General features: G+C 47.1%; 1 protein-coding gene across 1 annotated transcript; it reads left to right on the top strand.

Moving 5' to 3' along the window:
- The first annotated feature begins 2,112 nt into the window (after positions 1 to 2,112).
- On the top strand, positions 2,113 to 56,066 carry VWA5B1 (von Willebrand factor A domain containing 5B1). The gene is made up of 21 exons (XM_042780266.1): positions 2,113 to 2,251; positions 4,429 to 4,581; positions 5,881 to 6,151; positions 9,082 to 9,227; positions 10,359 to 10,490; positions 11,082 to 11,206; positions 16,434 to 16,610; positions 22,935 to 23,045; positions 24,873 to 25,075; positions 25,552 to 25,666; positions 27,289 to 27,474; positions 29,708 to 29,888; positions 30,952 to 31,142; positions 37,270 to 37,462; positions 37,926 to 38,240; positions 41,240 to 41,377; positions 44,468 to 44,599; positions 52,458 to 52,532; positions 53,141 to 53,210; positions 53,917 to 54,034; positions 55,560 to 56,066. The coding sequence occupies exons 1-21, from the start codon at positions 2,113 to 2,115 to the stop codon at positions 56,064 to 56,066; spliced, it is 3,678 nt and encodes a 1,225-aa protein (XP_042636200.1).
- Positions 56,067 to 71,843: the final 15,777 nt, after the last annotated feature.

A 71,843-nucleotide genomic window follows, 5' to 3' on the forward strand; every position in this document is an offset into this window, starting at 1 on the left:
CCAAATATTTTTTCCCAATCTGTAGGTTCTCTTTTGACACTTTTGGAGAAGTCTTTGGAAGCACATAAAAATTTAATCTTTAGAAGGTCCCAATCATCTGGTTTCTCTTCTGCTGTTTGTGCATTTTGAATTATACTTGGTAGTCTATTTATGGCAACTGGCTTTTTAAAAAAAAAAAAAATTTATTGTGCTTTGGGTGAAAGTTTGCAGAGTAATTTCATTTTCCCTACACCAGTTCATACATATTTTGTCTCATGACATTGACTGCAGTTCCCCACAATGCAGCTGCTCCCCTCCCACTTCCTCCCCATAGTTACCTTTTCCCTGTGTCCTTCCCTCCCATGCCCTCCTGCCCCCTAAGTTGTCACCCTGTGCATACACAGCCCTTTTATTCTCCCATGATTGATCTCTCCAAGGAGTGTATCTATCCAATGTAAATGTTTATATACCTGTCTTTTGTTTGGCTGGAAGCCATAGGAGTGGGTTCAATTCCAGACCTGAAGGGCAGCTAGGGGCCGTAATCTCAGGGGTTTCACCAGACTCTATCAGACAAGCAAGCCCGGTATGTATATATATAAATTTTTTAGTTTTCTTCCACATTGTTCTCCCTCTCTATCCAGCATCTCCTACATAGATCCCCCTCTGAGTGGTTGAAAGTAGTAGCCAGGCACCATCTAGTTCTTCTGGTGTCATGCTCATATAGGCTGAGGATGGCATGGTCTACCAGTCCCTTGGACTGATTGTTTCCATGCAACTTTGGTTTTCTTCATTCTTCTTTGCTCTGGATGAGGAGAGACCCATCGTTTCAATAGCAACTGGCTTTATGTTCACTCTGACAATTGGGTGGAAATTGGATCCCTTGAAAAAAAGAGTATATTCAAAAGGTCAGTTGGGAGCTGTAGTTCAGGTAGAAATGGTGGTGGCTTCAACAAGGATGCTAGTGGTGGAGAAGGAAAGTAGTGGATGAATGCAAGGGCTTTTCCAGAAACAAAACCACAGGACTTGGTGATGGATTGGGGATGAGGGGTGGTGAGAGAGAGGCACTAGAACCAACTCCCAGGTTTGGAACCTGTACACATGGAAGGCTGGGAGCTCCTTTACTCCAGGTCTTCTGGGGTGCTCCTCTGAAGTCAGAGAAAGAGGGACTTGGAGAGCTAGTCCAGTCCCCTCATACTACAAAGGACACATCTGAGGCTCAGGGAATTACACAACTCACAAAGGGATGGGGACAGAGCCTAAGTCTCTCAACTCCCATCTAGAGTTAAGATAACAGGGGCTGCTGGAGACCAGTGCTCTAATCCACTGAGGGAGTTAGGGCAGGTCACCTCTCTCCAGGTCTCGGGGTTTCTCTACTTGTGAAATGGAAATATAAGGCACATGACTGCTAAACAGAAGGCTGGAAGTTCAAACTCACCAGCCACTCCTTGGAAAGTATGTTGGGCAATCTACTTCCACAGTGATATTGCCTTGGAAATCCAAGGAGGGGTCACTATGAGTCAGGTCCAACTCGGTGGCAAATAACAACAACCCCACTTCTCAGGGATGATTGACAGTCATCATGGGATCACTAACTGGAAAATCCTTGGAGAAAGTGATTCTCCGACTACCTGTGGGATCTCAGGTCAGAAAACTATTTTGGGGAACAGTGGGAGGTACATGAATTTTCTAGTGCTGCTGTACTAGAAATACCACAAGTGGTGGCTTTAGGGAACAGAAATGACTCTGTCGTGGTTCAGGAGGCTAGAAGTCTGAATTCAGAGTGCTGGCTCTCGGGGAAGGCTGTCTCTGTCAGGATGGGGGAAAATCATCATCTCTTTTAGCTTCTCTTCCTCGATTCCTTGGAGATCTCCACTTGGCATGAATCTTTCCCCACCAGTGCTTCTGTGCTTAATCTCAAAAGCGATTGGCTTAAAACACACGCCATATTAATATGGTCTCATTAACATAAGAAAGAAAGCCTTATTCACAAACCAACATCACATCCACAGGTGTAGGGGTTAGATTTACAACACACCTCTTGGGGGGACATAATTCAATCCATAACAGAAGGTCTTTCCTCACTTGCTGCCCTTTTTGTTTCTTGCAGGCTCTGAGGGCTGAGTAGCCAGCAGAATGCCCGGCCTGTTGAACCAGGCCACAGGGGCAGCCCTGCCCCTCACCGCATCTGATATCACCTCTTTTGTCAGTGGTTATGCCCTGGGTCTGACCGCCTCCCTCACCTATGGTAACCTGGAAGCTCAACCCTTCCAGGGTAAGAATCCCTGCTGGAGCATCTCCAGGGCCACCCCATCCTCCAGGTTAAATCCCTGTCCTGCCATTTACTGGCTGATTGACACTGTAATCTCTCTGAGTCTCAGTTTCCTTATCTATAAAATGGGAATAGCATTTCTGCCCTGTGGGCTTCAAAGTTAATAATAAGTAAGGTCAGGGTTTGGACCCAAGCTTGGGTTCAGCCCTAGTCCCTCATTCCAGCCAACTGTCCCAGCACTTTACACCTCTTACAAGGCATGCGCCTGTGTCAAATAGCCAGTTCACACCATCTCTAGGGAGTAGGAGAGGTATCAAGATTTGGGCAAAGCCAGATGTCCCCAGTTCTAGGTATGCCTCTGTCCCTAACCTTGGGAAAGCCACTGCTCCTCTCAAAATCAGGATGCTCCTCTCTGCCTGTCCCGCTTGGGGCTGTGGTGAGAGATGAGGTAATGCATAAGGAAGGGCAGTGTGCACTGGAAAACAGTCTGCGAACATGAATCATCAGTATGGGGTGCTTAGGAAGGTGGATAGGTGTTTGCCTGCAGAGTGGTGTGTAAATCAAATTTCTCTTCATATTCGGGAAGGGAGTTACAGAAAGGCTCTTGAGGAGGTTGCTTCATGTAAACCCTTTGTCAGAAAGGTTATTGTGGGTAGGATGCCCTTCTCACTACAGTGACTGAGCTCCTAACCCGGATATTTCATGCCTTTGGGACGACCCTCCAGCTCACCCCAATGTTCTAAAAGCATTTCAATGCCCTGGGAGCCAACATTACCCGAAAAGAACCTGCAGAGAAACTTTGTCCCCCTCAGAAATCTTCTGGGCAGGGTGAATGGCCCTGCTGCTCTGTTTAAGGAACCCAAGGGAGAGAAGCATGGTGAATCAGTGGCAGAATTCTCACCTTCCATGAGAGAACCCCGGGTTCGATTCCTGTTCAGTACACCTCACGCACAGCTACCACTTTTCTGGCAGTGGAGACCTGGGTGTTGCTAGGATGCTGAACAGGCTTCTGCAGAGCTTCCAGACTCAGATCACCCAGGAAGAAAGGCCTGGTGATCTACTTCCAAAATAATCCCAGTGAAAGGCCTATGGATCCCAACAGTCTGCAGCAGGCCGTGCTTCATTCCATTGTCCATGGGGTCACCTCTAGTTGGGACCTGGCTCAATGGCAGCTAACAACAGGGAGGGTGGCTTAAAATAGGACCCACCTGCACGTCCAGGGGATTAAATAACTGAACAACTTTGGGACAGTCCTTCCTTGACTTTCCACATGCAGAAACAACCAGTCTTCTCATTGTATAAGTAGGGAAACTGAGGCTCAGAGGAAGAGGAAGCTAGGGTTCGTGAAGGACTCACCCTGGGCCTGGCATTGTGCTGTCCCAGTGCCATTGGGCAGATTAAATGAGATAGATAACAGCTTGCTACTCCAAGTGTGGCCTCCAAGTCATTGGCATCACTCAAAAATTGATCAGAAATGCAGAGTCTCAGGTCCTGCCCCAGACGTACTAAATCAGAATCTTCAGGTGACTCACATGCACATTAAAGTTTGGAAAGCACTGAGAGAGAAAATTGTTTGGCACATAATATGGGCTACAGAGCTTACTAAATGGTGCCTATTGCTCATTTCTCACAACTGCCCTATGCATTTGACTGTATTATCCCCATTCTACAGGTACACTTAGAGGTTTAGAGAAGCTAGATGCCTTATCCAAAGTCCCCCAGCTAGTAAATGAGGCAGGGCCCAGATTAGAACCCCAATCTTCCTCCTCCAAAGCCCTAGATCCTTAATACCTCAGGCGGCAAACTGGTGGCCATGGACCAAATCCACTGTGCGGATGTTTTTTATTAGGTTTGCATAAGAGGTTACATAAAATCCAAGTTTCTAATTGCTCTTGAAAAATCAGAAGCTGTGGCCACACTGGGCTCACACACCCACAAAATAAGTTTGCTAGAACTGGAGAGAAGCTGTCGATTCTCCATTTCCCCCACTGCCTACACAGTAACTGCTGCTGCAGCTACCCAACTGGCCCCACTGGAGGTCCCAGCCCGGCTTTTCTGCAGAGCCCTCTCTGGTAGTGTGAGCCAGTCACCTGACAGGATAAAGGCTCAGGCTCCTACCCAAGGGTGGGGTATGTTGGGTGGTGCTGGGACACCTCACGATGCCAGCCCTGCTCCGGCAGGCCTCTTTGTGTACCCCCTAGATGAGTATACCACAGTGATCGGCTTTGAGGCAGTCATTGCCAACCGTGTTGTGACAGTACAGATCAAAGACAAAGCCAAGCTAGAGAGCAGCCGTGTTGATGCCACCCATGTCCGATCGTCAGCAGTCACAGGTAAGAAGGCCAGAAAGGGCCACAGCAGGGCCTAGTCTGACTGGAGGCTGCCTAGGCTGAAGTGTCAGGCAAGGTCAGCCAGGGAATAGCATAGAGAGCACTGGACTAGGAATCAGGAATCCTGAGATAGAATCCTATCTGTCCTTGGGCCAATAATTAACTTCTCTGAACCTCACTTTCATTGCCTGTATAATAGAAGTAGTCATTCTTGTTCTCACCTCAAAAGTGTGATGAGGATCAGAGGAGGTTCCAAAAGAGTTTTTCAGATATCCCTACAGAGAAGAATAGGGTATCATTTACTCTCAGAGGCTGTGGAATTAGTCACACCAGGGTTTAACTCCCTAACCTGTTGCTTACAAGGGATATAAGCTTAGATAGAAATTAGATCCCGTTGGTAAAATGGAACTAATAATTATACCTATCTGATGATCAATGGAAAGTATTTATGCAGAGTACTCATCATAGTCTCTGGCAAAGATTAAGTATGCAAATCATGACTGCTGGTACCTGCTATTGAGGCTTGGAAAGGGTGAGTGCCAAGGTCATACAGCATGCCAACAGCAGAGCCAGAACTTGAACCCAGAACAAGTATTATATGATATATGATTCTTACTTTTGGATCTATGATCAAGGTCAAGTTTATTCACCTGATTATTATGACATTCAAGAATCTGAATGAGAATTTTCCATTTCCAATGTCAAAGTTGCCCTTGAGTTGCTACAATTCCATACATCCTGAAAGAATAGTTAGGACATACCTAGGAGTAACTATGATAGGAATTAGAATGTGGCTGTGCCAGGAAAGGACTAAATAGTGTTAGAGCACGTAAGAGAGGGGCCCAGAGGGGACCAGCAAGGTTTTCGTGGAGAAATTGGATGGATGGGTAAGACTGGCTAAGGAGGAATCTTTCAGATAAGAGAAAGCGCATGAGCAAAACGTGGATCTCCAAGGGTGGGGGATGATTGAATTTGGTTCTTGGGGGGATGTAGAATCAGCAAGATAGAGATGTGACTCCCTGTTAGGTGGTTTGTTTTGTTTTGTTTTGTTTTTGTGAGCCCATGTCTCCTATCCCCAGCAAGGTATAGCAGAAAGTACACAGGCCTGGATCAGGTCCCTGTGGGTTCAGATCCTGGTTCAATGACTTAGTTATTCAATGAATAACTTGGGCAAGTCACACCTCCATACTGAGCCTGTTTTCCCATCAGCAAAAGGGGGCTTCTCAAACCTACCACACAATAATCTCAGCAGGGACTGGGGATAATATCTGCATAGGCCCTGACTTCAGGCCCGGCTCCTAGGAAATATTTTGCAAGAGGGGGCTCCCATTGCCCTTCATTCCTGCACACCAGGAAAGGTTACTTTGGATGAGGATTTGGAACGGATCTTGTTCGTGGTCAACCTGGGGACCATTGGTCCCATGGAGAATGTGACCATCTTCGTGAGCACCTCCTCCGAGCTCCCAACACTGCCCAGCGGGGCTGTGAGGGTGCTGCTGCCTGCTGTCTGCACCCCAACAGTGCCGCAGTTCTGCACAGAGTGTGCTGGCCATGCCACTCAACAGCCCCAAAGGTAAGGAGCCCTGCCCAGATGAAAGTCAGTCAAGTCAGTTGGGTAAAGCTAGGGGTGTGCAGGGTTAGGGAGATAGAAGGGTGGAAAGTGAGGCTCAGCTTATAGTTGTCACCATCTAGATGAACAGAGCTCCTCACCTGCTCACTTTTTTAGAGCATTTGGCAATTTCCTTGGCACACCCCTATATTGGTGTAGGCCAGAAGTTCTGGGATTTGGACAGCTTGGGATCAGAATATCCAGGACTTATTGTTTAGTTAGGAGCTCTGGTGGCATAGTGCCTAAGGTACTTGATTGCTAACCAGAAGGCTGGCGGTTCAAACTCACCAGCCACTCCTCGGAAGGAAGGTTGGACAATCTACTTCTGTAGTGATACTGCCTTGGAAACCCAAGGAGGGGTCGCTATGTGTCGTGTCCGGCTCAACACCACATAACAGCAACAACAATAATTGTTTAGTTCACCCAAGAGGTGTTTTCTGAGCACCTACTCTGTCTTAGACACTGGGCTGGGTGTTAGGAATACAGAGAGAATAAAATCATGGCCCCTGCCCTTTTGGAACTTGGTGGGAGAGATCACTATACAACTAATAGCTCAACTATATGCAACTAATTGTTTACATTCTTGCATGCATAATTAATTATGAGAAAAGTTCAATGAAGAAGAAGTTCATTGGACTAAGAGTATTAAAAGGGTCCAGGGACAGGCAGGGCTTCTCTGAGGATGTGATGTTTCAGCTGAGATCTCACCAATGAGGACACAGGCATGGAAAGGATCATTTCCATAGGTGAGAACAGCAGGGGCAAAGGTCTGAAGGCAGCAAGGATCAGAGCGGCCCGAAGCATGGGCAGTATGAGATGAGGCTGCAGGATTCTCAGCAGGATGGACTATTATGGGGATGAGGTCACAGGAGAGGAGCTAATTAAACAGCCAATTAAAACCCAAGCTGAGCTATAGGATGGGAGGAGCCAGTCAGTACAGAGATCAAGACAAAGTCAGTACCAGGACAGATTTTTTTGTACTGCCTAGTGGAGATAGCTGGTAGCATAGTGCCTAAGGCACTTGATTGCTAACCAGAAGGCAGGTGGTTCAAACCTACCAGCCACTCCTCAGAAGGAAGATGGGGCAATCTACTTCCATAGTGATACCGCCTCCGAAACCCAAGGAAGCTTGGTGTGTTTAAGGAACAGCAGGAAGGCTAGTCTGGCAGAGTGAATGAGAGACAGGAGGAGAGAGGTTACAGAGGTGGTGGGATGGAGGAACAGATCGTGTACGACCTTGAAAGGTGGGGTGAGGACATTTGTAAGCACAGCAGAGAAGTTGGTGGCACTAACCGGTCTCAGACCAGGGAATACCAACCTGTTAGTCATCTTTGTAAGTGCAACATTGGTACCAAGCCTTGTGCATTTGAGAGGCAAGGCCTAGCAGAGCTGGGGACATTCAGGACCTCAGTAGATCAGGGAACAAGACACTCGGCAGGCCCTGACCCTGGGCTGGCTCTGATAAGCTCATTTGCAACCATTCCAGCAGACAGAGTTAATGATGATGCTCTCCATCAAATTCCTATGAACCTCAAGTTTGCTCAGATAGAGAAACACAAGAAAAATAAATAGATAGATAGCAACAAATGTTAGTGAAGAAAGACATGGAGAGAAGGAAACTTTCTCACTGTTGGTTGAAGTCAAACCTGAGACAGGCAACTGGAAAGCAATCTGGTAGTACCTACTGTGTGCCTTTGACCCAGGGATCCCAGAGCACTTCTTCCTGAAGTCCAAAGAAGGATATTTATGGTGTTGTTTTTTAGGGATACAAAGAGGTGAAGGTGACCTAGCTGTCCATTACCAAAGGAGCAGATAGGTACATTGTTATGAATACCCCTAAACAACACCATGTTAGCAATAAGGGATTTGGTTTACAGGCAGCCACATGGGCAGAGCCTAAAAACAGTGCTAGATGAAAAAAGTATGAAATTGAAGGAGATTCATAATAAATGCAATCTTGTTCATTTTAAGGCACCATCACACCTAGAGATCACCATGTATTACAAGAATATGTGGAGTCCCTGGGTAGCACAGTTAAGCACTGACTACTAGCTGAAAAGTTGGTGGTCCAAACCCACCCAGAGGCACCTTGGAAGACAGTCCTGGCAGTCTGCTTCTGAAAGGTCATAGCCTTGAAAACCCTACGGAGCACAGCTTGACTCTGCACACATGGGTCACTATGAGTCAGAATCGACTCAATGGCAATGAACAACAGCAACGAACATATTGAAGGACATCTAGCAAACACATTAGAAGGGGTGCCTATGTAGGGGAGGGAGAGGGAACAGGATCAGAAACGGAGGCGGCATAACAAAGAAAGGGAGCTAAGAAACTCAAGCATTCAGCATGTGACAGACACAAGTTCATGTCATGCTCAAGTCAATTACCTAAGTATTATCCCCATTTAATGGATGAGAAAACCAAGACACAGAGGGGAAGTGAAGTGACTTATCCAAGGGCTCACAGCTCACAGAAGCAGTGTGATGTAGTGGAGCCAGAGAGACAAGGATTCCAGTTCTGCCAAGTCCCAGTTGTGTAATCTTGGCCTAGTCACCGTACCTCACTGTGCTTCTTCTATTTCCCCATTTGGAAAATGGGTCCATGATGCCTTCCTCTGAGAGTCATCGTGAGAAGGATGTGAGCTAATGTATGTGGAGCACTGTGCATGGTGCCAGACCATCATGGGTGCTCCACAGAGGTACCTGGGCTTTACCCTGGAGGTAGGTGGGAAAGTAATGGTCTGGGGGTGGGAGGAAGTCCTCAGCCCTCTTGGTAGGTTAGGCTGCAGGATTGCCAGGCCTGTCCAGGACCCACCATCCCCTCCTATCTTCCCCCTCTGGCCTCCTGCCTGAGCCCTGGCCATCTGCTTACTCCTCCTGTCTGGCCCTTCCCAGCAAAGACAGGCATTGCTTCAGGGCCCAAGCCCTAAACTCCTGGAACAAGCTGAGCCTGGAGAATCTTCTGGACACTGAGGTCTCCAACCCCATGGAATACGAGTTCACCTTCCAGCTGGAGATACGTGGGCCTTGCCTGCTGGCAGGTGAGAAGGAGCTGCCCAGACCAGGGCAGGTGCTGGGAAGAAGACTTGAGGTCCCTGGGGGGGGGGGGGAGAACTTCAGGCTGAAAGCTACCAGGGGAGAGAGGAAGGGGAAGGCGAGGGGAGCCAACTGGCCCAGACAGAGGACAATCTGAAGCAGAGAGCACTTCAGGATCCCCACACTACTTCCCCAACAGCAGCCCAAAGATGAATCCTCAGAGGCACAGCTTTCAAGGCCCACAGTGGTTTCCTAGGGAAATTTCTATTGAGAAATAGTGTGCTCTTGGACCTCTCCTGGAGACAACAGCCCTAAGGTTACTTCCTGGTTCTCCCCTTGTTTAAATATCAGAAGCACCTGGGGAGTTTTCAAAACACTGACACCCAGACCTCTCTCCACAAGACTCTGATGCAATGCTCTGGGGTGTGACCTGGGCATTGGAATATTGAAAAGCTTCCCAAGTGATTCTAATGTGCAGGGTTGAGGACCGTAGCTCTGATGGTTCTCCTCCCCAACCCACTTGGATTTTCAGAGGGCACTAGGACTGTGGTTTCTTGCTAGTGAGTGTTCTCCTAGAGAGGTGTTACATTCCAGTGCAAGACACCACCAAAAACACAACCCCAATGAGCACTGAGCTCTTTCTATTTGCCTGGCAGCTTGCAGGGTACTTTATGTGCCCTATGAGAAAGCAACTCCTCTGACCCCTACTGGATCCTGAGGCCAGGACAGGAAGAGTCATTAGACACCATCTATCTAAGCCCATGAGCCCTGGTGGCACAGTGGTTGGGCACTCAGTTACTAACGGAAAGGTTGGTGATTTCAACTCACCAGCTACTTGATGGGATTTACAGCCTTGGAGATCCTATGGGCAGTTCTATTCCATCCTGTAGGATCACTGTGAGTTGGAATCAATTCAATGACAGTGGGCTTGATTTTAGAACCTAAGTCCACATTTTGCAAATGGGGAAATAGAGGCCCAGAGAGAAGGAGACCCATCCATGGTCTCACAGCAGGTTAGGAGTCCCTGATGGGGCTGGAGTGCCAGTTGTCTCTGGCCTGGGTATCCAATGTCCCCTACCAAGCCCCCATCTCTCCTGGGGATCCTGAGTCTATCCTTCACTTTCTGTGCCACTCAGGGGTGGAGAGTCCCACCCATGAGATTCGTGCTGATGCTGCCCCATCTGCCCGCTCAGCCAAGAGCATCATCATCACCTTGGCCAGCAAGCACACCTTTGACCGACCCGTGGAGATTCTCATCCACCCCAGCGGTAGGGGGCACTGTGTGGGGCCCCTGGGGTACTTGGGGGAGGGAAGAGGTGCTGACCCCATGGGGAAGACAACATGTGATCCCTTGCCCAGCAGCTAGCCAAAGGACTACTGGAAAGGAGGAGGCCAGCTATCTGCCTTCTGGGAAACTTGGCTCTAGCTGATGGAATTGAGTGTCTCTTGCTCTGATTCTAGCTCCAAATGTCCCAAGGTCTTGTCCACCCACTGAGGCACTTGTCTCCCGGGGTAGCTGAGCAGAGCATCTTCAAAACCCCAAGTGCAATGAGACCCTGTACCCTCAGTGAGCAGCTCTTTTCTAAGAATTCACAGAACATCAGGACCTAGAAAGATCATTTTAGTCCAGGCCCTCTCCCATTGTACAGATGGGTAAAGTGAGGCCCAGAGAGGAGCAGCTAAGGAGTCTTCCCATGGCCCCAGATTGCTTCACAGCAGACAGGCTCCAGGCAGGCAGTGATGACACTCCCTCTTTCAGCTGGGCATCCCACGGCCTGAGAAGATCCTTCCCTGAACCAAGGCCCCTGCATTCCTTTACACCATGACAGTGCTGAGTGTTGGTCTCCTCATCTCTGCAGAGCCCCACATGCCACATGTCCTGATGGAGAAAGGAGACATGACCCTGGGAGAGTTTGACCAACACTTGAAGGGAAGAACAGATTTCATTAGAGGAACAAAGAAGGACAACAGTGCAGAGCGAAAGGTGAGAGTGACAAAAGCAGGGAGTCAATGATAGCAGGGCTGGGGTGGCACTGGGGACTTAGTCTTCACTGAACCCGAAGACTGAGACTGGGGGTGGGGGGAGACTTGCCCTGGGTCATACGCAAGCTGGTGGCAGATCCTGGATGAGAAGTGTCTCTTGCCTACATATCTCTTCAGTGGGCTGGGGTACTACAGGTTATAAGGAAAATGGACTTCGCAAAGCAGCAGTCCTTGGGCTCTGTCCTCCTGCCTCCTTCCAGGTCACCTTGCCTCTAGTCCCACCTTCAACTCCCTCTAAAGTACCTATTGTTAGATGCTGTCAAGTTGGCCTCTTAATCATGGTGGCCCCATGCACAACAGAACAAAGCACTCTCTGGTCCTGTACCATCCCTTTAATCCATTGGCGATCAGACCATTTCAATCCATAAGGTTTTCATTGGATGATTTTTGGAAATAGATGACCAGGCCTTTCTTCCTACTCTTATCCTGGAAGCTCTGCTGAGACCTGTTAAACATGACAGCAACACAAAAAACACCACTAACAGGTGGTGGCTGCACCTGAGGCCCATGGCAGGGATTCAACACTCAGCACTGTCATGGTGTAAAGGAATGCAGGGCCTTGGTTTAGGGAAGGCAAGAATTCTACCATTAAACCACCAATGTCCCCTCCAGATTGCCTACTATTGTTGTTGTTGTTATTTGCCGTCGAGTCAGCCCCGACTCATAGCGACCCCTCCTTGGGTTTCCGAGGCAGTATCACTACGGAAGTAGGATTGCCCAACCTTCCTTCCGAGGAGTGCTGGTGGGTTTGAACCACCAGCCTTCTGGTTAGCAGTCAAGTGCCTACTAAACCAGTCAAAATTCAAGGCTAGTGGCAGAAGCAACTTTGGCCTTCTCCAGGCTAGTCTCTAGACCCAAAGACTCTATAGCTAGCTGGGTGCCCTCTCAGATTCATCTTTACCTCCTGGGCCTCCCTTTCCCCACCTTCTAAGTGAGTCCTTTGCTCTTCCTCTGTGACACTTGCTTGTTATTGTGTAAAGAATAAAGGCAGAGCAGGGAATGGCTGAGAAAGATCCTTTTCCTCTGCACTCCCTCCTCATCCCGTGAAGCTGAGGGGCAAGAAGGCCCTGGCAGTGGGGGAGGGGCTGCACTCCCTCCTCATCCCGTGAAGCTGAGGGGCAAGAAGGCCCTGGCAGTGGGGGAGGGGATGGAGAGGGGGAGCCACAAGGTGCACCCAGCAACCCCCTTCTACTCATGGCCTTGTACACCATGCCAGGTCCTGAGTGCCAAGATGAGTTTAAGAATGATGATACTTTTATCTTTATTGGCCCCCTTTTTAGATGAGAACATTGAGGTCCGACATCCAAAAATAACTAATGAGATGGAGGAAGGGGAGGATTGTTATCTTGTAGGTTGGATTTGGTGACAATGAGGCTAATGAATGAAAATAGGCCACGTGGTGGTAGTTCAGCTGGGTTTACAGCCCCTCCTATTCCCTGCTGACCCAGCTGGTAGAAGAAAGTGAGGGGAGAAGTGGACAGGAAATAATAGATGGCTGACTGTTCATGTCACTCCCATATTAGAGACACAGTGGAAATACCTGCCCTCCCAAAGGTGGCCCCTCATCCAGATGAGTCTTCTGGGAGAAGAGGCTGGAGCCAGGTTCTCAGAGTGGGGAGTGGCAATGCCAGGGTACCACCAAGCTTTGAATACTGTGCTGTGTGGGCAAGAGGGGAGCAGAACAATGGGCCTCCCAGGTGGGGGGCGGGCTGTCCTGCCTGCCAAGCCTTAAATCAATTAGCTCTGGATCCGCTGAAGCAAATGAGAATTAATTTGCCACCTTGGGTTACTTATGCAAATGGCCTGTTATTCTCACGAGCTCCAGGGATGACAGCGATCAAGATCAACCCGCAGCTGCAGAGAAGTGATGAGTTTATTGTAATTGGATAATGGCAGCTCAAGAGGAGCCATTAGAGGAGCCAGGGCAGGGCACTCACTCCACCCCTCTGAGAGGCAGAAATCACATTCCCGGAGGTGGCTTCTCTCCTTGGCAGATGGGGCTGCTGCTGTTCTAGTTCTCTATCAAAAGAGCCAGGTCAGGTAGGGCAGCCTGGGGCAAAGGGGCTCCATGCAGGAGGAAGGCAGGGGTGGGTTGGGGACATTCAGAGGGCAAACATCAATCAAGAGGAGTGGGTGAGGCAAGCTGTCAAAAACCACGATTCAGCAAAGGCAGGGCCAGTGACACAGGGGAAAACACCATGTACAAGAAGCAGAGATGCAGAGACAAGGAGATAGCAAGACTGAAAAAAAATTAAAAAGATGCACACACAGGGTCATTGACCAATAAAAAGACCCACCCAGATTCATTTCCATTTATCCATTCATCAACCACCAAGAGCCTACGCAGGCTCTGTTCTAGGCACTGGATTACAACATGGAAAATGACACATTTCTTGTCCTCATGGAGCTTTCAGTCTAGAATGGGGAGACAGACAAGAAGTAAACAAATGAATAAGAGCAATTCAGAGAGGGGTGATGACCATGAAAAAGTAAAAGAGGGTAATAGGGTAATGAGTGTAGCCAGGTGTTCAGAGAATGTCTGAGAAGGAGACTTGGCAGGTAGCAAAGAACCCACCATACAAGGAGCAAGCAGCAAGCACACTATGTGCAAAGACAGAAAAGCAGAGTTGTTGTTATGTGTTGTCGAGTCGGCCCCGACTCATAGTGACCCCTCCTTGGGTTGCTGAGGTGGTATCACTACGGAAGTAGATTGCCCAACCTTCATTCCGAGGAGTGGCTGGTGGGTTTGAACTGCCAGCCTTCTGGTTAGTAGTCAAGTGCCTTAGGCACTATGCTACCAGAGCTCCTGAAAAGCAGAGTAATGGTGACCTATTAGAGAAACAGAAAGAAGGCCTCCATGGCTGAGACATAGGGAACAGGTGGGCAGAGACGAGGTGGACAGGTAGGCAGACAGCAAGTCTTGTAGGGTTTTGTAAACCATGGCGCAGAGCATGAGTGGAAGCTTAAGGAAGAAAATGACAAGAAAGATTACTCTGGCTATTCTATGTAAACTGGACAGCAGGAAGATAAAAGTGGAAGGAAGAGGTCAGTAAGAGGCTACCACAAGGGTCCAGGCAAGAGATGACACTGTCTTGAACTTGGGGTGATGGCAGTGTGGACAGAGATGATGACAAGTTCAAGAGCTGTTTGGGTGTAGAACTGACAATCCTTTGCTAAAAATTTAGATGGGGGTGGGGGAAAAGATTCAAGTGCAACTCCTAGATTTTTGGTTTGAACAGCTGGGTGGGTGGTGATGTCATCTATTGAGATAAGGACGAGACCCAAATAGACAGAAACTGAGAAACAGGCACAAAGAAACACATGTACACACAGAGACAGAGAGATGAAGATGTAGAGGCACAGTGAGGATGGTGGAAATGAGATTTAATATGGAGAAGGCAGGTCAAAAGGAGCTCTGGTGGTGCTGTGGTTAAAGCATTGGGATGCTAACCAAAAGGTCAGTCGTTCAAATCTACCAGCTACTCCATGGGAAAAAGATGAGGCAGTCTGCTTTCATAAAGATTTATACAGCCTTGGGAACTCTATGGGGTAGTTCCACTTTGTTCTATAGAGTCCCTATGAATTGGAATAAACTCCATGGCAGTGGATGGAGGAGGGTCAAGTTCATCATCAGTGTGTCAGGGCTAGCCATAAGGCCACACAAAAAGATAAAGAACTATGGTACTCTCTTTCTTTAAAATTCACTGTATAAGGCTCTATGTTAAACCAACACCAAACCAAACCCATTGCCACTGAGTCAATTTGAACTCACAGTGACCCTATAGGACAGAGTAGAACTGCCCCCATAGAATTTCTTAGGCTGTAAATCTTTATGGAAGCAGACTACCACATCTTTCTCCTGCAGAGCCACTGGTAGGTCCAAACTACAGACCTCTCTGTTAGCATCTGAGTGCTTAACCACTGTGCTACAGGGTCCTTGGCCCTGTGTTAAGTTCTGGAAATGCAAGAGATGAGGCATGGCTTGTTTCAAGTAGCTCACAAGTGACAGAGGAGGGAGAAATATGAGCAAAACACTGCCAGGGAGTGTAAGAAATGTGGAGCCCCAGAACAAGTAACATTAATGACGATGGAAGCAATGATAGCTACTGTTTCTAAACTAAACCCACTGCCATCGAGTCGGATCTGACTCATAGCGACCCCTCCTTGGGTTTCCGAGGTGGTATCACTACGGAAGTAGATCATCCAACCTTCCTTTCGAGGAGCAGCTGGTGGGTTTGAACCGCCAGCCTTCTGGTTAGCAGTCAAATGCCTTAGGCACTATGCTACCAGAGCTCCTAGCTACTGTTTAGAGACAGTTATTCTCTGCCCAGCAGTGGGCTTCATAAGCATTGCATTTAATCCACACAACTCTATGAGGTCTATATCCTTATCCTCCTTTCACAGATGAGGAAATGAAGTAATTAAGTCCACCCGGAACATTGAGGCAGGCTTTCCAAACAGGTATAAGTTGAAGAATGAGTAGGAATTTATCAGTGGAAGAGAATCAGTAAACCAGGGAAACAAAGCTCACAGCCATGATGAACTCTAGTGGTTTACACATTGAGTGTGAAGTGAAGGAGTCCCTCGGTGGTGCCAACAGTTAATGCACTTGGCTGCTAACCAAAAGGCTGATGTTCAAGTTCACCTAGTGGTGCCCTGGAAGAAAGTCCTGAAGATCTTAATTCCAAAAAATTAGCTACTGAAAACACTTTGGATCATGGTTCTACTCTGACACACATAGGGTCCCCATGAGTAGGAATCAACCCAATGGCAGTAGTGCTAACTGGTAAAAGCCAAGAGATCACTACTTAACTGAGGTCCTGCAGGTGTGCCAGGGGCTTCCTTTCTATGTGCTCAGTTCATTCTCACAACCACCCTGAGAAATGAATGGAAAAAGACCAAGAGACAGGACTTGCCCAAGATCACACAGCTGAATGGCTAGGATTCAAACCCAGATCATTCTGCTTTCAATCCCATGTTTATCATTGCACTCTGTGAACATCTAGCAAACATGGGAGTCACGTACAGTCAAGCAGAATTCTCTTCATGCAGAGTATGAGTGGATCTTGATAATACTTGATGAAGTCATGGGTTCCAGCATGTGGCCTCTGGATGTATCTCTGGACTCCTTGATTGCCCAAGTGAGAGAGTGTACCTTTCTCCTCCAGACAGAAATCATCCGGAAACGTCTCCACAAGGACATTCCCCACCACTCTGTCATCATGCTCAATTTCTGTCCTGACCTCCAGTCATCCCAGCCAAACCTGAGAAAGACCCACGGGGAGTTCATCTTCCTCATCGACAGAAGTGGCAGCATGAGTGGGACCAACATCCTCTGTGTCAAGGTACCAGCTAAGAGGGCCCTGTGGTAGTTTCCTATTGTTGTTAGTTGCTGTTGGGTCAACTCTGATTCATGGCAAACTTAAGTACAACAAAATAAAGCATTGTCTGGTCCTGCATCAGCCTCATGGTTGCAGCATGTTCAAGTCTATCTTTGCGACTTTTCACAAATCCAGTAGTATCCTATGGCTGCCATAATAAAGTACCACAAAGTAGGTAGCTTTAAATGGCAGAAATGTATTATCTCACAGTTCTGGAGGCTGTTGTTGTTGTTGTTATGTGCCGTCGAGTCGGCCCCAACTCATAGCGACCCCTCCTTGGGTTGCCGAGGCAGTATCACCATGGAAGTAGACTGCCCAACCTTCCTTCCAAGGAGTGGCTGGTGGGTTTGACCTCCAGCCTTCTGGTTGGCAGTCAAGTGCCTTAGGCATTACACTACCAGAGCTCCTGTTCTGGAGGCTAGTAGTACAAATTCAGAGTGCTGGCAGGGCCATGTTCTCTCTGAATTCTCTAGAGAAAGAGCCCTTCTTCTCTATTCCAGCTTCTAGTAGCCCAAGTGTTCCTTGGCTTGCAGCTATAGCATAACTGTTGTATGACCATTTTCCCTCCGTCTCTCTCTGTCTTCTCTCCTCCTTTTGAAAGACATCGCTCAGATTGAATTAGAACTCACCCTATTCCATTATGATCTCATGTAAACTGAATAGCATCTTCAAAGGCCTGATTTCCAAACAAGGTCACATTCACAGGTACCAAGGATTAGGACTTTAGCTCTCTTTTTTGGAGACACAGTTCAATCCATAACAGACTCCCTCCCCTGAGGTCCAGGGTTGCTGAGTAAATCAGCTGTGCTTCCCCAACTTGGCTTCCTCAGCACTTTCTGTTCCAAGCAGCCTTCTTCCACACCTGATCCTCTTTCCTTAATAACTATCCATGGGTAAAAGTGAAGCAGTGAAAACATTTGTTATCAGTTCAAACAGACACCTAAACTCAAGTCACTCCCAAAATAAAACCCTGAAGCAGTGTGAGCAGAGGCAGAACTGTTGTCCATTTTCACAGAATGAAGTCTTCAATGGCTGTCCGTTGTATTCTACAAATTTTGGTTGAGTGCCTGTTCTAGCAAAAATGCCTCACTGTGGACCTAGTGGAGAGGGATGGATAGAAGAGGAGGCAACTAACATTTGCTGAGGGCCTACTATATGTCAGATACTGTAATAGCCATTTAATGCACAACTTAGTATTTAATTCAGACAACAGTCCTATGAGGTTGGTCCTATTGGCGCCATTTTCCAAATGGGAAAACTGATACTGAGAGTGTCAGTAATCTATCCAAAGTCACATAGCTAACATGATCTAAGATTAAACATGTGTCTGTCTTACAGTTCCCACCACTAAACATTAGATATTAATGTGGCCCCATTATCAAGAAATGTGTAATCCAGTAATAAATATTAGGGTCATCATTTTTTTAATGTCCAATGTCAAGCCAACATCTGAAGTCACCAAGAATGACACAGTTTACCAATACCAAGTTGTGAATTAAATAAGCACTGGGTGGAATAACTCTTTACTCACATAGAGACAAAGCAAGGTCAGCTCGAACAGTGGGAGTCAGTCCCCCATGGTGAGTGGGTCACTCCCCATAGCAGCCAAAGCAGAGATGATGGTCTTCATGCACCCATCTTGTGCTATAGAAGAGAGACCTCATTCCCTCCCCACTGGGAATAGTTATAGAAGTAGGCTTGGCCAAGTGCTATGTAGCACACACACTTAGCTAAGCAGTTTCTAGGAATGTTGACATGTGCTCAGGCCAAGATGAGAAGAATGTGCTGGTAGCCCACCAGCTGCTATGGGATGTGTTTTGGGTCAAGGTACCCCAGAAGAAGGGGATTAGCCCACACACTCATCCCATCCACAAAGCCTGGTTGTCACATCTGGTCCTAAACACAAGGTCCATTTGTGGGTCATAGGGAAAGACAGCAGGATATAAGCAGTTCCTGCTCTCAAGGAGTTTGCAGTTGAATGAGAAAAACATTCCAGCTAACCAATCAGAATACTTGGGAGCATGATCTCCGTGCTAAGAAGAGCTCTGCAGGAATGCAGAGAAGAGTGATTACCCCCACCACACACACACACACACATACACACACACACACCCAGGAGAATTTCATTGCCCTCAGGAGATTTTTTGCCTTGATTATGGCATTATCCCACTCTTCCTTGTAGTGTTAGTTGTGCGGATGTCTGCTCACTCCTCTGGAGTTATGAACTCATTATTAAAGAGAAAGCCAGATCTTCCTCACTCATCTCTCCCTGCAGGACCTACCTTTGTGTTTATGCATAGAAAGCCCATAGTTGCTATTTATTGAGATGGGTCAAGGATCATAATTCAGGAAAACGAGGGATAAGGGAAGAAGAAGGGAAAGAGATTCTGCTGTCACTTAGAATTTCATCCCTTCCTCTAGTTTGTCCCTGGAGCAAAAGCTTCTTTCCAGGGCAAAAGGATCAGCAAGGAGAGGAGTTAGATGGGGCCTGCAAGGCCAGCTATCTCCTCAGGCTTGTAATGACTGGGTTTTGTTTTCAAGTACAGAAGAATCATATGAGATCCTAGACTGCTTGACACTGGAGTGCAGGACTTGTTGATACCTTCTCCCACCTCAGGCCCCCACCCCCAATCACAGGCAAAGCTTGGACAGCTCTGTCCACAGTTCCAGAGTGCTGAACCACACTTGACCTCTGTGTCCCATCTAACTGCCGTCAAGTCAACTTCAACTCATATCCCCATAGGATAGAGTAACTGCCCCCAGAGGGTTTCCAAGGTTGTAATCTTTATAAAGATTACATCTTTCTCCTGTGGAACAGCTGATGGGTTTGAATTGCTGACTTCAATTAGCAGCCAAATGCTTAACCATTTTGCAACCAGGGCTCCTTCAGCTCTGTGTAGCCACCTATATTCCTTTCTGCAGCCTTACCAACTTGTGATGGGATCATAAGCCCAAAACATTCCTTGTTATTAGTTGCCATCTACTTGACTCCAACACACAGGGACTCGATGCATAACAGAATGAAGCATTTCCTTCACTGAATGGGTCCTGCCCATCTTCGCTATCATTGGTATGTTTCAGTCCATTGTTGGGGCTTTTGTGTCAATGCATCTCAAGGAGGCTTTCTCTTACTTTCACTGGCCCTCTATTTTACCACTCATGATGTCCTTTTCTAGTGCTTGATCCTTCCTCATGACATGTCCAAGAAAGCAAGCCAAAGTCTAGCCAGCCTCACTTCTAAAGAGCTTTCTGGTTGCATTTCTTCTAAGACTGATTTGTTTGTTCTTCTGGCAGTCCACAGTATATTTAATATTCTTTGCCAGCACTATAGTTTGAATGCACCAATTCTTCTGTCTTCCTTTTTCATTACCCAGCTTTTGCATGCATAAGAGACAATGGAAAAGACCATGCCTTAGGTTGAGCACACCTTAGTCATCAAAGTGACATCTTAGCTTTTTAAAACTTTAAAGGGATTTTTTGAAACATATTTGCCCAATTCTATTTTCCAAGTAAGGAAATTGAGTCCCTGAAAGACTAATGCTTTTCCCAATATCACAGGACTGGTGAGGGAGCCAGAACCTTCTTGGTTCAGTGCTTTTATTTTATTATTAGTATTATTTGTATTGCTGATTGGGGATTGTACATACTCTCCCACTAAGAAAAGCTCTCCTCTCTGATGATGTTTTTCTTGCTGCATCATGGCATACTGAGGACAAAAATTCCTGGGAAATAAGCGGTCTGGATTCCAGGACCAGTTCTGCCACTAACTTGCTGTGTGACTTTGAACAGGTTGACTCTCAGCTTTAGACCTCATTTGTCCCTTCTGTAAAATGAGAAGGAAGGATTTCAAGGAGGGCGCAAACATGTCACATGTTGTTCTGCTCCCCTCTCCCAAGCCCAGGCAGACATCAATAATTGATCATGACTCTTTTTTCTTGCTGAGCATGGACTTAGCCTCCACATCTTTCCCATGTCAGTGTTTCAGGGAGTTACTGCTAGTTGAAAGGAGTTGGTTTATATGAGTGGAAACCCATTTCCTGAACTGAAGACCTTTCCAACCCTTCCATTCCAGAATTCTCTGATAATAACTTTGTTTGGGCCCCCTCTCCATCTGCTTTCTCCCTGCTTTCCCTCTCTTGCTCTTTGGCAGCTCAGCAAACTGAACCCAAGGTCACTCCTTGATAAATGATTTGGCATTGGCACAAAATCCATTCTGCTGAACATGCCCCTTTTAGATAGAAGCACAGAAATTCTCAGGCCACATACTCCTTTCCCCATTGACAATGAGGCCATTGGGGGTTGCTAGGGTTATTAATTCTGGCCCATTGGGTTCAAGTTTTAGGGAAAACTGGGCTTAGGGAGGTGGAAGTAAACAGAAATCCAAATAACCCATGCCAGAGGGCTAAGTGCAGACAATTTGATTTCCTGCAGCTGGTCTCATTCTTCAGCTGCCACTTGCTGCCAAAAACATGGCTTAAAAATTTCTAATAGGTGTGAGCAGAGGCAATCTGTATGGATCAGCAGAGTCTCCTGCTAGCAGGAATATACATTAGTGGCTGTTGAAAAAATAATCAGATATTGGCTTATGTGGACAAACAAAATGTATTGACACAAGCAATAAAAAGAGACCAAGAAAACACTTAGTTTATGTTTACAGTGGGGGATAGAGAGAGGGGCTACAGGTCTGTGGAGCACAGAAAACAAATGATGTGAGAGTGCCAGGACCCTCTTACAGCTGTTTCCTTCTGAACTCTGGAGTAAAAATTTTGTTTCCCTGAAGCCATGCTGAGATCCTTGGGGTGCCATCAATAAACTACATGGTGGGGGAGATGAAGAGCATCATTCCTGAACTCAGTACCCAGGCAAAACCAACATAAATAAAGATTCCAGAGCTAGATTTTGGAAGTCTTGGTCTTATTCTTATGTTTTGTGATCCAGCACAATTCCTTAATCCTTCTGAGTCTTTGTTTCCTTATCTGTAAAATGGGGGTAATATTGATATGCACTTCATTGGGCTGGTAATAATAACCATTTGCTGAATGTGTACTATGTGACAGGCTAAGGTTCAGAGGGGTGACAAACTAACTTAAGGTCAAGTTAGTAAAGTAGGATTTAAACCCAGATATGTTTCACTGAAGGAGCTCTGGTAGTGTAGTGCCTAAGGCACTTGACTGCTAACCAGAAGACTGGTGGTTCAAACCCACCAGCCACTCCTCGGAAGGAAGGGTGGGCAATCTACTTCCGTAGTCATACTGCCTCGGAAACCCAAGGAGGGGTCGCTATGAGTCAGGGCCAACTCGAGGGCACATAATAACAACAACAATATGTTTAACTGAAAAGCATATTTTCTTAACCACCATACTACAATGCATGTTAAAGGGATGAAATTAAATTATAAATAAAGTACTAAGCATAGTATCTGGAACACAGCAACTGCTTATTATGTATTTATCATTGCTTTATACCAACATCATCATGGTCATGATCATTTCTGTTTCTGCCACCATCTCCACCTTCCCTCCTTAGCATTCTTTTTTCCTCCAATATACCTTTGTCAAGGTTTTCTGGATGTACATAGTTATATAGGTTAAGATTTTTAATATTCACAGGCTTTAGAGATAAAGTGACATATCTTTGAGTCTTAGCTCTATCATTTACTCTCTGGATGCTCACTGACAAGTCACTACACCTCTCTGTGCCTCAATTTTCTCTTCTATAAAGTGGGGATAGCATTGTGCCTGCCTCCCAGGGCTATTGTGAAGATGACATGAGGTGATGCATGTAATGTACATCCCATGCACTCAACATATATGAGCTAAACAGACTGCCCCTAAGAGATTTGTCCCTAGATAATAATGGGTTGAATTCAATGCAAAGGCCCTGGATGAGAGCCAGAAGCCTGTTCAATCAGCTGTATGACCTGGGCCAGAAAACATTCCTGCCTTAGATGTCTATTTTGCTTTGGTAAAGAGAGCAAGTGATCCCTGCTCTCTCTGCCTCTCAAGGTCAGCAAGACGGGGGCTAGAACTGGAACACCATAATAACACAGCTTTGAGAAGTCAGACCTGCTGCACAGATGAGAAGGTTTATGACGATGGCTTTGGTCCAGTCTTTGGTCAGCAAATTTCTTGGTCTACGGGAGAGGGAAATGATGGGTGCAGACAATGGGGCAACAGCCTTTTTAGAAGCTGCTTCAGTTTTGGAATGAGAATGCTGGTATGTGATGACAGGGTGGTAAACCCTCCCCACACCATCCTGACTCCCAAAAATCCCTTTCTCACCTGCCAGGATGCTATGTTGGTGGCTCTCAAGAGCCTCTTGCCAGCCTGCCTCTTCAATGTCATTGGGTTTGGATCCACATTTAAGACTCTGTTTCCTTCCAGTCAGACTTACAACGAGGTAAGGAGGGGTTAGGAGGGCTGAGACCACAAGGGTGTGTGTGGTGGGGATCAGAAGAAAGGGAAGAGGGAAGAAGAGGTCACCATGAGGCCTGCCTCAGAAGTTACCCACTCAAACTGAACCCCTATCATTGCAAAGGGAGAGAAGTGAAGAGGCATTCTCTCTGTTTAGGCAGTTTTCTGACACCTCAGCTTTCTGATAACCACCGCTTTATTTTTAAAATAAAATAGTATGTTGGGCAAAGTAGGTGAGTGCAGAGAGATGGGGTACCAAGAGGGCAAAGAGAGAGGAAAAGCTTAGCCTTGCCATGTACCAAAGCCTCTGATTCACAAGGACTATAGGACTCACGCAAAGTTCAGCTAAGAAGGTGAATGGGAAGGAGTGGGAAGGGGATGGGTGGGTAAGTGGGTGGAAGTGGACAAAGAATCCAACTCACAAGCCTCAAGCTACAATTTGGAACAAGTAGGCAGTGGGCCCAAAAGCATGTTCCAAATTGGAGCTTCCTACCCAGGTCTAGGAGCAGATGGGAAGAAGGAAAGGAGAAGTCACCCTGGGGCCTGCCTCAGAAGCTGTCCACCCAAATCGAACCCAGATAATGTGCAAAGGCAGAGAAGAAAAGAGAAGGAAGGCAGGGAGGAGGGGAGAGAAAAGGAAGCCACTTCTCCCTTAAAAATGACTTTGTGGGTTTTTTATACAAAAATACTATATGTTGATTATCCCCAAATTTTAAAATCCAGATAAACAAAAAGAAAAAATTAAACAAATTCTCTCACGATTACATCAGTCAAGGAAATTAAAAAAAAAAAAAAAAACTGTCAATAACTTGGTACAAATCCCTCTAGACCTTTTTCTATGCATTTACACACATTTTCAAGAAAGATAGGATTAGGCCTTACATACTGTTCTGTACCTACTTTTCTGACACAATAGTCTATCTTGGACATATTTCCATGCCAGTAAACATTCATCTGCAACATAGTTTAAAGGGCTGCCTAGTTTTTGTTATGCAAGAGATAGTGATTTATTTTCCCCTACTGTTAGATACTTAGGTTGTTTTTCATTTTTTTCTATTAAGTCATCTTTGTAGGAAAAATTTTGCATACATCCTTAATTATTCCCTTGGGATAAATTCCTAGACTTGTGAGTATAAAAGGTACATGTACATCTTAAGACTTAATGTATCCCATTACTTATAAGTCCCCTCCAGTCATGGATGTTAGAGTTAGAAACAGGAGGACATTTAATGTCCAGTGATAACTTGGCCTTGCTGCAATGATGTCTATCCAGTGCCAGTAATTCCTGGCCAGCTGAGTCCCACAGGGTTGACCCAGAAAGGAGAGAATTTGAAGCTCAGATTGAAGGAGTGATTTCCTCAAAGTATTGTAGGGAGTTAGTGCTAGATTGAGGACCAGGATTTACCTTATCATTCCTAGTCTAGTGTTCTTTCTACTATCCACCTGCCTCCCTCATCAGAAAAGGAAACATTATTGGTGTCGAGGAATCACAGGTTGAATGGGAAACCTTTTCCAAGAGCGTTTATATTTTTAAAGAGAAATCCAGAAAGGACAATGGTAAATTGATATACCACTAATGGTAGAATTTCAGGCATTGGTAGGGAGGATGTCATTTGATAAGATCACACCAAATAAGTGACTACCTCCTCTTCCAGGGAATGGGGCAGTGATGAAATTGGGAACACAGGTCAACTCCACTGAGGCTGAACTAGAAGTTAGAGAAACAAAGAGCCTGTCTTCCAGGAAGCTTAGAGTCTCCCCCTGGTATGATGATCCTGGGGAATCTGCCCCTCCAGTGGTCCTTTCCCTGCAGGAGAACTTGGCCTTGGCCTGTGATAACATCCAGAGAATGAGGGCTGACATGGGTGGCACCAACATCCTCGCCCCTCTCAAGTGGATCATCCGGCAGCCAGTGCACCAGGGCCACCCACGGCTCCTCTTCCTGATCACGGATGGTGCTGTCAGCAACACCGGGAAGGTGCTGGAGCTGGTGCGCAACCATGCCTTCTCCACCAGGTTAGCCCGGGCTGAAGGCCCAGGACCCAGTCATCTTAGGCTGTCCCTGGGCTGGGAGGATACCAAAACTAGAGCGCAAAATGTGGAAAATGGAAGAAGGAGAGAAGATCCACAATTCCTATAGTGCTTTGTTTTCAGGATGGTGTGGGCTGACCTCAAAGTTTGCCTTTTCCCATGAAAAGTTCAGGAGGGATGAGTTGCCCACGCCTCTGCATACATCCCTCAAAGAACAGCCTGCATAACCTGGGGAGAGGAAGTCTTTCCTGCTGCTTTGACTCTCTGACTGGGATGGGGTGTGTATGTGTGTATATGAGTGTCCAATGATAGCCCTTCTTCCTTCTCCCTCACTCCCTGCCTGAATATATGGCCAGCTCTGAGATAACGCTGATAGATCATGCTCTGTCCCTTTCCCTATCAGGGGCAGAAGATGGCAGAGAGGATGGGAAGTACCAGCCTCTCTCCTACCCTTCCCCCAGGTGCTATAGCTTTGGCATTGGACCCAATGTCTGCCACAGACTGGTGCAAAGGCTTGCATCTCTATCCAAGGGCAGTGCTGAGTTCCTGGTAGAGGGAGAGCGGCTGCAGCCCAAGGTAGGTAGAAGGGCCTCAGTCCCTTCTGGTTCTAAAGCTTCAGGGGCCCAGACTGGTCGTATGACAGGCCAGTGAAGGAGCTTGGATTTCACCACAAAGCTGAGCTCTCCACTAGGCCACACTATACTGGAACCAGAGAGGTGCTGGTCACAAAACAGATTACCCTAGGAGCTAGTACACAACACTGGATCTCCTGGTCTCCAACCATGGGATCACAGGCTCCATCCACTGTGTCCCTGAAGGAGTCACTGCCTCTATAGATAGGGAGTTGTGTTTTGAATCATTTCTAGCCAAGTTCTTGGTGATGACAAATGGTGGCTCAGGAGAATCTATAGGGCCCAGAAATTAAGCGGCCTATAGTCTTCCTTCCATTACATGTGCAATTGGCACAAATTATTCAACCCTTAGAAAATCTCTGTTAGTCTAAGTCCTCCAGAAAACAGAGACTGAGCTGGAACTGAGAGTGCAAGAGGTTTATAGGGGGATATGTCTGTGAATGATAAAAGATGAGAAAGCAAGAAGGAAACATCTTCAATCCATGATGTGTATCCAACAACCGTTAAAAGAAAGGGAGGGAAGGAGAATTGGGCAAGGAGAACCTCAGACGGTGATGCAGACCTGACAAAGTCTCGGCCAACCTGACAGGGCACTCTGGATCAGACTGCCTCTTAGAGGAGACTGTTTCATTGGGCTGAAATGGCCAGGTACTAGTATCTCTGCTGTACTCAGTGACTGGCTGGGGGCTTCAAGGAAGAAATGTGGTCTTGGTTCAAACACTTGGGCACCTGCAGGCTTCACCTATCTGCATTCCTTGCAACATAAAGGCATGTCCTTTCTTGAAGGGAGATTTGAGCAGCATGCCTCCATGGCTACCACATTCCTAAATCACTTTCCTGCAGCTTTCCAATACATCAGAGGAAATCAACCTAGGAGATGCTAAATCACAGCTATCATTTATTGAACATTTCTCACATGGCCAAAAAAAAAAAAAAAACAACTCACTGCTATCAAGTTGATTCAGACTCACAGCAACCCCCATTGGGTTTCTGAGGCTGTAAATCTTTATGGAAATAGATTGCCCCATTTTCCTTCTGTGGAGTGGCTGGTGGGTTTGAACTGCTGACTTTCTAGTTAGCAGCCAAGTGCCTTATCTACTATGCCACCAGAGCTCTTTATCATGTGGTAGATACCTCATATCCAGTATCTCAGATAATTCTCCCAACCATACTGAGAATTAAGGATTACTAACCCACTTTAACAGAAGGGAAAGCTGAGGCCCAGAGAAGCAAATAACTTGCTCAGGATCACTAGTTGGTCTATGCTTTAACATAAACTTTATGTGAGGTCTTGAGCAAGTCACAGCCCTACTTTGAGCCTCAGTTTTCTCATTTGTAAGATGCTAAGCTTAGAGGAGATGATAACAAAGATCTGTTCCAATTCTGACATTCTGGGAGTCTAAAGCTCAGAAGCATGTTCACTACTTGGCAAGCCACCTTCAGGCTTTATCCCTTTTTCCTTGTTCACACTCCTTCAAAGTCATGGTCACAGTGTCTTCATGCTCTTCATCTGCACACACCCCTGTTCACAATATTCCCAACCTACTTTCTGACCCTGCCCAACAGATGGTCAAATCCCTGAAGAAGGCTATGGCCCCAGTCCTGAGTGATGTGACTGTGGAGTGGATCTTCCCTGAGACCACTGAAGTCTTGATCTCACCTGTCAGCACCAGCTCTCTCTTCCCTGGAGAACGGCTGGTGGGGTATGGCATTGTGTGTGATGCTTCTTTATACATCTCCAATCTCAGATCTGTAAGTATTCTAGAAATTTCAGGGGCTAATGGGGACCCAGAAACCATGCCCATAAAGCCATCTTTAGCTGGAAATACTCCACTCATGGCATCTAGGAATGAGTTGGAACTAGGTTTATAGTTGTGGAGTATAGTTGCCAGACAATGGGCATTTGATCATGGTGATACCTCTTGGGTAGATGCCACTATCTTGAAGTGTGGATCTCAGGATCTCTGCAGCAGAATAACTTGGACAATTTGTTTGAAAACAGAGTCCTAGTTCCAACCAAGTTCTACTGAATAAGAATCCCTAAGGGTAAGGTGCAGGAACCTGCATTTTACATAATCTCCTCTAAATAATACTGATGCATACTTCACATCTTCTTAAATGCTCATATGTTCTTAGATGAGTTTGTGCTTTATTTATTTATGTAAATAATTCCCTTTCATGTGGTGGCAGAAGTGGGATAAAAGTAAGGAAATTCTCAACAGGAAGAGGAATTCATGCTGAAATATAGGAGACTACCTGGGAAGCTAGTGAATCTCTACTCTCTCCTTGAAAGATTGCCTACCTTGTTTTATTTTTCAGCAGGAGCCACAAACTCAAATGCCTAGAGGGATCAGGCAGGTATGAAATCAGTATAAAAATTAAAGGTGCAGATTCCATGATGAAAGCTATTATCACTGAGCTCATAATTGGAAAGACAATAAGGAGCAGTGGGAAATATGGCAAACTGGATGGTATTTTCCCTGTCTAAATTGGGAAGGTCCTATTTGGCTCCAAAAAACTGTTGCCACGTAGGAACGTGTGCCCTGTGTTAAATATGTTTCCAATTTTTCAAGAGAAGTTGAAATTTTATGTGAAATTTCCAGAGTTTCTAATATTAAGAATCATGATCAAGATAACAATGTATGTGTTATGGAGAGTGAGGTGTTCAACTGCAGGGAGAAAATTCTAAACAAAATACTGGCCAATAGTTCAGGACTTCCTCACAGGGTCAGGAGGCAATAGATCATCAACAGACCCTACCACTTGACAGTCATCAAATCCATTTTCCTTTTCTTACCCATGAGACTGGCAAAGTTTTCTCTTGCTACTGGTAGGCATGTTAGGTAAAGGTTATACTCATTCATTGTTGGTATAAACATAACTTGTCACAGCTCTCTTAGAAAGCAAAATAAACCAAAACAAACCAAACTCACTGCCCTCAATACGGACCTAACTCATAGTGACCCCTCCTCGGGTTTCCAAGGCGGTATCACTACAGAAGTAGATTGCCCAACTTTCCTTCCAAGGAGTGGCTGGTGAGTTTGAACCACCAGCCTTCTGGCTAGCACTTTGGCTTAAGCACTATGCCACCAGAGCTGCCTTGAATTACCATATGACCCAGTAATTCCACTCCTAAGTATATATTCAAAAGAATTGAAAGCAGCAATTCAAACAGACCCACATACACCAATGTTCAATGCAGCATTACTTGCAAAATCCAAAAGGTGGTAACAATCCAAGTGTTCATCAATAGATAAATGGATAATCAGAATGTGGTATATGCATACGATGGAGCATTATGCAACCATAAAGAAAACATTATACTGAGTGAAATAGCTCAGATACAAAAAAATATTGTATTATCCCACTTATATGGAATATCTAGAATAGGTAAATCTATCGAGATAAAAAAAGTTTAGTGGTGACAGGGATCTGGGGCTGCTTAAAGCGCTCGGCTGCTAACTGATAGGTCAGTGGTTCCTCTCACTCTGCGGGAGAAAAGACCTGGCCATCTGCTCCCATAAAGATTAGAGCCTAGGGAACCCAATGGGGGCATTTCTACTCTGTCACATAGCGTCATTATGCATTGGAATCAACTCAATAGCACCCAACAACAACAGGGGCTGGAGAGGGGCAAGAATAGGGAGTTAGCAGGGGAAAAAGCCTAATTACTCTTGGGATGCTATGTATTTATTGCAAAGTCACTTCATCAAAACATACATTAATTAATTAATCTCTAAATAATTATTTAGCCCTATTGAAAAAAGAAAACAGCAACATAAGTTATATGAAAAGACAATTCCATTCATTATCTCTTGAGCAGAAGGCTGCCTGAATTCCTCAAGCAAGCAAAAACTAGCCTATTATGCCAGTTCTTTAGAGATGGAACCACCATCCCTTCCTCTCACACCCCTTGCTGTGTCCTGAAAGTCCTTCTTGACATCTAGCCTCCTTCCTAGCCCCATTTTTTTTCTCCCTCTTACAGGACAAGAGGCGACAGTACAGCATGCTGCACTCTCAGGAGTCTGGCAGCTCCGTCTTCTACCACTCACAGGACGAGGGGCCCAGCCCAGACAGCAGGGACTGCACCAAGAGCTCAAGGGCATCTTTCAGCTCACAGAGCAAAGATGCCCGACAGTCCAGCAGAGACTCCACCACCAACGCCAGTGAGTCTGTTGTTCTTTGTGCTTCCTTTCCTCTGCAGGGAGGCCACACTGATTGCTACCTTTTATTGAACACTTACTATGTGCTAAATACTTTATAAAAACAATCTCATTGAGTAATTAGCAGCTGCAGAGATGGATACCCATTTTATAGGTGAGTAAACTGAGACGTAGAGAATTTGAAACTTGGCCAAACTCATGGAGTTTTAAAGAAGTTGTTACTGTTGTTAGTTGCCATTGAGTTGGCTCAGATTTCCAGTGACCTTGTGTATAAAAGGACAAAGTGTTGCCCTTCATGATTGTTGGTCTGTTTGAGCCCATTGTTGTGGCTATTATGTCAATCCATCTCATTCAGCGTTTCTCATTTTCACTAACCTTCCATTTTACCAAACACAATGACCTTTTCTAGCAATTGGTCTTTTCCAATGACATGTCCAAATAAGTGAGCAGAAGTCTTACCATTCTCAGTTCTCTAGAGCATTCTGACCCAGACAGAGTCTAGACTGTCTGACTCCAAAGCCTCATTATGGTGTTAGTTTCCATTTGAAGGTAGTGACTGGTTATTTACTAAGGCTACGTACTGAGCACACCATAGGAAGCAAGGGTGACTCAGACATGGCGCCTGCCCTTCAGGAGCTCTCCATCTAGTGAGAGATATGATTGGCCTTGACTGTGATAGAAAGCAGAGTGACGGGGGCCCCAGAGAGGTGCATTTGGTAGAAGAAATCAACAGAGGCTTGATGAAGGGTCTGGTCCTTAGAAAAGAGGGGAGAGGAGGTCCCAGGCTGCAGACAATGTCTGGGGAGAGGTGTTGGGGTGAAGACACATACACAAATAGTTGCTCATCTAGTTTGTTCAGAGCAACTCTGAAAAAGGAGCAAAAGTGGAGTACCTGGAAAGATAGATTGACAGAGAGGGCAAGGCTTCGAATGCCAGGTGAGGCACCACACATGTTTCAAGCGGTGGGAAATTCTGGAAATTTCCAAGCAGGTAAGGGACATGCATGCCCTGCTTTCTTTTTCATACTGTCTTCCACCCCGGTGGCTTCCCTGTTACCACTCCCCAGATTTAAGCCTCTCCCAGCGACGGAGGGCATACAGCACCAACCAGATCTCCAACCCCAAGCCTTCTCCAAGGGCCACCACAACCAGCGACCCCACAGCAGCTGCCAGGAGATACCCAATATGGAAAGCCAAGCAGCAGGACCTTACCAACCACACCAGTGTGGACGCCCAGCACTGGCAGATTGATTTACAGGTACCCAAGCCTGGCAGGTGGGGGAGGGATTGGAGGAGGCCACGAGATGGGGAGAGCTGCGTCTCCTGCTCCAACCACAAGGACAAGTTTATCCACAACTTTTACTGGGAAGTGAGCCACTCCCCTATCCCATTTCTGGACCTTCATCTACCTGACCCCTAATAATAACGATACTCAACAGTCAATGAGCTCACTATTCCTTGGGCACAGATATTTTTGGGAGCTAGCTCTAAGTGGAACACTTTTCCAGGGGTTGACTAGTAAGAGATAAAGTACCTGGGGTAGCACCTGGCATACAGTAAACCAAAATACCACACCAGTTGCTGTTGAGTTGGCCTGCCTCATGGTGACCCCATCAGATCCCATGCGTAGGTGTCCTATAAACTGGCCAGTTTACTTTGGTGAGAACTCTGGGAAGGTTGGCTGCTCTTCCCAGTTAACAGAGAGCATCCCCACCTACTCACTGGATTTTACAGTACCCCTGGGAGAGGAGAGAATGTGGAGGTTGATGCAGATGTGGAAATTGAGGGCCAGAGAGGTAATGTGAGTTACCAAGGGTCACACAGAGAATGTCTCTGCCTTCAAAGCCCTCGCTTCCCCCCACATTACACTGTACTCCTGCAAATCCTAGGAGCTATACAGTCACCCAGAGCAGCACTGATTTGAGAGTCAGAGCCCCAGCAGAAATGGTCATCCACTGTCATGCTAAACCAGGGTTTCTCAGCCTCTGCACCCTGACATTTGGGGCAGAAATTTTCTTGTTCAGAATCCCCGAGTGGTGCAAACAGTTACCATGTTCAGCTGCTAACCAAACGACTGGAGGTTGAGTCCACCCCAAAGAACTCTGGGAGAGAGGCCTGGCAAACTATTTCCAAAAAATCAGCCACGGAAAATGCTATGCAGCACAGTTCTCCTCCAGCTCACAAGGGATCACTGAGTCACCATTGACTCAACAGCAACTGGTTGGGTTATTCTTTACTGTGGGGGCCATCCTATGCTTTTCCTATTTACCAGCTTCTCTGGCCTCTACCCACTAGATGCCAGTGGGACTACTACTACCACCACTACCTTCCCCCTGAGTTGTATCAACCAAAAATGTCTGCAGATGTTGCCAAATGTCACCCCTAGGTGAAGGAGGCAAAATCTCTGGTTGGGAACCACTGTCCTAAACCAAACTGCATTTGGTATTATCTTCAGACTTTACCCCATTTTCTTAGAGTGCAGCCTTCATGTGGATTCATCTTGCAGACTCCATGGCTCTATAACAGCAGCCTTTTCATTCTCCTCTCTGTGTTCCCTCCCACCGCCACCTACCGTCCCCAGCCCTTCTCCCCCAATCTTGCCACATATATACATGGTAATGAAGCTCTAAGTCCCCAAGGGCAGGGACACTGCCACCTGGTTCCGAGGGTGACTTCCCTGCTTATGCAGCGACCCCTCGATGCAAAGGGAAGACACTGGCATGGAAGTAAGGCCAACACTGCTCCTCAAATATGTTACAAAACCTCTCGGAGCCCCAACCTATACAGCCATGAAAGCGGAAGAATAGTTTGTGCAGCAATCCACGGGAGCCAACTCTCAGTGGAGCTCTGTCCCAGGGGTCGGCTGGGGAGAAAGAAGTGCTGGTGCAGCGCTGACGCACAGCCGCCAGTTGTTTCAAGTTGACTCCAATCCATGATGACGCCACGTGAGTCAGAGTAGAACTGCGTCCTATGGGGTTTTCAATGGCTGAGTTTTCAGTTAGATTGCCAGGCCTTTCCTCTGAAGTGTCTCTGGGTGGACTTGAACTTCCACCCTTTCTGTGAGCAGCTGAGAACATTCACCATCTGCACCAGCCTGGCACACGATAGGTGTCCTATAAATGGCAGCTCTACCTTGGTGAGCGTTCTGAGCAGGCTGACTTCTCTACTTCTCTCCTGATCATTCCTTGGCCAGTCTTCGCTCATCGCTTCCTCATCCCATCTGGCTTCTTCTCTCCATCTCTGATTCTCCCCAACACATTTGCATATAGGCATGCACACATACACATACACACACACACATAGACACACAGAGTCACTGGTGCCTCTGGCAAGGTAAAGGGCTGGATCTTAGGCTAATCTGTTGCCATGAAAACTGTAGCAGCTTTGGTCTCTCTCTTTTCTCATCCAATGTGGTGATGATGGTGCGGCAGGGGTGGGGAGACTCCCAGTCTCTCAATGGGGAGAGGGAGAAGAGAGAGGAGTTAAATAGCTGGGAACCAGCTCTCACTGAGGCCATCTGAGAGTGACAAGGCCTCTTCTCCCATCCCCAGATCCTCCCAAGCACGACTTGATAGGATTCAAAAAGCCCCACGGTTAACTAATACAAATCTAAATATCTGCCTAAAAATCTAGAGGAGCTGTTTTTCTCTCTGTTACCCCTACTAAGTGCCTTTGGTCCGGCACCCCCTCCTCCACCAGGAGGATGTATGTGTTCCTAGAGGCACTAAACTCATTTTTAATTAATTTAACATTCTTTATTTACAAAACCCATATATACTCAAGAGTTTAGAATAAAACCCCTCACAGAGTTCAGTGTATAAACCCACTGCGATCGAGTGGATTCTAACCCATAGCAACCATGTAGGACAAAGAAGAACTGCCCCATAGGCTTTCTAAGGCTTTATGGAAACAGACTGCTTCATCTTTCTCCCATGGAGTGGCCAGTGGGTTCAAATGCCCACCCTTTTGGTTAGTAGTTGAATGCTTTATCCACTACACTACCACAGCACCTTAGCTGAGCATAAAGTAAAATTAAGTGCTCTTCCCTCCTATGCCCAGTTTTCTTCCAGAAATACTAAATGCACACACACACACAGAGGTACATATGTGGTTTTAACAATTATACATGAATGCTGCTTTCAATTAACATTGTAAAATTTTTTTATTCTCTGTGTAAACCTTCACCCAAATCACAATAAATAAAAATAAATAAATAAATTAAAAATAAATGAGTAAGCACCTCAAAAAAAAAAATTTTATTCTTTTATTTTTACAAACGGTAAAATTACTCTATACACTGAGCAGTTTTATGAGTTTTGACACATGCATATATCCATGTAACCATCACCACAATCAAGATACAGAATGTTGCAATTTACCTTTTTTAAAACAAGTCTTATCTGAGACACCTTTCCTTACTGGCACAATGAGATCTACCTTCTCACTGTCAGCATTGCGTGATATCATAATGCGTGGCTGCAATATAATTCACCAGCCCCAACTGACGGACATGGAGTCCCTGGGTGGTGCAAACAGTTAACAAGCTTGGCTGTAACAGAAAAGTTGCAGGTTCAAATCCATGCAAAGGTGCCTCAGAATAAAGGTCTCATGACCTACTTTTGAAAAATCCGCATATGGGCAACTCGATGGAGTACAGTTCTACTGTGACACACCTGACATTTGCCATGTGTCAGAAATGACTGGCAACTGGAATTTTTCTTTTAAATTGATGGGCATTTAGATGTTGTTGTTGTTAGGTGTTATCGAGTCCGTTCCAATTCATAGCGACCCTATGTACCACAGAATAAAACACTGCTTGGTCCTGCACCATCCTCACAATCATTTCTGTGCTTGAATCTACTGTTGCAGCCACTGCCTCAATCCATCTGGTTGAGGGTCTTCCTCTTTTTCACTGACCCTCTACTTCTCCCAGCCATGATATCCTTCTGCAAGGACTGGTCCCTTCTAATAATGTGTCCAAAGTACGTGAGACGAAGTCTCAGCCGGGCTTCTAAGGAATATTCTGGCTGTCCTTCTTCCAAGACAAATTGGTTCAGTCTTCTTGCAGTCCACGGTATGTTCGATACTCTTCACCAACACCATAATTCAAAGGCGTCAATTCTTCTTCTTCCATCTTCTTTATTCATTGTGCAGTTTTCGCATGCATATGAGGCTCTTGAAAATACCGTGGCTTTGATCAGGAGCACCTTATTCCTCAAAGAGCCATCTTTGCTTTCTAACACTTTAAAAGAGAGGTCTTTGGCAGCAGATTTGTCCAGCTGATAGACAGTTTACAGATTTTCAGTTTTACAAGCAATACTGCAGCAAATACTCTTGCACATAGATCTTTGCCCAGTTGCGTGACTATTTCCACAAAATCAAATTCTAAAAGTGAAATTGCTGTGTCAAAGGGGTATGTGCATTTTTAACATAGATTGCTAAGTTACTTACTCTCCCACAAATGTGTGCCAATTTATACTCCTACCAACTGTGCATGAGAGACTTCTATCTCCCAACTGAACACACTGAATGTCATCAAAGTTTTAAATATTTGCCAGTCTCCAAGATGAACAACCAAAACAGTAACTTGTTCTAATCTACACTGATGAGGCATTCGTTGATGAGGTGGTTCAGTGGTAGAGGTCTTGTCATCCATGTAGGAGAGCTGGGTTTGAGTCCCAGCCAACGTACCTCATACACAGCTACCACCTGCCTGTCAGTGGAGGCCTGCATGCTGCTATGATGCTGAACAGGTTTCAGCAGAGATTCTAGACTCAGATGGACTAGGATGAAAGACCTGGCTACCTAGTTCCAAATATCAGCCTACGGATCACAACAGTCCCATTTGCAACTGATCATGGGGATGGCAAAGAATGTGCAGCATTTCATCCCATTGTGCACAGGACCGTCATGAGTCAGGGGCCGACTTAACAGCAGCCAACAACAAATTTTTCTTCAGAGATGGAGCACTTTTTCATGAGTTTATTGGATACACTTTTCTACAAAACGCCCGTAACTCGCTATTCTATTGAGTTTATCTTTCCCCCCACTGGTTTATAAAAGCATTTTGTTGAAACTGATCTATCACGCATGTTGCAAATACATTTCCCAGTTTATTGCTTGCCTTTTGATTCTTTTGTACCAGCATAAGACTGTTGTTGTTAGAAGCCATAGAGTCAATTCCCACTCTAGTGGCCCAGGACACATTAGAACTGCCCCACAGGGTTTCCAAGGCTGTAAGCTTTACAGGAGCAGATCATCATTCTCCAAGGAGCAACTGATGCATTCAAACCAATGACCTTTGGCTAACAGCCAAGTGTTTAACCATTGCAACGCCAGGGCTCCTTAGCACATGGCTGTTGTTGTTGTTATGTGCCATCGAGCCGCCCCGACTCATAGCGACCCCTCCTTGGGTTTCCGAGGCAGTATCACTACGGAAGTAGATTGCCCAACCTTCCTTCTGAGGAGTGGCTGCTGGGTTTGAACCTCCAGCCTTCTGGTTAGTAGTCAAGTGCCTTAGGCACTACCCTACCAGAGCTCTTCTAGCAGATTAAATCAACAAAACAGAACAGAGTCTGGAAATAAAAGCAAATGTGCCTGCAAGGTTTGTCAGGTTAGCGGGGAAACTGCAAACCCATAGAGACTCAAGGAACGGACAGTTGCACATAAATGGTATTGAGATTTGTACCATTTAGAAAATAAAGTAAAATGCTGGTTCCTATCTCCTTATACCAGGAGCTCTGGTAGCATAGTGCCTAAGGCACTTGACTGCTAACCAGAAGGCAGGTGGTTCAAACCCACCAGCCACTCCTCAGAAGGAAGATGGGGCAACCTACTTCCGTAGTGATACTGCCTCGGAAACCCAAGGAGGGGTTTCTATGAGTCAGGTCTGACTCAACAGCACATAACAACAACAACAATCTCCTTACACCAGAAATAAATTTCATATGAATCAATGATTTAAACATATAACCATACAAAAATAAGATCACAAAATTCTAGAAGAATTTTTTTTTTTTTAAGTAGGGAAGATCTTTCTAAGCATGACATATGAGAAGACATAAGGAAAAAGATTGATAATTTTAACTACACACACAAAAAAAGTCTTAAACTTCATAGCAAAAATAAACTGTGTTAGAATAATCTGTTGTGTGATATGCCATGGTTTTCTATGGTTTGGAGTTTATCCATAGTTTGGGATTATTCATGCTGATGTTTCTCATGAGTTATGACGGTAGGCCATGTGTCCCTGGGAACCGGAGGGGCAATGCCCGAGGAAGGGCTGTGGTGCCCAGGGGAGGAGCTAGGGCTAGGGGCCGGGGGTGGAGGACAGGGGGTTCCAGCCACCTGAGCTCAGATGTCTCCTCCTCCTCTTGTCCTCCTAGCCCTTGCTGAACAGTGGCCATGACCTGAGTCAGGGCCCCAAAATCCAGGGTCCAGGGGCCCGCAGGCCCTCCCTGCTGCCCCAAGGCTGCCAGCCCTTCCTGCCCTCAGACCAGAAGCCCCAAGCCTGGAGCCCCATGAATCCTGAGTCTAGCCTAAAACCTGCCTCAGACCACCGCAGCCCTGGGGACCTGGGTAAGTGCCCACAGGGTCCAGAAACTGACTGGGGACAGGGAGGAATGCTTGGCTGTGGCTCAGGTGCAGGTGACAGACGCAGAAGGCAGATGCCCATGTCATCCTCGGGAGTCTGCTGTGGTCCATCCCTTATTGACAGCCTCACCAATTCCACTCTTCCCTAATCAATAAGGTGCTTGGGCTGTATGTGAGGCTGCCAGGCATTACCCTCAGAGCTGCATTCTTGCTTCCGGGTGTCCCCACCCCACCCTGTCTGGTTCCCTCAGGTGAATGGCTTCCTTGGTTGTGGGCCTGTCCCTCTCTTGAGAACAATCTCACAACACCTCATCTGTCCTCTGTTCCCTGGGGGCGAGGGCTAGCGTTGCTTAGGAGTGTCTGCTCCATGGAGAAAGATGATGTCCCCTGGGGGATGGCCATCTGTCTCCATACTCCGTGCATGGTCCACCTGTCCCTCCGCCCACAGAGCCGTCCCATCACCCCTCCTCCACCTTGGAGACCGAGACTTCTGACTGGGAGCCCCTGACCGAACTAGAGGAGTGGGCCGGCGCTGGCAGAGCTGCCACCCTAGGCCCAGTGCTGGGCAAGGCCGTGGTCAAAGGCCTGCGCAACAGTCAACGGGTGCAGTGGGAGGTGAGTTTCGAGCTGGGCCCCCCAGGCCCGGAGCAGGATGGCGACCGCGATGCTGACCTTTGGAATGAGACCTTCCACCACCTGGCGGCCCGCGCCATCATCCGCGACTTCGAGCAGCTGGCGGAGCGCGAGAGCGAGATCGAACAAGGTGAGCGCCGCCGGCTGTCCCCTCCTCACAGCCCCTAGCAGCTCGGGCTCCCCGACCCCTCTTGGCTCTCCTCTTGCTGCCTCCGGGCTGGCCCTTCCCTACCCTACCCCACCCCACCCCACTCACTGTTGTTGTTATGTCCAGTCAAGTCGGACCCGACTCATAACGACTCCTCCTTGGGTTTCCGAGGCGGAATCACTACGGAAGTAGATTACCCCACCGTCCTTCCGAGGAGTGGCTGGTGGGTTTGAACTGCCAGCCTTCTGGTTAGCAGTTAAGTGCCTTAGGCACTACGCTAACAGAGCTTCTCCCCACTCGCCGCCAGGGCTCATTTCCCATCCCGCCCTCTCTCTTCTCCACCCTTCACCCCAGCCCAGTGCGCCACGCCCCCAGGATCAGCCCCCCTCCCTAGGCTTACAGGCTCCCCCTGCTCCCAACACTTGGAAGGCGCCAGGGCGCCTCCACTTCCACACTCACCCCACAGTTCCCCCCCCCCCATCCTCCTTCCCCTCTCCTCCGGGTCTCCCTCCTCCTCACTTTCCAGGCTTCTCCTCTGCAGTGCTTCCTGTAGGGACTCAGCGGGGAGGATCTCCAGGCGCTAGAACAGCATAAACAGCCCTCTTCACATTCCCCGCTTCCCTGGGACCACGATTCTCCACAGAGCCCTCTACCTAGTCGGTCCACTCACTCATTCACTCACTCAGCAGCACCATTACTTATTGTGGATGGTCTAGGGTCCAGGCTCACAATGGGCCCTGTACAGCGCAGTGAGCAGCGAAGGCCGAGCCCCTACCATGAGTGCTTGACCCAGACCATCAGTGAAGTAGACGTTAATCAAATAATGCTGGGAGTGGTTAAGCACTTGGCTGCTAACCGAAAGTTGGGCGGTTCAAACTCACATGCCGCTCTGCAGGGAAAAGATGTGGCAGTCCACTTGGGAAATGATTTACAGCCTTGGAATCCCTATAGGGTAGTTCTACTCTGTCTTATAGGGTCACTATGAATAGGAATTGACTGGATGGCAGTGGGATAAGTGCTATTAGCACATTCAAAAGATTACATAACCGGGTGATGGAGGGAGCTAATTTCATCCAGGAATTGGCAAATGGAGCATATGTGAGATGGAGTTCACTTGGAGAATACATAGATCTAGATCTAGACCTTGTAGGACCCTGGACGGTGCAAACCATTACGCTTGACTACTAGCTAAAATGTTGGCAGTTCAAACCCACCCAGAGGCACTTGGGAAGACTAGCCTGGTGATCTGCTTCCAAAAGGTTACAGCCTTGAAAACTGTGGGGCAGTTCAACTCTGCACATCCAGGGTCTTCATGAGTTGTAATAGACTCAGCTGCAACTAAGAACAACAATAGCAGTGTCCATTGTTCAGCTGCCTTTGCATGGACTGCAACCCCTGGAGACAATAGAATGAGGCCTTGCCCAGTCCTGGGCGGTCTTCATAACTGCCAGCATGTTCAAGCCTATTGTTGTAGCTACTGGGCCCATCCATTTCACTGAGGGTCTCCCTCACCCTCGCTAGCCCTCTGCTTCACCAAGCATCATGTCCTCCTCCAGTGCTTGGTTTCCCCGATGACATGTCCAAAGCCAACGAGTTAGACTAAGTTCTGTTGTGATTCTTAAGGTTGCTGTGATCTAATGTTTGGAAGTAGATCACCAGACCTTTCCTCCTAGTCTATCTTAGTGTGGAAACACCATTGAAACTGTCCACCATGGGTGACTGTGCTGGTATTTGAAATAGTGGCGGCATAGTTTCTAGCAATACACAAGCCACCAGAGTATGACAAACTGATAGACGTTGTTGTTGTTGTTATGTGCCGTCGAGTCGGCCCCGACTCATAGCGACCCGTCCTTGGGTTTCCGAGGCAGTATCACTACGGAAGTAGGATCGCCCAACCTTCCTTCCGAGGAGTGGCTGGTGGGTTTGAACCGCCAGCCTTCTGGTTAGCAGTCAAGTGCCTTAGACACTAGGCTACCAGAGCTCCTAACTGATAGATGGGTGGTAGAAATATATACACACAGACAGGTATGATATTTTATATTATTTATTTAAAATATTATTATTTATTTATTTATAAAAATAATACATACTTTATATAATATTTATATTTTAGTATAATATGTACATTTCTTTTTTTCCTCATGATCACCTCATCTTGCAGCTTGCCAAGCACCTGTCCATCCTTCATCTCCTTGGCTCCTCACAGCTTTCTGGGAGGCAGCAAGCCAAGGAGACAGCTTATTTGATAAATGGAAAGAGTTTGGGCTTTGTGGGCAGACAGTCCTGAGGCCTGCCCTCAAGTTCATTACTAACTTGCTGTGTGACCATGCACAAGTCATCCTCCCTCTCTGATTTTCAATCTTCTCACTGATTCAATGGACCACATTAATGATCCCTACCCATCAGTCCAAAAGGGGGAACTCTGGTGGCGTAGTGCCTAAGGCATTTGACTGCTAACCAGAAGGCTGGTGGTTCAAATCCACCAGCCACCCCTCAGAAAGAAGGTTGGGCAATCTACTTCTGTAGTTATACCATCTCAGAAAGCCAAGGAGGGGTCTCTATGAGTCAGATCTGACTCGATGGCAGTGAGCTCGGTCATCAGCCAGGGGTCAACGAAGTCCTGCAGCAAAGTTCTCCTCACGCAGCTGCAAAATGTAAAAATCAATACAGACCACACAGAGAGTTATTTTTATAGTGCAAAGCTTATTTAAGGAAAGCAGCTGTCCTTTATTCTGAGATAATGCCTTACCATTTTATATTAAAAGGTCCTTTAATGATGATGTGAAATGATGATGGAGGTTAATAATGTTGGTTCTTTTTAAAATAATAATAATAATAATGTCCTTAATTGGTCAGTTGGCAACCCCTTGATTTGAAGGACTCATTTAATCCCAAAGATGAGAACTTTTAGCCTCCAGAGCTTCTGTTTCTGCGAGGACTTTCTGAATTAGGGAGGACCCACCGGCTTCTCCTCGCTGCAGGCTCCAGCCGTCGCTACCAGGTGAATGCCGTGCACACCAGCAGGGCCTGCAATGTCATCAGCAAATATACCACTTTTGTACCTGTGGACATGAGCCAGCGTCGGTACCTGCCCACTGTGGTGGAGTACCCCAACTGTGGTAAGATATGTGGGTAGCTGTAGTACTTCTGAGGACCAAGCAGCCCCCGTGGGCTGACGGAGGGGGCTAAGATAGGAAGGAACACAGACTTGCAGGGAGGGATACAAGGAAAGGCCCAAAAGCAGAAAAGCCCACAGTGGATGATGTGGCCACTAAAGGGTGGTGGGCACATGGGCCCCATACCACTGCTCTGCAAAAGGGTGTGAAATAGCTCCACTCCATTTTCCCACCAGATGAGAGTGACTTTACTGTATATTTCCAGTTGGGACATTGACCTCATTGTAGAAAATTCCAAAATGTATGAATATGTAAAATAAATTAAAATGACTGGAAGTAGCAGACATCCAGAAATGACAGCTAGTTACCTGCTTGGTGTTGGTGTGATCGTCCTTCCAGACGTCTCCCTATGGATGTCCTCATGTAGAGATACCAAAAAACAGACAGACAGTTGTGTGTGAATTGGACCATACCAATGTGTGCTATATTTTACAAAACATGGATGTGGAAGTTGTTGCTATGAAGATGAATCTGTATCATCGTTTTAATGGCTGTAGCATATTCTCTTATAGGAGGGGTGTCATCATAATAATGGTCAATTAGATAGTATCCCAAAGCACTTTTAATAGATTAAATCATTTCATCCTCAAACAGTTCTGCAAAGTAGGTATTGTTATTACCTCCATTTTACCAATGGAGAAACAGGCTGAGATGGGTAAGGTGACTTGCCCAAGGTCACCCACCCACTGAAGGGCAGAGTCAAGCTTTGAATCTGAGTGGCCTGGGTCCAGAGTCTAGGCTTTCACCACTGCACTCCACTGCCTCTTAAGACTGATCACAACTTCTCTAACCATCCATTACTAGACCTTCAGTTTATTCCCATTTTGAGAATGAGAAAGCATCTTGCAAAGACCATCTTCATGCTCCTGTTTGGTCATCTTCTCAGGGCTAATTAAATCTTAGAATTGAAATACCAAGGGGTAGGCCCATTTAAAATCATGATGTATGTCACCAAATTTTCCCCCACCCAAAGGTTATTCCAATGTCCAAACTCACAACACTGAATATTGTTTGTCCTTCTAAACTCTGCCAGTCTGATGGGTGAGAAGAGAATTTTTCTTTGGGGAATTTGTTTGTGGGACACTTTTCATATGTTTATGAGCTATTTGTACCTCTTTGCTAAGTTATATTTTCCTGTCCTTGTGGGTCCCTTTTCTAGGGACCTGAAAGAATCCTGTTTGAAAACAAACTGGGCCCTTTCTTCATTCCTCCTGCCCCCCTCTTCATATCTGTAGTGCTATATTCCTTTCTTAGGGTTGCTGTCACAAATTACCACAAACTGGGAGGCTCTGGTGGCACAGTACCTATGGCATTTGACTGCTAGGCAGAAGGCTGGAGGTTCAAACCCACCAGCCACTCCTCGGAAAGAAGGTTGGGCCATCTACTTCTGTAGAGATACTGCCTCAGAAACCCAAAGAGGGGTCGCTATGAGTGGAATCAACTTGACAACAGGGAGTTGAGTTAGGGTGGCTTAAAACAATAGTAATTTATTCTCACAGTTCTGGAGGCTAGGAGTCAGAAATCAAGGTGTTAACCAGACCAGGCTGCCTCCAAAGCCTCCAGAGGAGGAGGTCCTTCCTTGTCTCCTCTAGCTCCTGATGGCCCCAGGTGTTCCTTGGCTTGTGGCAGCAGCACTCAATCTCAGCCTCCACACTGATATGGGCCATCTTCCCTTGGTGCCTGTTTCCTTCATCTTATATAAGAATAGCAGTCATATTGGATTAGGTGGGGCTCACTCTACACCAGTATGACTTCGTGTTAATCAATTAAATCTGAGAAGATACAATTTCCAAAAAAGATAGCATTCACAGGTGTCAAGGGTGCATATGAATCAACCCCTAACAAAACAGTCAATGACCCACGCCCCTCTCTCCCACCCTTAAGTGCTCTCCTTTCAGGCTCAGGCCAGCAGCTCTCTAGCAGGGACTGTTGCATTTTCATTGTCTCTCCTTTCCACCCATCTCTGACATGTCTGTTAGCATCTGTAGCTACAACCTGGGAGACTGAAGGACCTGGCCCATATCTTAACCAAGTCCCAAAGCTCCCCAAGATCTGGATGAGCACTTTCCAAAGTATTCCACAGAACTAGAACCCTGGTCTTGTTTCTTATTAACAATCATTCAGCACAAGCATAGGAAATACATTTAGGAAACACTCACTCACTGCCGTCAAGTCGGATCCGATTCGTAGCAACCCCTCCTTGGGTTTCCGAAACAGTATCACTATGGAAGTAGATTGCCCAACCTTCCCTCAGAGGAGTGGCTGGTGGGTTTGAACTGCCAGCCTTCTAGTTAGCAGTCAAATGCCTTAGGCACTACGCCACCAGAGCTCCTTCAGAAACAGTGGACAAAATAAAGTTTGAAAGTTTTCTTTACTGCCTGACTTCTCAGAGCCTTTAGTGCATTAATAAACAATGAGGCTCAGAGAATGGACTACAGTATACAGATTTTCCAAAACTGATTTCCCACCCAAACTCTTTGTGTTTTAAGGAGCAGTTTACAGAACTATTGCTCTCCAAGAGTAGGGTTCCCCAAAACATGTTTTGTGTGCTGTAGCTTTATCTCTCTTCTATCTGTCCCCCATTGGTGATGCCCTGGGTCTTCAGTGGCTTGCCCTGGTGGGCAGGGGATTTGAACCCAGGTCTCTGAGACAGCAAACTAGGACAGAAGGAGAATGGGGTGTCCCTGAGAATTCCAGCCTTTTAACTAACTAGAAAACACTGCTGCTTTCTGAACAATTGTCTCAACAACAGTATCGGCTAGGCAAGATAGATATTATTATCCCCATTTTCCTGCTGAAGAAACTGAGGCTCAGAGTCATTAATCGCCTCACCTACCTAGTGAGACATCGGGCTAGAATTCAAACCCAGGTCTTTCTGACTCCAAAGCTTATGGACCTAATTTTTACAATGTCTTCCTGCCTTTGGATAATTAAAAAGATCAAAGCCAAAATCATTTCTGTTGGTCTTAGGAACGATGCAAAGGACCAACACATTTGTATTCATTTGACTCCTTCTTCTTTCCCTCTATGAAGGTGCTGCAACACGGATGGCCAGCTCACGGGGCCTGACCCGACAGCTGAGAGGCATCTCTGCCAGCTTTGGACGGTCCCAGACTATGCTTGGGGGAGAAACAGCAGCAGGAGATGGCAAATTTCAAAACCTAAGTAAGAGCCATTTTGGTTGTATTCAGAAACCTGGGCCCCTGAGGTTACCACAGCTTCATGCCCAAGGCCGCAGAGGCCTCTACGCTCTGGGCCCCTGGGCAAGGTCAGGCCTCCCAGGCTCTCCAACGCCTGAGATGCAGAGAGTTTCAACATGGCCCAAGTACACGGCCATTAATACAGCCTTGCCAAGAGTGCCAGGAGCCAGAGAGGAGCACCTCTTCCCTACCCACTTGCTCATACCATCTGTCTCAGTTACCTAAGGCTGCCATAACAAAACCACCAATGGGTAGCTCTAAAGAATAGGAATTTAGTGTCTTACAGTCTGGAAATTAGGAATCAAATTCAGGACATTGTGGGCAGAGCTATGCTCTCTCTCCCTCTCTGTTAGCTCTAGGGAAAACTCCTTTCTATCAGCTTCTGTAGCCTTGGGCATTTCTTGGCATTCCTTGGCTGGCAGATGGAACTTCATGTGGTCTCATCCCCTGAGTGTGTCTCTCTGTGCTGTATTCTCTTTTTGTGAGACACCACTCAGAAAGGATTAGGTTTCAGACCCATTCTACTTCAATATGCTCTCATTGACATGACAAAAAAAAAAAAAACCTTATTTCCAGACAGGGTCATAGTCACAGGTACAGGGGTTAAAACTTCTACACATAATTTGGGGAACCCAATTCAGTCCATCACACCACCCCCCCACCTTCTCTCCTTTGAAGATCTGCTAACTCTAGTGGCTGTTCTCTGCCACCAACTTCTGAGTTCTTCTGGGCACCAAATGCCAGAGAACCTAACAAAGCAAAGAGCGAAGGGGCAATCCCATCTGTCTGAGTTCCACCATCGGTTTCTTTCAGGATTCCCAGTAGCTTGCTCTCAGTCTTCACTGGATTAATTGCCCCTACAGCTCAGGTCCATGATTTGATCCATGATTTGATCTTTTTGCAAACTAGGGCCACTGACCTTGCACGAATTGACAGAATGGCTTTACCCCTTTGTGTTCTGTGTGTGTCTTTCTGTCTCTCTAAAGACAACATAACTACTGCACTAGTCCTAACCTGTTGTTTAGTGTGGTAGTTAAGGTTGTGTGCCCACTTGGCTGGGCTGTGGTTCTGAGTGGCTTAGCAGCTGGATGTATTTATTCCCCATGATGAGACTGTAATCACCCTGAAGGTCGTCTCTGCTATGAGTAGCTAAGCAGTTGAAGGGGAGTTACCTTTGGGTGTGGCCTGCTTCTGGTATATACAGAGAAGTTTCCGGAAAGGGCTCTAGCTTTTTGGCACATTTGGATCCTACATTGGCCCAGTCTTCATCTCCTATTCCTAGACTTGAACCAGTGGCCTACTATGTTGCCTGCCAATCTTGGCATTGTTCCTGGACTTGGACACCCGTGGCTTGCCGTGTTCCCTGCTGGCCTTGGGATTGCACCCCTTTACCTATCAATCCTGGGTTCATCAGCCTCAGCAGCCAATAGCTGCATGAGTTAGGAGAAGGCTCTAACTCCAGTGGGCCTGGAACAAGATGCAGAGCTAAAGCCGAAGATCAAGGGGCCTTCACCCAGCCCCTTGAGCCAGCATTCTGAATTCAGACTTCTAGCCTCCTAAACTGTAAAAGTGAGGTTGGAAGCTATACTATCAGCATTTCAAATACCAGCAAGGTCACCCATCGTGGACAAGTTTCAGTGGAGCTCCCAGACTAAGACAGACTCAGAAGAAGGAAGGGGCTATCCACTTCTCAGACAATTGGCCAGTGAAAAATGTATGTATGCCAAAATATTTGGAAGAGAGCAACATGGCCAACTGACTGAAAGAGATCCATATTTTATCCATTCCAAAGAAAGCTGATCCCACAGAATGTGGAAATTGTCAAACAGTATCGTTAATATCACATACAAGTAAAATTTTGCTGAAGATAATTCAAAAAGAGTTGCAGCAATATATTTACAGGGAACTTCCAGAAATGCAAGCTGGATTCAGAAGAGGATGTGGGATGAGGGATATCATTGCTGATGTCAGATGGATCTTGGCTGAAAGCAAAAAATGACCAGAAAGATGTTTACTTGTGTTTCATTGACTATGCAAAAACATTCGACTCTGTGGCTCATAACAAATTATGGATAACATTGAGGAGGATGGGAATTCCAGAACACTTAATTGTGCTCGTGAGGAACCTGTATATAGACCAGGAGGCTGTCGTTCTAACAGAACAAGGGGATTCTGCATGTTTTAAAATCAGGAACGGAGTGTGTCAGGGTTGTATCCTTTCACAACAAATAATCTGAGAAGCTGGACTATATGAAGAACAAGGCATCAGGATTAGAGGAAGACTCATTAATAACCTGCAATAAACAGATGACACACCTTGCTTGCTGAAAGTGAAGATGATTTGAAACACTTACTGATGAAGATCAAAGACTATAATCTGCAGTATGGATGACACCTAAACATAAAGAAAATGAAAATGCTCACAACTGGACCGATAAGCAGCATAAATAAATAAATAAATGGAAAAAAGATTGAAGTTGTCATATTACTTGGATCCACATCAGTACCAATGGAAGCAGCAGTCAAGAAATCAGACATCTTATTGCACTGGGCAAATCTGCTGCAAAAGACCTCTTTAAAGTGCTGAAGAGCACGGATGTCTCTTTGAAGACTAAGGCGTGCCTAACCCAAGCTATGTTGTTTTCTGTCACCTCATATGCATGTGAAAGCTGGACAATAAATAAGGAAGACCGAAGAAGAGGAGTTCGAAGAAGAGTTGATGCTTTTGAGTTGTGGTGTGGCAAAGAATACTGAAAGTACCATGGACTGCCAAAGGAACTAACAGATCTGTCCTGGAAGAAGTGTAGCCAGAATGCTCCTTGGAAGTGATAAGGCCAGGGTTCATCTCACCCACCTTGGTCACATTTTCACAAGGGACCATTCCCTTGAGAAGGATATCATGTTTGGTAAAGTGGAGGGTCAACAGAAAAGAGGAAGGCCTTCAACAAGATGGATTGACACAGTGGCTGCAACAGTGGGCTCAAGTATAACAAGCATTGTAAGGCTCATGCTGGACAGGGCAGTGTTTTGTTCTGCTGTACGTAGGGTCACTATGAGTCGGAGCTGACTCAACAGCACCTAAAAACAACAGCAACAAACTGTAAGAGAATAAATTCCTATTTGTTAAAGCCATCACTTGTGGTATTTCTGTTATAGCAGCACTAGAGAAGGAAGACACTTGGTGTCCCCTCTGGTATGCATGAGAGCGACATCAGAGGTCCTACTTGGCCATAAGCCCAGCTACCCAGATCATAAGATTGTTTTACATGAGGGACTAGGAAGTGCTGAAAACATTGATGGGTTAAAAAAGGACTACTCTGTGAAGAGGCAGAACTTTGGAGGAACTTTTCAGAATTAAGGAGTTCTGCCAACTCTGATTTCCTCATGGCCTCCAGAACCAGGGGGAACCTGCTCTACCTCTGAACCAAATGCAGCTTCCAGGCTAGAGGCAATTTCTGGTCTACTCTTTTCTTTCTCCACAGCTCAGCTCTTGGTGGCCTCTGACTTCCATCAAAATCACAAATTGTTCCCTTTCAATTGTCCTCTGAATCACACCCCATTGTTTCTGACTTCTAAACTCTTATTCCAGCCCAAGCCTTTTCCCTCCTTAAGGATGCCAGTGGCTAACAGGCACTGAGGGTCTATTCTGATTATTGATGCTGCTTTACAACTATCCAAAGGAGCTTATTTTACCATCCCCATAAGGAGATGAAGAAAGAGCCTCAGAGAGGTTAAGTGGTTTATCTAAGATCACACAGCTAATATGTAGTAGAGCCAACACTTGAACCCAGGCAGTGTCTGGCACCAGAACCTGTAAGGTTAACCACCATGCTATTTGCCTCCTGGTTCCCTCAGTCATTCAGCCACAGCCAGTCAGTCACTAGTTCAGTCTTGTGTGGTCCTGAGTACTCAACAATGAACAGAGCTCCATCTTGGCCACCACAAAGCTAATGATCCCATGGGGAAGATAGAAGCTTATACAAACATACTTGTACATGAAGCTTTTTCCATAATTTAATTATTACTTTATGGTAAATCACTCATCGCTCTCTTTTCCTTGAAATGTTGTTGTTGTTGTTGTTATGTGCCGTCGAGTCAAACCTGACTCATAGCGACCCCTCCTTGGGTTTCCGAGGCAGTATTACTACAGAAGTAGGATTGCCCAACCTTCCTTCCGAGGAGTGGCTGGTGGGTTTGAACCGCCAGCCCTCTGGTTAGCAGGCAAGTGTCTTATCCACTATGCTACCAGAGCTCCAAATAGTAATTATAAAAATGATCACCTTGATTAAGCATTTTGAAAGAAGCATGTGTGATTATTATACCTATTTGATAGATGATGAAACTCAAATCCCTCTCACCAGCCAATGCCATGTTCTGGTCCTTCTCTCCCTGGAGACTTGGCATGCGACCCACTCCTCAGTGAGGCCAGGCTGGTGCCAGGTGCTCACTTCTTCTCCCCACCCCACCCCCAGGCCTTGACCTGTTCCTCCTTCCCTGCTGGGTCTGTAACTCAAGACCTTGATTTTGCTTACTTTTATTACGCACTTACAATGTGGTAGACACTAAATTCTGTCTTGGTATTATCTCATTTAATCCTCAACAACAAGTCAGTGAGGTAGTCACTATTACCCGCAGTTACAATAAAAACTGATAAAGGAAATAATTTTCCCAGGGTTACACAGCTAGGAAAATTGGAAGTCATCAATGGGAATGCATGAAGATCAATATCATAGGCATTAGTGACCTGAAATGGACTTGTATTAGCCATTTTTAATAAGATAATCATATGGTCTACTATGCATGGAAGGAGCTCTGGTGGCATAGTGCCTAAGGCATTTGACTGCTAACCAGAAGGCTGGTGGTTCAAACCCACCAGCCACTCCTTGGAAGGAAGGTTGGATAATCTACTTCTGTAGTGATACCACCTTGGAAACCCAAGGAGGGGTCATTATGAGTCAGATTCGACTCGACAGCAATGTGTTTTTTTGTTTTCTTTTTTTTTACTATGCAAGGAATGACAAATTGGGAAAGGAATGTATGACACTTATCATCAAAAAGAACATTTTAATATCTATCCCTGACATACAACACTGTCAGTGATAGGATAATATCCATAAGCCTATAAGGAAGACCAGTTAATTTGACTATTATTCAAACTTATGCACCAACCACTAATTCCAAAGATGAAGAAACTGAAGATTTTTACAAACTTCGCAGTCTGAAATTGATCAAGCATGCAATCAAGATGGATTAATAATTACTGGTGATTGAGATATGAAAGTTGGAAACAAAGACATATCAGTAGCTGGAAAATATGGCCTTGGTCATAGAAATCATGCTGGATAGATTTTGTATGACCAATGACTTATTCATTACAAATACCTTTTTTTCAACAGTATAAATGGCAACAATAAATATGGACCTCACAGGATAGAATGCACAGGAATCAAATAGACTATATCTGTGGAAAAAGATGGTGGAGAAACTTAATATCATCAGTCAGACCAAGTCCAGGGGTCAGTGCAGAACAGACTATTAATTGCTCTTATGCATGTTGAAGTTGAAGCTGAAGAAAATTAAAACAAGTCCATGAGAGCTAAAGTATAACCTTGAGTATATCCCACTTGCATTTAGAGACAATTTCAAGAGTAAATTTCACACACTGAATACTAATGACCAAAGACCAGAGGAATTGTGGAATGACATCAAAGACATCATACATGAAGAAAGCAAAAAATCGTTAAAAAGGGCAGGGAAGAAAGAAAAGACTAAAATGGGTGTTAAAAGAGACTCTGGAACTTGTTCTTGAAAGTAGAGTAGCTAAAGTGAAAGGAAGAAATGATGACATACAAGAGCTGAACAGATGATTTCAAAGTGAGGCTCAAGAGGACAAGATAAAGTATTAGAATGAAACTAGCAAAGACCTGGAGTTAGAAAACCAAAAGGGAGGAACACAGTTCACATTTCTCAAGGTGAAAGAACTGAAGAAAAAAATTAAGCCTTAATTTGCAATGCTGAAGGATTCTACAGACAAAAAATTGAACAACGCAGGAAGCAGCTAAAAAAAAAAAAAAAAAGTGGAAGGAATACACAGAGTTGCTGTACCAAAAAGAATTGGTTGATGTTCATCCATTTTAGAAGATAACATATGATCAAAAGCCAACGGTATTGAAGAAGTCCAAGCTACATTGAAGGCATTGACAAAAAACAACCCTCCAGGAACTGACAACATACCAACTGAGACGTTTCAACAAATGGATGCAACACTGGAAGCTCTCACTTGTCTGTGCCAAGAAATTTGGAAGACAGCCATCTGGCAATTGACCGGAAGAGAGAGATATTTGTGCTCATTTCAAAATAAGATGATCCAATAGAATGCAGAAATTATTGAACAATATCACTAATATCACGCAGGAGTAAAGTTTTCCTGAAGATAATTCAAAAATGGTTGCAGCAGTACATAGACAAGGTACCAGAAATTCAAGCCAGATTCAGAAGAGGCCACGCAACAAGGGATATCATTGCTGATATCAGATGGATCTTGGCTGAAAGCAGAGAATACCAGAAAGATGTTTACCTTGTTTTATTGACTGTGCAAAGGCATTTGCAACATTGCAAAGAATGGGAATTCCAGAACACTTAATTGTCCTCCTGTGGAACCTGTCCATAGACCAAGAGGCAGTCATTTGAACAGAACAAGGGGATACTGCATGGTTGAAAATCAGGAAAGATGTGGGTCAGGGTTGTAATCTTTCACCACACTTATTCAATCTGTATGCTGAGCAAATAATCCAAGGAGCTGAATTACATGAAGAAGAATGTGGCATCAGGATTGCAGGAAGACTCATTAACAACCCGTGATATATAGATGACACAACCTTGCTTGCTGAAAGCAAAGAGGACTTGAAACCCTTATTTATGAAGATCAAAGACTATAGCCTTCAGTATGAGTTACATCTCAAAGGAAAAAAAAAAAAAATCCTCACAACCGGACCAATAAGCAACATCATGATAAAGGAGAAAAGATTCCAGTTGTCAAGGACTTCATTCTACTTGGATCTACAATGCACACCCATGGAAGCAGCAGTCAAGACATCAAATGATGTGTTGCACTGAGAAAATCTGCTGCAGACGACCTCTTTAAAGTGTTCAAAAGCAAAGATGTCACTTTGAGGGACTAAAGTGCACCTGACCCAAACCATGGTATTTTCAGTAGTTTCATGTGCGTGCAAAACCTGGACAAGGAAAGACTGAAAAAGAATTGATGCATTTGAATCATGGTGTTGGTGAAGAATGTTGAATGAAGAAAGAACAAATCTGTCTTGGAAGAATTACATCCAAAATGCTCATTGGAAGTGAGGAAGGTGAGACCTCATCTCACATACTTTGAACATGTTATGAGGAGGGACCAGCCCCTGGAGAAGAACATCATACTTGGTCAGCAAAAAAGAGGATGACTCTCAATGAGGTGGATTGACATAGTGCCTGCAACAATGGACACAAACATAACAATTGTGAGGATGGTTCAGGACCAGGCAGCATTTCATTCTGTTGTATATAGAGTCACTACGACTCAAAGGCACCTAACAACACCCAGTCAATGGGGGAGTTGGCATTTGACCCCAGGAGCGCCTGAATCTTATAGTTGGGCAGTGGTGATGTCTTTGGAAAATGAAGGCCCATCCAAGCAGGGAAAGAAACCCTGATTTTGCTGCCCCATCCTACCCCCAGGGCCTGTGAATCAGGGCCATCATCCTAGGGGGTCGGGAGGTGAGAAGGGAGGGCTGGGAGGGGTGAGGGCTCACTGGCTTCCTCTGTTGTAGACCTGGAGGAGAGATCCACTGTGCCTGTTTCTGAGACTACATGCCCCAGTGGTGAGAAGCACATGGCTTCTGAAGGTGAGTGGGCAGCCAGTGCCATCTCTTTTCTTAATGAAGATGGTTATGTTGATTGAGACTTGGGTTGGGAGAGGGCCTTAGCACCTACAAGGTCCTCAGGACTTCCACAGCTCTGGAAGAGATAAATAGAATCATCCCTAGTTTAAGAGGAAACTGAGACTCTAAGAGTCAAAGGTCACACAGCAAATCAGTGACAAAGCTGGGTCTGGAATCAGGCCTCCCAATTCCTAGCTGAGGGAATAGTCTACCAAAGCACTCTACCCAGAATCCTACAGCAGCATCCCAGGGAGGTAAACTTAATGTCACCATTTTGGGATGAGGGAGGTTGACATGAAACAGTCATGGCCCCTACAGGTTACCTTCCAGAAGACACAAGGAGCCCACCAGCCTAGGAGACTTGTAGGACAGTTTCTTACATATGAGTCTACATATTCCTCCTCTCCTCGTGTCGGCTAGGTCAGCAGCCTAATAGTTAGCTCTGATCCCTACGGATACAGACATAGGCAGGCCCTTGCCCCTCTGTGGGTCTCTACATTTCCCCAGCCAGGCAATGAGCAGTTGGACAGAGTCATTGGTCAGGGCTCAACCTTGTCGTTCTGTGACTCCAGGTACCCTGCACAGTCAGACCACCACCACCCTTTCTTCTGTGAAGACCCCCGAGACTCTCTTTGGATCCAGGTAAGTGGGATTTCCAGTAAAGGGTGTGCTCAATACCACCTATTTCCCTTGGGGATGTTCCTGGCTTGAAAGCTGAAGGCAGGCCCAGCCTTACGTTTAGACAAAATAAGCAATAAAGTGCAGTTTGAAGGGTGCCAAGCAGGCCTCCCTACCCAGAGATATCACCGTCTCCCAGGTATCACACTGCCTAACAGTCCCAGACTGTAGTTCATCTACTTTACTTCCGTGGTCTCTTTTCACATGCAGATACCCTTAGAGGGCAGGCATGGGACTCTCTGACCACTGGGCTGAACAAGAAGACAGTATCAAAAGAGGATCATAAATGATTGCACATAGTATACTTGACATCACTAAAGTATACATTTGAAAAATGTAAATAAGCAAATGTCATGTTACATATATATTTTACAACAATTAAAAGAGAGAGCGAGAGAAAGAGGTCATACAAAGAACATTAGCATGGGTCCTGGCTCAGCTGCTAGCTCACTGGGTTACTTTTGGAAAATGCCTCCGCTTCACTCCAGACCTCAGTCTCCCCAGCTGTCAAATGCAGAGGTTGGAGGAAGCCATCTATTGGATCCTTTCTGGCCCTCACTTTCAGAGGCTGCTGGGTGGGTACTAGTGGTGGGATGACTGGGGACACCACCACCACCACCACCACCACCACCCCATGGCAGCTGTGACCTCTCCACCTCCCCTCACACAGACTGAGTCTCAACAAGTCCAGGCTGCTGATGCGAGCAGCCAAGGGCTTCCTGGGCAAGCCACTGAGCAAGACTCCAGAGTCACCTTCGGGGAACCAGAACCTTGACTATGTGCCCCTGGTGAGTAGCCCAGATGCCAGACCTCATCCCCAACATGTAGCAGTGGGGCCTCCTGGACCCCTCCACCCACTTCTCCTCCTGCCCAAAGGAAGGAAGACTTTGGTTTTACAGCTCAAGTCCCCTTGGAACTGGAGCTTCCTAGACCTTTCCATTCAAGCAGCCAGCAGGGCAGAGAGAGTTTGCAGGGGGTCTCCAACCCCCAGGGGTCTAAGGATATTGCTAGAAGCCAATGCCAGCATCACAAAAATTATCTGCAATATGCTGTCTTCACTTTAAAAATTCAGGGGAATTTTGCATTCTACTCTACCATCTATCTATGTGTCTGTTTTTCAATATATAAAAATAAGCCTTGAAATGACTCACAAGTGAGTAAAATTAACACCCCAGGGACATGCTCCATGTTTAGCAAGTGTCACTGCAGATGCCCCATCCCTCTGTGGCAGGGCAAGAAGCCAGGTCTAGAGAGGGCTTCTCTCAACTGAAGAGCAGGAGAACCTTGCCCTGCCATGCCTAGAGCCCAACAGGCTTGGGCCCAGAGGTTCTTGGAAGAGGGACACAGTTTGAGCTTCTCTGTGCAGCTCTGTCCCTGCATACACAGTACATGGTGTCACTTAAGTCTCCAAATTTCTGAGGCAATAGAGCACTCCACATCCATCCACTCCACAAGTATTTACTGTGTCAGACACAGTGCCAGACCCTAGGGAGACCATCTTGAACTTGATACAGTCCCTGCCCTCATGGCACCAAGCATCTAGTGGGAACACAGACAAAGAACCAGGCCATTATTATCCCTGGGAGCTGTGTAGGACAGGTCAGTTGGTGAGGGAAAATAGGAGAGGAAGACATCTAAGCCAAGCTTGAGGTGGGGAAGGGATCAAGCATAAATTCTTGAAGGAGGTAATGGTTGAGCCAAGACCTGAGGGATGAGAGAGAGGAAAGAGAGTGCTTGGTTAGCTGGAGAATGGAATTTGAGGGGATAAGTGATAAGGACAAAGCAAGGCCAGATCATTGCAGAGCTCTGTGAGTCATATTTTAAACTTATTTCAAGAGACAAAAAGAAGCCATTGAACTGATTTAAGTCAAAGAGCAATGGAGTCAATGCTTAATGGCTGCAGGAAAGGTATGTTGGGCAAAAGAGGTAAAGTACAGGCCAGGAGAGCATGAGGCAGGTGATGGGTTCCAGCGCTCTTTAGAAAGTAGAGCTAATGGGAACTGACTAGTGTAGGGGCAAGGAGAGGGGATGGGCTGCCCAGAGTCCACTGGATAGCAGTGGACAGTCCTATGGCCCAGCTAGGTCCATTCGCAATGTTAGACAGGTTTGAAGTGAAGATGTTGAGTTGGACTTGGACAGCGATGACTACAAAGTGCCTGTGGGGTGGAGAAAGGTGATACTCAGGTGGTGCTTAGCCTGGAATCCCACATACCCCCTGGGAGTGGGGAGAGATGTAGAACTAGAGTTTTGCATGGACTGGGGATCTAAGAATGAAAACGTTTGAGGGCCACTGAGGGGCTCCCCTACACACAGGTGTCTCTGCAGCTGGCCTCAGGAGCATTCCTGCTCAACCATGCCTTCTGTGAGGCCACCCACATCCCCATGGAGAAGCTTAAGTGGACTTCGCCCTTCACCTGCCACCGAGTGTCCCTCACTGCCCGCCAGCCCGAGTCAAAGACCCCAACTCTCCAGCTGTGCACCAGACCCTCACCACAGTACCCCACCTGTGACAGCTTCTCCCCAGAGCCCCCAACTGATGGCAAGCCAGACTTGGAGGCAAGGGTCGTAGTGGAGCACATGGGGAAGCTGTGGGCCACAGTGGTGGCACTAGCATGGCTGGAGCACAGCTCTGCTGCCTACTTTATTGAGTGGGAGCTGGTGGCCGCCAAGGCCAGTTCGTGGTTGGAGCAGCAGAAGGTACCTGAGGGCCGCACACAGAGCATGCTGAAGGCCGCTGCCCGCCAGCTCTTCGTGCTCCTGAGGCACTGGGACGAGAACCTCGAGTTCAACATGCTCTGCTATAACCCAAATTATGTGTAGTGGGGGCAAAGGGGAGGTCAGGGTTGGGGCAGCATGGAAGGGTTGTTTGGACCGGGTGGAGGGAACTTTTGAAGCTGTAGCCAATATACTGGTTACTAGAAAGAGCCCTGGACTGGCAGTCAGGAGGCTTGAGTTCAAGCCCAACTTTGCCCCCATCCAACTGTGCAACTTTAGGCCAGTCTCTGCCCCCTGTCTAGGACTCAGTTTCCCTGCCTTTAAAATGAGAAGGTGAGATGAAAGAGTTGGACTAGATCACTAGATGATTTAAAGGTTCCTTAACGTTTAGGATTTTTATGTTTCTGAAGTCCTGGGAGTTACTGCAATGGGGTGGGGGGGAGGAAGAGAGAATACAAGTGAAACCTCAATTCTCTCTGGAGGTGAACCAGGTGACATAGAGTAGAAATAGCAATGTCCCCCTCAAAAAATGGGGAGATGGTTATCTAACAACTGCAAGTAACCACACCAACAAGCCTGCCTCTAGGCCCAAAGAGACCACCTTTGTCCATTGCATTGTGGGATAGGCACTTGTCTCCAAAGTGACAGTGCAGGACCCCAAAATTCCACTTACAAACCAATTAGAGAACATCCTTTCAAAACTTTACAAAAGAAGTCACCCAGAGGCTTTCTTTGGGGCTGGGAAGCTCCTTTAATTTACTTTAGTATTGATTTGCAGATTATGTTACTTCCTAGCTAAAAAGAAGGGGTGGGCAGAACAAGGGGAGACACCCTGCAAGCTGAGGTGTTAGATTTAAGCTACAGTCTGGGAGAAAACAGATCTAAAAAGACCAGACATGGTCACAGAAGTCAGTGAAGAAACCAGATAAGATTTTTAATAATTTGCACGCTTTCAGGAATTGGGTAAATTAAACTCCATTCAGTTGTGCTGAGTGGCTAGAGAGGTACCTCATGTGAATTGCATTCTGGGATAGTGGTGGCCATGTCTGGCCACATCATGTTGAGAGATAGTAGGACTGCCTTTACAACAGAAAACACTCTTGGCTGCATTTTGGGATGGCAGCTATAGCTAAGAAGCATAATTTGCTAGGTGAAATGAATGAATCCTGAAGCTTCAAAGTGGGGAGCCCCTGGGGGCTCTCTTCTCCCAGGGCCACCATGTAATACCTGAGTGGTGACAGCTATGCCCTAGCCTTTGATTCCCTACTGCCTGGTGTCAAACTGCCCAGTCCCTTCTGTCTGGGGTCTGAATCTCACCAGAGAACACCACCACCTCAAGCACCCAGGCTGAATCCATACACCCCATACACCCCTCTCCCCAAGGCCTCTCCTCACCAAATTGCTATCCCAGAAGGGATCCACTGAGGCTCCAGAGCCCTGGCATGAAGCCCCCAAAGAACTCCCTCTTCAGGGGACACAAGCCCCAGCCACATGAAGATTCAAGAAATGCTCCAGTCTTCAGCAGGGGTCAAGAAGGAGGTGGGCTCCAGGAAAATACCCACAGGTATGAAAGGAGAAGAGGCAGCGCTCACCGGATGTGGTACTCTCCCCACCCCACCCCACCCAGCCCTCGCCCAGTCCTTTCCCTGCCCTCATGCAGTGCTGCAAAGGGGCTCCCACTACACAGCAAGCACTTCTGAGGCTTTCACAAACACCTGGTGATCCCCAAAGGGAGGACTTAAGATAAAATCCCTTCTGCTGCCTCTCTGACTGACTCTACTTTAGACCTGTCCTCTTGGGAGGAACCCCACCCAGCAGTCACTGACACCACAGGGGCCCCAGGCGGGGCAGGGCTCCAGTCTGGGGTGCTGCCTCAGAGTCAGTGCCAAGGCACGGGAAAGGGGCTCTGGACTCCCTTGCTTGAAGCCACTAGTTCAGGTGTGCGGAAAGCCTTGACATCTCCCTCACCAAGCCCCTCCTCCAATAACGCTTGTATAGCCATGCAGCCAGCAGCCCAGCTTCAGGGTAAGGATGGAGGGGGTGGCATCCACTTCTTGGCCCACCTTTAATGGAAAAGTCATCAGGCTGACGTCTGAATACCTGAATTCAAGGGTCAGCCCTGGCTGGAGTTTGGGTAAGCTGCTTCCCCTCTCAGAGTGCCCTGAAGCTGAGAGCCTTCCTCCTACCCTGACATTCTGTGATTCTCTGTCTCAGAGATGCTCCCCGTCAGTGAAAACGGATTGGCTCTAGTTCTCTGTGTGATCTTGAGCCTGTCACTTGTGCTCTCTCCTCCTCTATCGGGACTGATTTGGACTGGGCTGCCCAGCGCCCCATGAACCTGGATTCTGGGTCTCCAGGCCTCACTGCAGACAACGACCCGGCACCTGAGCAGCGTGGAACTAGCAGGAACAGCTGGGCTGATGGTGCTGCAGAAATGCTGGGAAGGAATTGCAAAGAAACTCAGCCGGGGGCACCCAGCCACCCCTTTCTCAGGGGAAGCTCCTCAGACCCTGCAGCATGAGGTCTGCAACGAGTCTTGCTGCTCTCTCCATTCATGGCTCCACTGCCCAGCACCCTAAAGTGCAGAGGAACAAGTCCTCATTGATTTCAAACAACCCAAGGGCTATGGGGAAATGTCTGGACAAGAGAGATTGTTATTGAAGAACTTCAGTGGTGTTGAAATGACACGCAACCTGGAGAACCTACTACCAGGATTATCAAGCAGAGGACCTAAGGGACTAACTTTAAGAAAAAGATGAGAACTGTAGGTAATTAACATATGCATTGACACTAAAGTGGTTCCAACAGCTCTCAAGGAGGTGAAATATTGCCCCTGCTATCTGGTTTAATTTGGATTGATTTGTTAAACCAGCCTTTGCTTTCTAGAGCATCCAAAGGATGTTTATGCCCTGCATTGTCTGAAGAATTGGGAGTCCCTAGATGGTGTAGCTCTGGTAGCATAGTGGCTAAAGCACTTGACTGCTAACCAGAAGGCTGGCGGTTCAAACCCACCAGCCACTCCTCGGAAGGAAGGTTGGGCAATCCTACTTCCGTAGTGATACTGCCTCGGAAACCCAAGGAGGGGTCGCCATGAGTCGGGGACGACTCGACGGCACATAACAACAACAACAACAACAGATGGTGTAGAGTTGGTCTGACTTCACAGCACATAACAACAAACAACAAAGATGGTGTAGAAAGAGCCCTGGCAGCACAAGAATTAAGAGATTGGCTGCTAACTGAAAAGGTGGCAGTTTGAACTCACCCAGCAGCTCTGCGAGAGAAGGACCTGGCAATCTGCTTCCATAAAGATTACAGCCTGGAAAACTCTAGAGGGCAGTTCTAGTCTGTCCCATGGGGTCACTGTAGTCCAAAATTGACTTGACAGTACCTAGCAATAGGTGATATGAACAATTAAGTGCTTGGCTACTAACAACTGGTTGGTGATTCAAATCCACCCCGTCACCTCAGAAGAAAGGCCCAGTTGATCTCCTTCTAAAAGACAGCAGCCATTGAAACCCTATGAAATGCAGTTCTATTCTGAAATGTGGGGTCGCCATGAGTCAGAACAGACTCGAGGGCAACTGATTTGATTTTGGTTTTTTGGTCTGAAGAATTAGGAGAATACAAATACCTAATGACACTGTCCCAACTCAACCACCAGTATTCTGTGTGATTTAGACAAGTTGCTCACTTTCTCTGGGCCCCTATTAAATCTTTTGTAGAATGATGAGGTTAAGCTAGCTCAGTGTTTCCAAAACTCTATTCCCCAGGTGAGATGTGAATAAGCAATTCCTGAAGAACTTCTGTGGGTAAATAGGTTAGGGAAACACCAGGAAAACAAGTTTCTTTAACTCAGGATGACTCAGACCCATTAACATGTTTATGTCTGTTGTCAGTCTCCAATCAGGTGATTCAGCACAGAGCTCTTCCCAAGTCACTCACTAGGGGAAATGCTAGACTGGGTCTCCCTGAGGATTCTTCCAGCATTGACATTCAAGTCTGTATTGGATGCCTGCTGTGTACCAGGCTCTGTACCAGCTGCTGGTGTGCCCTAGTGGACACACCAGGTAATGTCCCTGTCCTCTTGGAGCTTTGCGAGAAGCTTTAAGGGACACTCTGCTCCACCGACGATTCCCACCCTCCCTGGCCTTCAGGGAACATTTGCCTGGACTGATGAAACTCCCACCCAACCTCAGGGTCCTGCCATTTGTGGCCGTGGCCTCAGACTAGCACTCTCTCAACCCCATTTGCACTAAGGGTCAGACAAGCATTTATGGTATGGGTAAAGCCGACACAACAGATCTTGGCATGGCTTAGCCAGGATGGAGACAGCATAGGACAGCGTCAAGAGCTCCTGCTATGCACTTCCTTGTCACAGGTGGAGCAGAGTGCCCCAAAAGTCCAACTTCCTGCCATGCACAGAGGCAGAGCCTTCTCTTTGAGGCCGCTTAGCTGAGGAGCCAACTCCAGATGCTAGGATCACTGGAGCCCACACTTAGGCGGATTTAACCCAGACTTGTAAATAAGCACTTCAGTTTCGAGCATGTTCCTGCAGCCTGTCCCCTACCTGTGGGCCTCATGAACGGCATCCACAGTCCTCCATAGACCTAAGCTGGCACTTGTTGTGACTGACGGATGAAGGAGCTGTTTCCAAGACTGTCTCCAGCTCTTCAGATGTTTGAGAAAGCACAGATTCCTCCTCCTCCCTTCCAGCTGTTTCACCTGCAACAGTTGTCAGAAGAGCTTCTAGAAGTTTTATCTAAATCCTGACTTGCCCCTGTTGGTCCTGCCCTATTTGGGGGCAAACTTTCCTCCTCTCTTTGCTGCTATTCCCCCCTCTCTCTTCCTTGGAAGGGTCTCTCAGTGAGGGGGAGTAGGAAAGCTCTCCCCCTATCAGTGTGCAGCCCACCTCAGTGATTGGCCACCCCCTTCACTTGCCTTGCTGGAACCTGCCTGAGATCCTAGCACCTGCCTCTTACTACTTGCTTATTGGGATGCCACCCCAGACACAAATGTATTCTGCATCCTTAGTGCCCCAAGAAAGGAAAGAGAAGGGCATTGCTACCCCAAGAATGGACTAGGAGTTCACTGCCATGGCACTTGGGAGATCATGGGTTGCTTTTTTTGTTTTTTTTTCAGAGACTAGAGAAGCCAGCAGAAAACATGGGCGCATTCTTCAGCTGTAACATAGCCCACTTAGCAGTGCCAGTGTAAAAATAACCAGGGCAGGGGTGTGTGTGGCATTTTGCAGCTGGAGAATCTGATCCACAGAGATCTGTCCTGAGGTCAGAAGTGTGGCAGCTCCTGGCCAAGCCCACAGCCCCCTACTATGGAGCTCCCTGGCCCCCATGTCCACCTCAGCACCCATTTGACTTCAGCCTCTTGACAGCACTGCCTTCCTGTTACCTGACAAAGTGGGGTTTCTCCTGTTCATGCTGCAAATCTCCTTGGCTCGGGGCCAGCTATCTTGAGCTTACAGCTGCTTCCCAAAGCAAAGCGCCTTGTCTCAATGTGGTTGACTGCAGTGATGCACGTGGTGTAGTCTCACTGTTTGCCCAGGTAGCTTTGGCTCAAGTGGCATGGCTGGTGCTTGTCCCCCTCAGAGCCTCAAGTGCCTACAATGTGCTGCTCCATCCCCTCACCTGCTCCCTAGGGTGCCTGTGACACTTCCTTGTTCTTGGACTATACCTTGCCTTCTTGCCCAGTAGCCAGTTATGTAGATGTTGTGGAAGTCCTGGACCTCAGCCATCCAATGTCCACTAATAATTATCCACCTGTCCCCTGGGGCTGTGTGAATGTGTCTGTTCTCAAAGGAAATATCTCTTTGTAAATGGTGGCTTCTAGCTCATAAAAACTGTTGAACTTGACAATATGACCAGATGATACTTGTGTCTGCTCTTTTGTTCTCAAGACCAATACTTGGCTTTCAAACCAGTGATTCTGTGATCTGTTTACCTTGGTTAGTGTGGTCACACCTATCTTAGTCTAGAGTCCTCCTCAGGTGACCAATCCTTCCTGGTTTGCCTGGGATTGAGGCACATTCCCAGGATGTGAGACTATCAGTTTCAAAACTGGAACGGTCCCAGAGAAGCCAGGACGAGTTGGTCATCCTAGTTCCCTGAAGTGGAGCTTGAGAAAAGGATTCGAGTGCAAATAGTATATTTGGATGATTCCAGGAAAACACCCTTTGGGAAGAGTGGAGTGAAATAGCGACACAAAGGATGCCAATAAAGGGAATGTTCTTAGGCAGGTTACTACCATGGACATGGACCTTCATCCTACTGGGGACCTGTAGAGCCCAAAGTAGACACACACCTCAAAGAGATCTCACCCGAGCAGTGAAGAAATGGGGTATTTGTACACAAGCTCCACTCAATCATTGGTTGAGGGCCAGTCCCACCAATGTGGCAGTCATGGGGAGAAAGGCTTGCCATGGGTGCACTAGCAGAGAAGGCTCCTTGCATCTGAGGAAATTACCAGGCAAGCAAATGGAGGTGATGGTGGATGGGAGTCAGGCCGATATGCACCGAAATGAAACAAGCTGAAGGGATGTGGGCAAGGCACTGACAGTGACTGCTGCAATCTCTCTCTGGAGCTTCTTTCCACATTTCAGATGATTTTCTGAAGCAATTAGTCATCACCAAATCTATTTATTCAAAAACTATCACCAGCCACTATTTTGTGTTGGAACCCTCATAGAGTGACCCAAAAATCAAATGTAAAATTCATTTGGAAATACTTTAGCAGCTTTCCTTGTTTTGTCAAAACCAATCATTCCTTTGCAGATTTCAGGGGGAATAGTTGACTAAAATAGGAATTCGCAATAAAGCCAGAAAACATTCCTGCAATGTACTGCCAGCCCCTAAGAGGAACAATTAGAGGAACCAACGGGCTGAGACTAAAAAGGTCAATAGAAACACGACTCACAGCCACAGTCCTCATGAATGACAGTGGTTGGTGGTTCAGGGGTAAAATGCTTGCCTTTCAGGCAGGAGACCTGGGCTTGTTTCCTGGCCAGTGTACCTCATGCACAGCCACCATCCGTCAGTGGTGGTTTGTGTGTTGCTATGATGCAGAACAGGCTCCAGTGGAGCTCCCAAAAGAAGAGGGACTGATGATCTATTTCTGAAAATCAGCCATCAACTCGACAGATCCCAACAGTCCAATTCACAAGCTATTATGGGAATGGTGCAGGCCTGGGCCACATTTCGTTCAGTTGTGCATGGTGTCACCATGAGTCAGGCACCGACCTGACGGCCACTAACAGCAACAATGGGCTTTCACTGAGCCACCACCACAGCTCAAAGCTGCTGGGGGGATCTGAAGTCCCTTTAGCACCTCACTGACTTAGATAAGCCTAGCACTGCTGCTACCTTTGTAGGAAATTTGCTGGTACCAGGCTATCTCCTCCCTTGCTTGTACATCCTGTGAAAGTGAGGTGTGTGTGTATGTGTGTGCATGTGTGTGTGTGATTCCTGCTAAGATGGAAGCAAGGGCCTACTAGCCTCTCACACTGAAGAATACACTCGGAACAGCAGAGGCTTGGGGCTCATGGGTCCTCTCCACGACCTTCCTCTGTAGGAAGGCATGAAGTGATCCCAGTGGTTCAGGCCTCTGGGTGTCCTGGGCCCTCTGTTCTATGGTAGCCAGCTCCCTCCAAGGCACTGCCCGACCTCCTGGGGAAGCTGCACTTCCTTGGGCTCAGTGCATCCTGTGTCCCAGTCTGAGATGGAAGGGAAATACCAGGTTTAGTCCCAGCCTAGCTCTACCAACCTCTCTTATTCTGCCATCAAGCACTAGTTGCCATCACTCCCCTGGGCATGATCTAGAGTCTGGAAGCATACAGACCACCCATCTAAAATCCAGCTACCCCACATCCAAAGCCTTAGAAGAAGAAAGGGGCCCAAACACCCTATGATATAGGGTGACAGGGATAATCTGGAGTAGCACCTGCTGGGAGGGGAAGGGCTTCTCCTGGGGTCCTAGATACTCAGGATGCTGGGCAGCCCCAGCTTCTGTGTCCCCAGCAAAATCTGAGAGTTGTCTAGAATGACTCTCTCAGCCATCCCAAGATGAACTAACCATCCCTTCCCCTACTGCTTACTTTGAATACATTATCAGGGAAGACCAAGGTTTAGAAAAGGGCATTGAGGTTGGGAAAGCACAGGGTCAGCAAAAACAAGAAAAACCTCGATGAGATGGATTCGCATGACAGCTATAACAATGGGACCAACCATACTATCATGGCGATGGCGTACGACTGCGCAGCATTTTGTTCTGTTATTCATAACGTCACCATGAGTTGAAGCTGTCTTGACAGCACCTAAAAACCTAAGTTCCTACATCCTCCAGGTTGCAGATCTGGACCTCACAGGTACTGACCCAGTCCCTGTCTATCCTTCATTCCTGGTTTCAAAATCCAGGGCTTCTCCAGAGCAAGAAACCAGAGGGTTTTTGCACAGACTGCTTTGGCACTTAGAGCCCGCAGCACTGGTGTGGCACCTTCCAGAAGAGGGTGCTGTAGGTATGCACTGCCTTCCAGGCCAGGGCCGGCTGATACACAGAGATTTGGGGAAAGAGCATTGGCTGGGATGAAGGGAGGCTTCAGGAGCTATTCCTGTCCCCTGCCAACAGTCTTTCTTCTCTGCTAAAAACGGGTGATTCGTGATGGCTAGGAAGCTCACTGAAAGACTATGCTGATCACATTTTTCACCCATGCGTCTGGACACTGGGCTCACTCACTGGGGCTTGGTCTTTCCCTGCTCTGCCCCCTCCTACTCTCCACCATATTAGTATCCCCTCCTTCTTCAATCTCTGTGCAAAGCCCATTTCTCCCAGGAAGCCTTCCCAGACCTCCTCTTGGCAGTGCCTTCTTATGGGATACTTCATTAACGTAGGGGTGTGTGTTCTTCCTCCCCCTTCAGCCTGGAAACTCCCTATCAGAAGTGTCTCCCAGGGTAGGGGTTGCATGTCCCTCACACACTGAAGGCTTTCCAAGAGAAAGGATCTTTTCTCCTTCATCAGACCAGTGGTTTTCCAAAATAGGGCTATGTCTCCTCCATCAGACTGTGTACTCTTTGAGGCAACCCCTCAGTGGCTCAGTGTTTTAGGACTCTGTTCAAAGAGTGATCAGATTGAGGGCAGCCCTCCTACCCATTTCTCCAAGTGGAGATCTGACGTGAGCCCGAGTCCCATGAGCTTTGCAGACTGGGCAAGGGAGAGTGGTGGAATTTGTCAGGCAAGAGATCTCCACTTTGGAAACAGAAAGGGGGCAGGCACACCAGACTTCTTATCCACACCAAACCTTTACCCAGTTGTTGCAGCTCCTCCAATCCATCTGCACTGTCCCCCAAATCACTGCTCACCTGCACCATTCATCACAACCTCCTTACTCCTTGCTTCCAATCTGGCCCCTCTATGTGCAGCATCCACATTGCAGCCAGAGAAAGTCCTTTAAAACACCTGCAGTGGTCCCCTACTGCCTAGGGAGGGAAAGTCCAAACTCAGCCTGATGTACAAAACCTTTTACCACCTTGCCCAATGGAGATTTTCAGTCTTATCTCTTTCACCTCCTGCATGTCCCAACCAAGGTTCATTCATTCGAGAACTATGAACTGAGTTCACAGTCCTAAATGCCAGGCCCTGTTACATACTCTGGGGATGCAACAGTGAGTAAAATGAAGTCTCTGCCCACATTGGGCTGATGTTCTAGTAGAGAGACAGACAAGAAACATAAAATCAAGTAAATATATATTAAAGCAAAAGGCAATGGGTGCGGAGGGGGGGGCAGGACTAGCATCATTTAGGGAAGGGAGTAACAGGGTGTGTGGGGTTGTTATTAATCTAGAGCAGTTAGAGAAGACCTCCTGACAAAGTACGGCATAGGGGCAGAGACCTGATTCTCTGTGTTCACCAAACAAGTCACCCCTTCATGTCTTTGCCATGTTTTCTCTGGCTATGATGGATATGTCCCAAGAACAAACTCCTGTCATCCTTCAAAGCTCAGTGCAGAGTCCCCTCCTCCAGGAAGTCTTCTTGGACCCACACCCCCAGCCTCTGCTCCCATTTCTCTTGCCTGTATTCTGGATAACAGCTGTTACAAGGCCTTCTCAGGGCTGTATGGCCATATGTCTTTTTAATGCAACTATGAGCAACCTAAGAGCAGAGACTGGGCCTGGAGCATCTCAGGGCCTCTTCAGTGTTCAGAACATTCTAGATGCTCAGTAAATGTATGTTGACATGCAAAGCCACAGGCTGACCCTATAATTCTGTCTTCAGTGGGAAGAATCAGAAGTTATCATTTATGGAGTTACAAACATCAGGCAAGGAGCCCTGGTGGCACAGTGATTAAGCACTTGGCTATTAACCAAAAGGTCAGCAGTTCAAACCCACCAGCCACTCCACAGGAGAAAAATGTCTGCTTCTGTAAAGATTACAAGCTGGGAAATCCTATGGGGTAATTCCACGATGTCCTTTAGGGTCTCTATGCGTCAGAATCAATTGGATAGCAAAGGGCTTAGAGTTTTTGTTTTTTGGTTTAAATGTTAGGCGGGATTCTAAGATCTTTTCATCGGTTCATCTCATTTGCTCTTCACAACACTAAGAAGTATCATTTCAGTGTTACAGATAAGGAAACTAATGTTTAGGGATATTCAGTAATCTACCCAAGTTAGAAACTATCAGGGCAGAATTCAAACCCAGGTCTGCCTACTCTGGGGGCAGGGGCAAGGCTAGACTGTCTTTCTATGCACGCATGCATTCACTCATTGACCCAACAAACCTTTACTGAACACCTACTATGTCCCAGGCACTGCTGGGCAATACTCACTGAGTCTAGTGAGAGCAGTGGAGGGAACATTTTTGATGGAGCTTTTCATTTTCTCCAAGTTGCAGGAGGACCTGCTCTTCCCTGCTCAGCTGCTGGGACTGAGGCTCTTTCCCTCCTTGCCCACTAAGTCCTCTCCTCCCCCACTCCACCCCCTGAAGGCAAATATAGCCCAACTTCCTGTCCCTCCTCCATGAAGGCAGCTGGGGACTAGGATGCTCAAGACACAGGGGAAGAATCAGTGACAAATCCTTCTGCCTCTTCCCTGATTGTGACACTGCTCACTGGGGCTCAGAGGTCATTGCCTTTTCCCCATTGTATTTTCCCTATCACCCCCTCTTACCCCTGCACCAAGCAGGAGAAGCAGCAGACAGATCCTAGCCTGGGGGACCCAGGTCTCCACTGCTCCCACTGTGGGTAGTCTCCGGACATCAAAGATGGAAAGGGTACTTAGAAGCCTCCAAACACCACCATTCCCATTTTACAGAGGGAGACACTGAGGTCCAGGGGTGGTTGCCTGGAAACAAGGTCACTCAGGTTCCCAGACACCTGCCCTTCTTGGGAATAAAAAGCCCACATTAGAGATACTCTAAGATGATATCTTCAGAAAGACACCTGTGTGTAGGTGAGAGCCAGAGATAGGTGGCTTCAGTGGGGAGATACCCACAAGCTAGCTTAAAGCCGGGGGAGGTTGGGTACTAGGTTAGCAGAGAGCACTAGACAGAAGAGAGTAAGAGCTGAAAGTGGGCCAGCAGAAAGCCTGAGCACACAGAAAACAAATCTTGCCACCTTACCCATTTCATAGTCAAACCGAGAACCCTCCTCCCATGCTGCAATAAGATGGGGAAGGGACAAGAGACCTGGCCTCTCTGTCCACACCTCCCAACACCCAGTTAGTGAGGGCAGTCATTTCAGGTACACAGACTATGTGCCCCCAGGCAAGTCTCTTCCCCTCTCTGGGCCTCAGTTGCCCCATATCCCCAATGAGGGGAGTGGGCAACACTCAAGGGTTCCTTCCAACTCCTCCAGCATTCTGATTCCAGACCTGGAGATTTCCACCCCTAGCCCTCATGAGGTTTCATCAGCTCTCCTGGAGACAAGGACTCCGTCCTTGGGTCAAAAGGTTTCCAGCACTCAGATGGCGGAGTCCAGCCTGGCTGTGCCTTTTCTAGGGGTGGAGGCACGGGCTCTGGGAACCCATGGATTGCACTGCTACACTTGAGCCTCCAGCAACCACCAGCCAGCCAGATCAACTGGATGCTGTAGCAGAAAGTGCCATGGGCACCCCAATAGCATCCCTCCAGGCCCAGGGCCTAAGGAAACGACAGCCACCCTCAATCAGAGGTTTGGTCCTGGGTAGTAGAAAAGGCATTAGCTTCTGGGCCAGTTTCTCAGTCCAGCGTCTTCCTCTCAGCAGCCGAGCCAGTTTTTCCTCTCAGTTGGTCAGTCTAGAAATCACCACCCAGCCCCCGCAAGTTGTTCACTTGAAGAAATGGGCTTGGCACAGTGCAGCTAGTAAGGTGTTCCAAGAGGCCCAACACCGTGGTCTTTATTAACTGGTGGCCCAGTGCCTAAGACATTTGACTGCTAACCAGAAGTGTGGCAGTTCAAACCCACCAGCCACTCCGTGGAAGGATGACCCAGCAATCTACTTCTATTGAGATTTACCACCTCAGAAACCCAGTGGGGGTCTCTGTGAGTCGCAATGGACTCCATGGCAGTGGGTTGGATTTTTGTTGCTGTTGTTGTTATTAACTGGGGTGGGAGAGACAGGGTTCAATTAAGCTGCCATTATACGATGGGAGAGAACGTTCAGGGTGACACCAAGGCTGTGCAAATATTTAAATTAATAATTGGGCGAGGCTAATCCCCTTTCCCAACCAAAGCTGCCGCCTGAGACCAGGCTGTGGTAACGCCGGGAGGCGCCTGGTCCTTCCTGCCTTTGTCTTTGGCCGACTACATTTTCTATCCCTCTTCATCTGCTGCTCTTTCCCTATCTGTAGTCCACCCTTGCCTTTGTCTCTTCTCTCCCAAGTCGCCCCGCCAGGACGTGTTCCCTGCTCCCCTACCCCTCTGGCCACTACCACCTTCCCCACCCCCTGCGCTCTTCTTCCAATTAAACCACTCCCCCGGCTCCGGTGGCTGCGGGCGTCGGCAGAATCTGGCGAGGCGAGGCGAGGCAGCTGCTGACGAGGCTGGGTGGGGGGAGGTGACGGCCCCCTCCTGGGACACCTAGGCTGCGGTTCAGTTCGCTCACCTCCAGGCGAGCCCGCGCCAGGCCCTAGCGCCGCCCATCCGAATCACTGCCCCTTGCTTAGCGCTCGGAGTCCCCAGCCCGTCCCAAGACCTCTACCTCAGCACCCTGCATTGCCCCCGTGCTCAGAGCCCCCACTCCTCTCCGAGACCTCCGCCTGGAATCCCCACACCGCCCCACTCCCCGCGCCCTAGCTGGGCCTTACTCCACCCCTACGCTCCTCAAGTCCCCCAACTTTCCAACTGCGCTCTCCCGGCACCCCCTGCGCCCCGACTGCGCAGTTTCTGGGCCCATGACGCCCCCACCCGCGCCCTAACCAGTACTCCCAAGCCCCTCCGTGAGCTAGGTCCTCGGTTTCCCCAGCTCGAAGCAGCGGCGCTGGCTCCGCAGCCACAAAGGCGTCGCCTTGGGAACCGGGAGGGGGCACATTAAAAGCAATTAGCTCGCACACAGTTGGCAGCGATACCTTAATAAATAATAGTCTGAAAGACATGTAAATAAATATTAGAGCGCATTACGAGGGCAGGAGGCGCGGCACGGGGCCTACATACGAGTTGGCTGCTAGACGCCAGGAGATTGGCATGTGCCGGGGCTGACAGGGATCCCCGCTTCCCCAGAGGCTGAGACCTGCTGCCAGGAGCTGTGCAGGTAGCTGTGGAAAGAGGGGTCTAAGGAAGGCGCCCAAGAGAGACAGACACAGAAAGAGATACCAAGAGATGGAGGGGGAAAAAAGAGATGGAATGAACTGCAGACAGTGGCCCGAGGGGAGTGAGATGGAAGGGGACAGAAGGGGCAGAATCTGGTACCCTAAAGCCACGGAGGTAAGAGATCCCTCGGCTGTCCTGTTTGAGGACAGGGTCTCTTCCCTTGGCCTTACTCTCCTGCCTCTCCTCTTCCTCTCTGATTGCTCCTTCTCCATCTCCTTTGCTGGGCCCTCTCTTCTCTCCCTGGGCACATACCGTGGGCATCTTCTCGTCTGTACTTCTTCATTCACTGATGACCACATCAATCCTCACACTGAAATGGTATTCATGTGTGGACGGCTCCCATGTTTTTATCTCCAGCCAGACTGTCACCTCCAAACTAGAGAGTCTAAGTAACATAGGACCTTACCATGCCCACAACGGAACATCTGTGTCCCCTCTGAAACCCACCTGACCTACCATCTTCCCTGGTAAATGGCAACTCCACCCTTCCAGGGGCTCAGACCAAAAACCTTGGAGTCATCCTTGACTCCATCGATCACACCTCATATCTAACCCATCAGAGAAGCCTATTTTCTCTACCTTCAAAATGTTTCCAGAGTCCTTTCATTCCTCTCAGCTCCACAGTGGCCACTTTGGTCTAAGCCCTTACCATCTGTCACCTGGTTTGTTCAACAGCTCTTCACTGGAGTCCCTTCACCCTCCTTAGCTCCTGTCTCTCTGTGGACAGAGTGGAGCTATAAAAATGCACACAGACCGTGCTGTTTCTCAGCTTCCTGCAGAGAAAAAAACAGTCCTTAAAGTGGTCCATAGGGCTTACACAATCTACTCTCAAAAAAAAAAAAAAAAAAAAACAATTCTCTGCCATTGAGTCAAATCTGATTCACCTCTCCTTGGGTTTCCAAGGCAGTATCACTACAGAAGTAGATTGCCCAATCTTTCTTCCAAGGAGTGGCTGGTGGGTTTGAACTGCCAGCCTTCTGGTTAGCAGTCAAGTGCCTTAGGCACTACACTACCAGAGTTCCTCATCCTCACTACAGTGTTTTCTATTCTTCCATAGCACCCAACCCTTCCTAATATGCTACATAACTTACTTTATTGTCTTTGTCTGTCAGATAGAAAGTAAGCTCTGTGATTTTGTTTGTTTTCCACCCCACCCCACCCCACACTGTGGGGTGGCATAGTGCCTAAGGTATTTGACTGCTAACCAGAAGGCTAGCAGTTCAAACCCACCAGCCCACCAGCCCCTCCTCAGAAGGAAGTTTGGGCAATCTACTTCCTTAGTGATACTGCCTTGGAAACCTTTATATATATATAAACACACACACATATATACATGTATATATATACATATATACATGTATACATGTATATATGTATATATGTGTATATGTAGGAGCTCTGGTAGCATAGTGGCTAAGGCACTTGACTGCTAACCAGGACGCTGGCAGTTCAAACCCACCAGCCACTCCTCGGAAGGAAGACTGGGCAATCTACTTCCGTAGTGATACCGCCTCGAAAACCCAAGGAGGGGTCGCTATGAGTCGGGTCATAAAAAGGCACATAAAAAATATATATATGTATATGTATATGTGTATATATATATATATATATATATATATATCAACAACAACAACAAAAAAAAACCTCACTGCCATCGAGTCAGATTCGACTCATAGGGACCCCTCCTTGGGTTTCCAAGGCAGTATCACTACTGGGAAGTAGATTGCCCAGTCTTCCTTCTGAGGAGTGGCTGGTGGGTTTGAACTGCCAGCCTTCTGGTTAGTAGTCAAATGCCTTAGGCACTACACCACCAGAGCTCCTGTACCTAGAATAGTACCAGGTGTATATATAGAAGAGACTCAATAAATATTTGAAGGGATGGAGAGGAGGGAGGAAGCTGGGAGGGAAGAAGGGAGAAAAGATGGAGAGAAAGAGTGTCAGCAGGAGGGAACAGCTTGGGCAAAGGTAGTGGGGCACAGATGAGCACAGCACTTGGGGAGTTCTTGGGAGGACTCTGAGTGGTTGGAGCTTGGAGTAGCCCAGGGCTGGCACATATGGGAAACTCCTTTACCAGACTGGCCCCAGGCTTGAGG

The sequence above is a fragment of the Orycteropus afer genome, unplaced genomic scaffold (genome assembly GCF_000298275.1).
Source record: "Orycteropus afer afer isolate SDZICR_OR568_19922 unplaced genomic scaffold, OryAfe1.0 scaffold00031, whole genome shotgun sequence".
Classification (NCBI taxonomy): domain Eukaryota; kingdom Metazoa; phylum Chordata; class Mammalia; order Tubulidentata; family Orycteropodidae; genus Orycteropus; species Orycteropus afer.

Bases quoted from the DNA above. Each gene is read 5' to 3' on its own strand.
- VWA5B1 (XM_042780266.1), top strand. From the start codon at position 2,113: ATGCCCGGCCTGTTGAACCAGGCCACAGGGGCAGCCCTGCCCCTCACC. The intron at 2,252-4,428 runs GTAAGAATCCCT...CTGCTCCGGCAG, and splicing joins GGAAGCTCAACCCTTCCAGG to GCCTCTTTGTGTACCCCCTA. The intron at 52,533-53,140 runs GTGAGTGGGCAG...CTGTGACTCCAG, and splicing joins GAAGCACATGGCTTCTGAAG to GTACCCTGCACAGTCAGACC.